The 53,204-nt window shown below is 33.8% G+C and overlaps 7 protein-coding genes and 2 pseudogenes across 8 annotated transcripts; 5 read left to right on the plus strand and 4 right to left on the minus strand.

Annotated features, from left to right (window-relative positions):
* Window positions 1-6,161: 6,161 nt before the first annotated feature.
* On the plus strand, window positions 6,162-10,183 carry LOC122599221. The gene is made up of 2 exons (XM_043771688.1): window positions 6,162-6,338; window positions 7,793-10,183. The coding sequence occupies exon 2, from the start codon at window positions 7,809-7,811 to the stop codon at window positions 9,855-9,857; it is 2,049 nt and encodes a 682-aa protein (XP_043627623.1). The 5' UTR covers window positions 6,162-6,338; window positions 7,793-7,808; the 3' UTR covers window positions 9,858-10,183.
* Window positions 10,184-18,321: 8,138 nt separating this feature from the next.
* Window positions 18,322-20,427, plus strand: LOC122601863 (dr1-associated corepressor-like). Its single transcript, XM_043774598.1, has 6 exons — window positions 18,322-18,354; window positions 18,606-18,678; window positions 19,463-19,556; window positions 19,656-19,772; window positions 19,865-19,925; window positions 20,014-20,427. Exons 1-6 carry the CDS (start codon window positions 18,322-18,324, stop codon window positions 20,425-20,427), a joined length of 792 nt encoding a protein of 263 aa, XP_043630533.1.
* A 987-nt stretch (window positions 20,428-21,414) lies between these two features.
* LOC122601958 (cysteine proteinase inhibitor A-like) lies at window positions 21,415-22,047 on the minus strand. The gene is made up of 2 exons (XM_043774686.1): window positions 21,939-22,047; window positions 21,415-21,610 (listed from the first exon to the last, which is right to left on the minus strand). Exons 1-2 carry the CDS (start codon window positions 22,032-22,034, stop codon window positions 21,434-21,436), a joined length of 273 nt encoding a protein of 90 aa, XP_043630621.1. The 5' UTR covers window positions 22,035-22,047; the 3' UTR covers window positions 21,415-21,433.
* Window positions 22,048-24,873: 2,826 nt separating this feature from the next.
* LOC122599171 (G2/mitotic-specific cyclin S13-7-like) lies at window positions 24,874-28,153 on the plus strand. Of its 2 annotated transcripts, none has more exons than XM_043771628.1 (7): window positions 24,874-25,180; window positions 26,347-26,482; window positions 26,571-26,628; window positions 26,723-26,839; window positions 26,921-27,457; window positions 27,535-27,716; window positions 27,801-28,153. In XM_043771628.1, exons 1-7 carry the CDS (start codon window positions 25,129-25,131, stop codon window positions 27,958-27,960), a joined length of 1,242 nt encoding a protein of 413 aa, XP_043627563.1. In that variant the 5' UTR covers window positions 24,874-25,128; the 3' UTR covers window positions 27,961-28,153. The 2 variants fall into 2 exon arrangements, with proteins under 2 accessions (XP_043627563.1, XP_043627564.1); XM_043771629.1 differs by having other exon boundaries at window positions 26,350-26,482.
* A 793-nt stretch (window positions 28,154-28,946) lies between these two features.
* Window positions 28,947-30,432, minus strand: LOC122601864 (annotated as a pseudogene).
* Window positions 30,433-31,958: 1,526 nt separating this feature from the next.
* On the plus strand, window positions 31,959-36,907 carry LOC122599169. The gene is made up of 3 exons (XM_043771626.1): window positions 31,959-32,695; window positions 35,475-35,638; window positions 35,733-36,907. Exons 1-3 carry the CDS (start codon window positions 32,053-32,055, stop codon window positions 36,789-36,791), a joined length of 1,866 nt encoding a protein of 621 aa, XP_043627561.1. The 5' UTR covers window positions 31,959-32,052; the 3' UTR covers window positions 36,792-36,907.
* A 751-nt stretch (window positions 36,908-37,658) lies between these two features.
* On the minus strand, window positions 37,659-39,869 carry LOC122599170 (pentatricopeptide repeat-containing protein At1g62670, mitochondrial-like). Its single transcript, XM_043771627.1, has one exon. The coding sequence runs from the start codon at window positions 39,585-39,587 to the stop codon at window positions 37,962-37,964; it is 1,626 nt and encodes a 541-aa protein (XP_043627562.1). The 5' UTR covers window positions 39,588-39,869; the 3' UTR covers window positions 37,659-37,961.
* A 2,307-nt stretch (window positions 39,870-42,176) lies between these two features.
* Window positions 42,177-44,084, minus strand: LOC122600354 (annotated as a pseudogene).
* Window positions 44,085-47,524: 3,440 nt separating this feature from the next.
* LOC122600352 (putative pentatricopeptide repeat-containing protein At4g17915) lies at window positions 47,525-51,899 on the plus strand. The gene is made up of 3 exons (XM_043773059.1): window positions 47,525-47,547; window positions 48,984-50,581; window positions 51,486-51,899. The coding sequence occupies exon 2, from the start codon at window positions 49,090-49,092 to the stop codon at window positions 50,464-50,466; it is 1,377 nt and encodes a 458-aa protein (XP_043628994.1). The 5' UTR covers window positions 47,525-47,547; window positions 48,984-49,089; the 3' UTR covers window positions 50,467-50,581; window positions 51,486-51,899.
* Window positions 51,900-53,204: the final 1,305 nt, after the last annotated feature.

The raw sequence follows: 53,204 nt of genomic DNA on the forward strand, positions 1-53,204 counted from the left end.
GGTGTATAAAAGGAGGATGAGCCGGAAAGAACAACCATGATCGAAACAACACATTCACAACTAAAATACATCAACGATTTGTGGTTTACAAGAGACACAGTCTTACCACGAAAGGAATCACCAAAGATTACTAAAACACCCCATATATCCGACCCCCATTTAATCTATGTCATTCTCATTCTTCTATTAATCTGATTAAGTTTACAAAATAATAGGAGATGATAATTGATGAAAAGAGCTTAACATTTGAAAGGCTAAAGTAATTTACATTTATTTATAATAAAATAAAAAGACAAAGGTTCAGTATGAAATTAATAAGATGTTATGGGTAGATTAAAACATGAGATTTAGTGTAGTGCTAGTATGGAAAATTTATTTAAAGCTATAGGGACTGAATTAAAATATGAACAGAAGTATGGGACTAAGTTTGGAAAACGAAATGTGAAATGTACATTGTTTTGTTTTAAACAAAAAGTCCATGAAAGAAAAACGTGAGACCAATGTTTTTTGTAGAAAGTTTCAATTGACTTGTGTTGTAAAAATATTTTTCTAAGAAACAAAGTGTTCAATTGACTTATGAGAATATAATAGATTAATAGTGTTATATCCTTATACTTTTGTGTCTTCTACATCCTAGTATATATATTTTGATGAAAAATATCAACGCTAAACTCTCTCATCTCATTTTACTAATTTATTTTGTCAAAATTCACAATCATCAAATAATGTATAAACACAACATATATGAGTAAATGTCATTTCTCTTTTTATTACTCCTTATGAAATTTTAGTTAGGAATTTGTTATCATTTTACAATTTACAGATAATTTAGTTATAATAATAAGATAATAATATAGTTATAGAGCAAGATTGTTTTTATCTATATTGATATAACATAACTACTATAAACAAATACTACTTTGATATCATGTAACTTTGTATTAATATAATAGCGGTATTGATGAAATGGTAGATTGTAATGCATCATTAACTATTCCGTAATTGCGGAATAGTAGTGTTGTATGTGATATTTACTTTTCAAAAAAAAAAAATTTGTTTATGTACTCCGTACTCATTGCTTTTATTACAGAGATATATCAAAATAAAATTAGTATATATCATGCTGGATAAAAATCAACTGGGTTGGATCAGTGGTTGGGACCTTTTCCTCTAAAAACAAAGGTCATGGGTTCGATCATCATGCCCAACAAGGCTAAAGGTCCTTTTCTACCTTTGGTAGAACCTGGAAGCAATCTCTCTACCTTTGGTAGGGGTAAGGCTGTCTACATCTTAACCTCCCTCATACACCGTCTAAGACAATATTGTGACCCAAAACCCATGGAAGACGTCATTGGGATTACTTACTTACTTATATATCATGCTGGATCTTTTTGGTGTTAACACATGATTGAAATAATTTATTTTTTTTTTGGTTTACCAATAAATTTAAGCACACCTAGTTTAATTAGAAAATGTAAATCAAAATTTTTACATACAATTTCTAACGTACTTGGAACTTTAATCTCGATGATCAACCTAGAAAGATTATTAGGACAAGTTTGTTTTTTTTTTTATCAAAACACAAACTTGACTTAGGAAACCGGTCCAAAGTTAACTTAAACTAGCAATTTCTTTATATATTTTCCAACGAAAGTTATTGAGGTTGATAGAGAATTCCTTACACTACCAAAAAGGCGAAACAAACGATATCAATCTATTTTTATCTCCAAAATATTATATCAACTTTTCTTTAACACGAGTCATATATCCGCACAATGCAACGATAATGGTGGTATAGGCGCGGGGTAGCTGCGGCAGTAGCGGTGACAATGGCGACAGGTGGGGGCGGTGACAATTGATGAGAGCGTCAATGGTGGTGAACAAGGGCAGACATACACTTGTATCTATTGAAAATAACAATATAATAACAATATGTAATTCCTTAAATATATATATATATATATATATATATATATATATATTACAAAATGATTAAATAATGATAAAGGAATTAAACAAGAACAGAATTGAGGAACTAAATAAAAGAGGCGATTTGAAAGCTCCCTGCAAAACAATAAAATGTAATAACAATAAAGAAGAACCAGGCTTGTGTTTGACACAATTCCCTTAAACAGATTCACCGTCTGTTCCCAGGGTACACCGGTTAAAAGCAGCGTACTGCCGGACGTTTAACACAACACAAGATCTTGACATAGCTTAGAAACCTCCACTTATAAACTAGTAAAAGTTAATATCCCACACCAATGTGGGACAAAGCTTTTCCAACTCCAACTTATGCACCAAACACACAACTTTGAGACTCGATATCTCATTCACCTTTAACCCAATTTGGACGCATCTTAGTTTGTTACGTAGCCTTGGCCAGAGACTACAAAACCCACTAAACGGTTCGCAATATATGTCACACGACTATATATTTATTGATGTCCAAAGTGGTGGAAAAATGCACTTTTTCCCAACAGTATCACCGTGGGAAATGCCCCCTATAGAGCCCAAATAGATATCCTCTACTAATATAAATTTGTTGTGAAAAGCTCAAGTCTTATTAGAATACCCTCAGCCCAATCTTTTAATGCCCTTCGTCTATCCCTTCAATTCTAATAATCTTTCTATTTCTAATGCCATCTATATGACTAAATGTTTAGATTGTTGTTTAGCTTTTATTGTTACATAGTGACATCAGATTATATAAAGTAAAAAAAAGTAACAAAGCATCCCCTGTTTCTTTTTGTTTTTTTTCTAAATTGTTAAATTTGTTTCTTATTAGCTAATAACAACACATTATTTATAGAAGAATTAGTGCTAATGTTTTGAAATCTTGTGTAAGTTGTTCCATAGAAGAAAATACTCACTATTTTCTTTTAAAAAATTTATTTTTAATTTTATGGTTATTTTGAGGCTATTGAGACTATTTTCGTTGAAATGTTGTAGCTTTTCTTTTACTATTATTTAATAGCGCTTATGATGCATATCGGACATTAACTTTTTTTTTTCTCATTCAGACGAATTCTTAGATCTGATTCTGGTGGTAAATGTAAAAGTAATTAATGTTAAATAAAGTAGTATTGTTATTTCAAAGAATTAAAAATCATGTCGCATATTATTTCATTGAATATTAGGATGTTTAAATTGATGACTAATAAAATTTCTTTTGGAAAAGTTTAATTTTTTATTTAAAATTTTTAGGGGGTGAGTTTTTTAAAAAGAATTATACATAAGATTTTATTCCTAACTAAATTTTCCCCTTATTTGGGCATTTGACATATGCAGTAGTTGTTTTGTCACTTTTTTTATTTGTTTATATTTTTGAGTTAGAAGAAAATTTTTTAGTAATATTTTGGTTTGAAGAAATAATAAAAATAGATTTGGTGACTACACTCGACACATTATCATATGCATTAATATCTTGCATAGGAAATGTAACCACCTAATATTTACACATTGAGATCAAGAGTACAATATTCTATATATGTAAATATGTAATAGCTATTTAAACATAACTTTTTGGGGTTGTGTTTATCATTTTTTTTTCCCTTTTTAATTGAAAGAAGGTGATATAACAATTTTTTTATTGGTATAACATAACCTTAAAAAACGAGTGATGATTTTGTATAAGTATCTATACTATATTATAAAGCAGATTCCCCCTAAAATTTTAAGTTTCAATAGTTACTTTCCTAAAATGCCCTTTTGATCAATTCTATATTACCAAACATTATTTCTCTCTCCTCAAATCTCAACCAATCATCTTTTTTCTCTCTCCTCCATAAATCATTTACTCTCCCAATTCATTCAAAATCTTTTATCTCACAAACCGTACATCGATAAATTATAAAAATTATACGGGTGTTCTAAAAATTCCATGCTCTTTCATTAGAGATATCATTTGATATACTTTCGACGAATTTTTAAATCCGATGACGGACCTGTACGGTTAAGGCCTTTAGCTATCACACTTTATGATCTATCATCCCACCATCTCACCGCCACAACGCGCGAGTACTTACTCTCGTTGGTTATAATAACTTGTTTTCACATAACTGTAATGCTTGTAAACATAGATTTACAAAATAGTCAAAAGCACAAGCCTGGCCGTTCGACATAAGGGTGAGATAAACTTGCTTTCGGATTATTCTTGATGCTAAGTGCCTTTATTACTATCGCTTACCACATGACTCTATTGCCATGCTTTGAATATTGACTTATTTGTTTATAAGACCAAAAAAATAAAGGTATAACTATGTCTTCTCCATGATTCCATCTAGGGTCATATATCATATATTCATGTGTAGAAAAATTAAACATGAAAAATAAACACTTTAGCTAATCGTTCAATTTAAGTTTATAGTAAAATACAAATAAAAAGATGAAAATGGAAATCAATTTTTCCTTGAAAGTTGCAAATATTCATAATAATACAAAAAAATTCATGACTCTTAAAAAGATAAGCAACCATTTGCCGAACGTTCAATCTTGCAAATAAATATAAGTAAAGCTATTACGTATTCGAGCAACGATCTAAGGTAAATGTTGAAATTCATTACTTTCAAGTAGTATGTAAGGACTCATGTTTTTTGATAATACTCAACTAATTAATTCTTCATATACCATTCTTTTTTTCTTTGTTTTCTGGATTTAAAATTTTACAAAAATGATGATTTATGATTTGCATTTTCTTCCTTTAACCTTACGGGGATATTCCTCGGACTTTCATACATATATCCAAATCTAGTTTTTTCTTTCCGAACATTCAATCGGTATGCGACATCAGGAAAAACTCACCGTATAATGGTGAAGCTTTGTACGTACCCTAGACAACGAGATGTTGACCATGGACCATTACAAGTATTCGGAGGAAAAACCTCAAGACTTGTCATCCCTAAGTCTCGAACTCAAGACCTTGGTAAAACCTAGGATGCTTATGACCAGTTGACTCAGTGGCGAAGCCATGTTAGAACTAGGAAGGGCCATAGCCCATCCCAACATGTTAATAATATTACGTTTATACGTATAAATTTATAAGGTTTTTATTCATGCAATGTACTTGGCTCATCCAATGCAAACTTATTTAAGACATGAAACCTACTAGCTTATTTAGAAATCCGAATATCAGTCCACGTAGTTACATGGTTTGCAAAACAAATTAAAAAATTTATGGTTGTTTCTCTCTTACTTAATTAAAAACAATCATAGTTTTTTCTTTAAAAGTTTAAAAATCTTTATTTCATCATGACTTTTTAACTCCAGCTAACGAAAGTATATTAATTTCTTGATCATTAATTCCATTTTTTTAGCATTTTGAAACTATTACACTAACAATCACATATGTGTGTGTTTATAGATACATAAATATGTATTTTGATAGTGTTAGACATGTTTAGTATATTTATTTTGACATGGTTATTCTGGGTTTTGTTATGTCTAAGTTCAGTATTTTGCAGAAAGAAACTTTTTTTTATAAAACTTTACAAACAGCCTTTTATGAACTTGTGAATAAATTTGTTCATGTTTTTTTTACATGTGACAAACGACTATATATAAGGTTTTGAAATTTTTTTTCTTCTGCAACATATATTTATAATGTTTCACATGTGAATAAACAAAAAAAACATGTGATCCAATATGAAATTTAGGAGTTTTCACGGTTTTTATAGAAAAATGGGTTATATATATATTATCCGACTTTTTCTTTCGACAATTTTAGTCTTTATTTCTCGTTGTTTAGTTTCGGCCCATCCAAAGTCCAAGTCCTGGCTTCGCCACTGAGTTGACTAGTCATCATTGGCTATCCAAATCTAGTTTATCTTCTCCAAGCATCATATCATTCGATAAGATCTACTTTTAATTAAATCTTCTCCCACATTAGTAATTCTTATCTACAATTAGTAACTTTAATCTTAGTCTGATTTGTTCAAAAACTCTTTAAAAAAGGAAACTTATCAAAATATCCTTATTAGACCTACATTCATGGATCAAAGTCAACTACTATTGGGCCATATTCAGACATTATTATTGGGCTTGTAGTTATCCAGACAAATCCACCCCACCAATAAAAATAAAAATTGTGGTTCTGTTTTCAGCTTGAATAAGAGAGAAACAGGAGAGAGAAACTAGAGAGAGAAAAAACACAAATTAAAAAAGAAATACACACAGAGAAAAAAAAAAAAAGAAATTACGAGTTCTTCATAAAATCAAAAACCGCAAAAACCTAATAAAATCGATCCATTTTAAAAGATCGAATTGCAAGTTACAAAAACCCTAATTCAATTCACAATCATCAAATCTCTCATTTTCCCCAATTTCAAACCCTAACGGTGGTAAGTCAATCGTTTTTCTTTTTTGTTTACATTTTTTTTATTTATGTATCCGTGAAATTCGGTGTTCGTTTGTTATGAATATGAACATATTTATATATTTTGGTGGTTAATTGTGTTTAATCTGTGATTAATTGATGAAAAATGGTTAAGTTATTGGAATATTGGATTTGCGTTAGATGTGGATGAGGTGGAAAGGATTTAGGTTTATTTAAATTGAATTTGTGGTTGATTTTAGGTTTTTGTGGTTGATTTTGTGTTAAAACTGTTGACAATTGCGTTGAATGATGAAATGATTAGGTTTTATTAGGATTTTTTTGATTAATGATTGTTATGTTAATTATTTTTTGGCGGTGGATTGAGTTGTGACGTAACGGTTGGCGGTCGTCGGTGGTGAAGGAAGAATTTAATGCTGGTTGAAGATATATGTGTGTCGTTGACCGCTTCTCTGTATGTGAGTGTCAAGGCTTATCATTTGAAGAGAGAAATGTTGCCACGTGTGTTAGGCTGTCGTTAATCATGTGCCGCTTGTTGGTTTGATATTGCTTATGTCGTTATTGTTCAATATCGGATTATGGAATGTATTTTGTGTTTATTTCATGTAATGTATTTTTATAGAAATTTGTGTCTACCGTCATCGATAAGGTTTATTTGTCATTTTGCACTTATGTCCGTCAATATTCTTGTAAACGCAAGGAATTTAGGTATTCATATTATACTTGATGTCTCTTTTTAAAAGAAGGGTTCTTGTCTCTGCAATATCCTTTACAATTTTTTTTTAACAAAACAGGAAGGATCTCATGCACTATTCACAGTCAAAATTAACTGTTAATATGACTTGAACAGTCACCTTTCCAAACTTGCCTAGTCAAACTTCATTCCAATTCCATTATCGGATCTAGGAATCTAGAGCTCTCATTTTGCAGTTGTGTCTCAGTTATGCATATGAATTTACATTTCCTTTTTTTTGCGGAGTTATTACTTGTTTTTAGGAGAAATTACATGACGTTAGTGTACATGGTCGGAAGCCATGGTGTAACCAATGCAGTAGAGGTGATTCTCTATTCAAGATTAACAACTATTTATTTATATTCTAATTATTGAGACATCTTTACTTATCTGAATTAGCAATTTGATAACATTGATATACAGGCTAGAAATTGTTAGTTTTCTTTCGTAACTTTCACTATATAATGGTGTACAATATATTTTGTTTCTGTTAATGACCTTGTTTGTTTATGTCTCTCTATATATGGCCAGGGCTTTAAGTATTGTCTCATTTATATAAGTCTAACACTTTAACCACTTTAACTATTCAATGTTTATTTTGTAATTTCATTAAACTTTATATTATGAGCTTTTTAAACGCTGTTATATTTTATCAGAGACTGTTACATTCCTTTATTTTATTTCAAGTTTTATGGTTATTTGAACAAAACCGCACATTGATATTGTAGGAAACTGGAATTTACAATGTCTCCCGCATCTAAGTCAAAGTCAAAGGACAAAAGGGCTGCTGCCAAGGACCCACAGAAGTCCTCTACCAAACCCACATCTAATGCTAATACAGGCGTCCCTGCTAGTGGTTACAATCCACTTCTGGGTACCTTTCACATGCTTGACACTGCACCATTGTCTACAGCGCCATCTGTTCATATAAATGGCCGATCTCGTAATGTCGATGATACGGAGGATAATAGTGGGAACTCTACGGGGGTGGGGATTGAATATGATTCCATATCTAACAACGGTAGTTGGTCAGGTGAGTCTGAAGATCATAAAGACAAAAGTTCTCAAGGATCCTCCCGTCAGGAAACAATACCAGGGGTTGATAATGACAAACGTGAAAAAATCCGTCAAAAGAATGAGAAGAAACATCAGCGTCAAAAAGAGAGGCGAGCTCAAGAACTCCATGAACGGTGTAGTGGTTACCTAATGTCAAGAAAGCTGGAAGCACTTGCCCAGCAGCTTGTAGCTATGGGATTCTCTTCAGAACGTGCAACAATGGCTCTTATATTGAATGAAGGTAGAGTTGAGCAATCAGTTGCATGGTTGTTTGAAGGGGGTGAAGATTCTGAAAACCAACGCGAGCATAATCTTGACGGTGGTGGTAATTTGAAAATTGACATATCAGAAGAGCTTGCTCAGATTACTGAATTGGAAATTAAGTTAAAATGCTCAAAACAGGAGGTAGAGCGTGCTATAGTTGCATGTGAAGGTGATCTTGACCAGGCGGCAGAAACCTTAAAAGTTCAGAAGCAGGAACAACCTCCTGCTGCCCCGCCAAAGCTTGAAGAAAATGGCGGTTCTTCAGCTCATATTAATGGTAAGCTTTCCGTAGCTATGAGCCAGAACTCATCTACCTCAAGAATGATATCAAAATCTATACCTATACAACAGAAAACCGATGACAGAGATTTTAATTACACCAAAACAGTTGCTACGTTAGGACCGTCAGGAGACTCTGGGATCAAAAGTTTGCAGTTGCTAAAGAAAATTCCACCCAATTCGGATTGGACAAAACAGCAACAAATTGCTACTCCTTTGGAGAAGAGGTGGCCGGTGTCTGTTGGTGGATCAAACCCTTCTGTTTCTTATTCTTTAGCTTCCCCATTGCAGGCTGCACCACCACTAGCGAAAAATGATTCCCGATATGTAAATATTGGAACTGAGCTAAAGAACCTTCAGTTAGGATCGGTGAGGGAACCTGTTATAATGATGCAGCGGCCCAAATCGAAGAACATGACCACAAGTGTAAGCTCGTCTTCCCCAGCATCAGTCACTGACTGGCATCCTAATGTTGTTGAGCCAGTAATGAATATGAATTCCAATGGGTATTCACATGTACCTAATAGCACAAGAAGCTTTAACACCGCGACCTATGGGAACACTGTCAATAACAACACCCAATTATATGACCAGTTCCATTATCAGCAACAGCAGCAACCGATCCCTCAGCAGCAGTATGCATCAAGCAGCGGCCCGTTAGACCATCATTACAACCAACAGGGTTCAGTGAATCATTTTAACAGTGGTGGTATGTGGAACAACAGAACGGTGGGCAACACCACCACCCCGACTCTGGCAGCTGCATCTTCTCTTGGGCTGTTCTCTGGGTTGGGTTCAAACGGGCCTTCAGGACCTTCATCTCCAGTAGACTGGAATGCCTGTGACTCATTGCAGTTTGATTATACAAACATAGACTGGAGTCTAGATCGGCTTCCTCTTCCAGCAACTAGCCCTTCAAGGCCAGGTATGTGGATGGGTTTTGGCTCTTCAACAAACTCTACAGATCTTTATGCATCAGGAAGGGGTGGTGGTGGTAAACCCGCCACGAGAACGCCGACGGGTATTCTATCAAACGGGAATAACGGGCTTTCCATGGGTTTGCATCCGGATGGGGTAGGGGCTGTAGGTTCTGATGCATCATCTGCAGGTGGTTCTCGTGAATGGACTTCCCCGTTTGAAGAGAAAGAGTTGTTTAGTTTCCCCAGACAGTTTGTTTCTTCTCCCTCACTTTAATGAAGGTCAAAAAGCATGATGAACAAATAATAAGATGATAGGGGATGAAAAAACAATAAGAAAACAGAACTTGAAAACATGTGTTGGGATTTAATGTTTCTCTTCGTTTTTTCAATCGTGCCTGCTGTCCTGCTTGTTGTTTGTGTGTTTTCTTTTGATCTTAATATTGTTACGGGAAGTGTATCGTCTCTTTTCTGGAGCTGAAATTTCCGATTCGGGGTACAATTGCTGCTTCAATGGTATGTACACTATGCATCACACAATGTACCTTACTTCGGTGTTCGTAAGTTTCAGCTTTGGAAATGAGACTACCCTTTTTTCTTCTATTTCGTTTTCTATTTTACAAATTTTTTTTAGTAGTATGATCTTCCTCAGACTAAACAGGTCTCGTGGAAGCCTGAAAAAGAAAATGATTTAATGGAATATGTCACAAATTGATACCAAGAGCAATTAACACTTCAAAGAGAGGCGATTGGAGACTTAAATATCCTCTTTCCCAGTGTTTTGGTAACATGATTCTGATTTCAGTGATCTAAATGCTGTCAAGTTCATGCTAGACTGGTAAGGATTGATTGATGTACTCCAGTCACATTGAATAGGTATTGCAGAGCATGTGTCAAACTGAGGTATGGACTAATTGGTTTTGGGTGGTTGACCATACGTGGCATGAGTTGAGGATTAGCTAAGAATACACAAGTCTAAATGAAAAGGAGATGTTGCCAAATGACCCATTCTAAGTGGGATCATATGCATATGTTTACATAGTTATTGTTGGGTGTATACATGCGTGTACATAAGAACATAGACATCTGGGTTCATTTGTACATAAATGTCTGCATCCAGCTCTTCGTATGGCGACTATTGTTTTGAGATTGTATACATGCATGTAGGAGGATAGACCCTGCAAGAACCAACCTTGTGTATAAATGATGAAATGGTCCCATGTGGGTAGTAAGTCCGAAGTGCCCCATGTTGCTCTTGAAATCCCCTTCCTCGATTACCTCTTACTATAGATCTTTTCCAGATCGTAGGCATCATCTTACCCACTGAGTCAAAGGTGATGAGAGTGTCATCCCTGCCTAACTAACTTTTCCCACCAATGAACTATACCTAACTGACTGAACATCATCAGTTGCCTAGTGAATAAGGTTTAAGTTTATATTTAGGTTTGAATGCCATAACAAGTGCTTAGACGACCGAATGCATAATGTTCCTTCGATTTATAAGGTGATTAGTTCAGGTCTTATGGAAGAAGTACCCACAGCAGAAATGAGTGATTTATTTTAATTTTTTTTTTACTTTGGCAGCTTAGAAAATTTGGAATCGAATATTGATAAGCAGGAACACTTCACAAAGTTTTGAAAACTGACTGGACTCAAAAGGTCCTTTTGCTAGTTATGATAGTCGACTTTTGGCCGACACCTTACTTGAACTAAACATAGTAGTTCTTACGAAAATTTGGTGTGACGAGTAACAGAGGTTGAGTGCTGGATGATCATTGTCCCCTATTTATGAAAGAAATCAGTTACCGCAACAGAGTAATTTTTGTGTTGTGTGTGCCACCCAACTATGGTACAGTATTACATTACATTGTTTAATGTATGCATTTCCACTTTTGAATAAGCACATGATTGATGAAGTTATATATATTCATAGAATGAGTGACAGAATGGGTACGAAAACAACTGGAAATGGTGTACACATCGATTTCATCAAATGATAGACTTGAGAAGAGAAAATCAGTACTTTTAAAAATTGCTGAAACCTCGAATAAAATTTCATACGACCAGATTTTTTGTATGTACGTTTTAGGAGATGTAGCTTAAAAAAGTGTTCGTTGGCATCCTTATGTATTAACTGTATCTAACAAACTTTTCTTTCCATCCCCACAACACTTATACGATTGACTGTATGCGGAATGATGCCATCGATGCTTTTCTATTAAAATATGTATAGTCTGGGGGGGCAAAAAAAATACAAGTAATAATAATAGAATTAATGTACTAAAAGCACTTCCATTTTCTTTTTTCTTTTTTTTTCTTAACATCAAATTTCTACTCTATTATTCACCATATATCCTAAGACCTCCAATCTAAAAGGCATAAGCCTTTACCAAGTGAGCTAGTCCTAGTAGCAAAAATTCTTTTATAAATTTTATTTATTACGTTACAACAGACTAGTTTAAAGTTTAGTTTAATTAATACTAGTCTTAATACTCGTACGATGTACAATAGCTATATAGATTGTATCATAAAGAAATTTGAATATGCCTCATACACGATTTATGACTCTTGAGTATGAAATAAATTGTGGTTAAAGTAAATCGATGATCGAAGTTAAATTATAATAAACAGTATTGATAAACATAATATATGTTTAATTAGAATTTTGAATTTACATTAAATTTTTAGAACAAACTTGTAAGTATAGTGGATGATGGCAAATAGCCTTGTGATTTCAGATCGTAAACTCAAATTTTGAAGTATTCATGTTAATAACTTATTCTAATTAAATATAAGTAATAGAAGTTGAAAAAATTGAGAATGAAAAAGGGACAATTTATTAATGAGAAAACAATCAATCAAATAGGGTTATAATGTCTTTGTATTAATAAGCCAAAAGTTGTGGTTTAAGTCTAAGCCTAATAAAGAAATTGAATTTATATACGACTAAAAACGTTAATTTAACAAAATAAATAAATTAAAAAGACACGTGTCGATCAAGGATTATGTCACGTGTTGTTTCATGAACATGTCAATCCTGTTTTAGTTTATTGGTAGATAATTTAATATTTTTGATAACACAAAAATTTACATGATAGATTTTATTGTTGCGTCATTAATGTTACCAACGAAAAAGTTACGGCTATGTTTTGCCCAAGCTTTTCAGGAGCTTTAGCTTTAACTACATGCTCCTAAAATATGAAAAGCTTTGTTTGGATGCAATTAGTTTTAGCTTTTATTTGAAAGAGTAAGCTCCAAAATGAAGTAGCGTTTCAAGAGCTTTAACTTTTCGAAGGAGCTTTTAATCTTTAAAACTACACAAATACCTCCTGAAGTTGCAGCTACAACTATCATACCAAACACTTTTAAAAAATTAAAGCTACAACTTACAGCTCTAACTAAAAGCTATAGCTTACAACTCGAACTAAAAGCTACAGCTATAAGTTATAGCTACTTTTGTCAAACATACCCTACATATTCAAGATTTATCAGAAAGTACAAATTCTTTACAACCTGATCGATCTTGTAGTTTACATAATATAGATTCATGTATGGAAATTTTGAATACATGACTGATCGATCTTGTAGTTTACATAATATAGATTCATGTATGGAAATTTTGAATACATGAAAATATAAGAAAAATGGTAACATATATTATCGTAAGAAAAAATAAGATCCAATTACATCTATCACAATGATATTCATGCTAATAATTCACGTAGCAGATATACTTTTTACGAATTGACGAATAAGTGTAGGTTGAAATTAATATTAAATAGTACTCTAGACTTCTACACGAGCATGTTTAAAAAACATCATAGAGTAAGGTGCTTAATCTTTTCTTTTTATTGTTAGAACAAAACCAAATAAAACAAATTCAGTTTGTTCGAGTAACGAGCAAAAGAAACCTAGTAAAAACCATAATTAACCTTTTGTTATATAATTTTTACGTCTGGAAGCTGGAAGCAAACAAACCAATTTTTGGTTTCCTTACTCATTGTTTGTTTTAGACTGTTAGAGATAAAAGAAAAGGCAAGGATTATTTTATAATTTACCTTATATACTAAAAACCAACTTATTTTTTACCTTTTTAAAAGCTATAGGTACAACTACTTTATACATATACTTGGTACAATTCTATAAACATAAAATACAACTTTTGACTTTCCCAAATACATTTGATTATTTGGTATAACTGTTATGAAAGAAAAGTACACTTTTTCAATCCCTACAAAGTTGTCAACGCAAACAACACCATATGCATCTATCTTCGACCTTCGTCTTCTTCAATTAATCTATCTTCATCTTCTTCCTTTGAGTTCATCGCCACTCACCAGAAAACACCGTCGGTACATTTTATGCATAGTACAAATTTTTCATGCATAAGTTTACTAACTTTTCCCTGAATGTGTTTACATTCTTTTTTGCATCCGGTACACCCGACCAAATTTCCACTTCCCCAGTGTCAGAAATCGTTGGCTTAAAGTACCCTGACGAGAAGCTTTTGGATAAATCAAATGCTAGAGAACAAAAGGAAACAATTTTTCTAATTAGTGGAAGATCAAATAAAATATATATGAGAAGAAATCGTAATATTATTACTTACAAAAACACTGACTATGAACAAATAAGAAGAATATAAAGCATAAACCATAGAGTTTCCCCATAGATATGGATATACTTACTTTAATCATCATCAATTCCTCATCGACACGTATTCCAACTTTCCAAGATTTAAGAATACAAACATCAAATAATAAATCTGAGTATGAGAAATCTGAAATCTATGAGTGTGTTTTTCTTTCTTGGTCGATCTTCATCTATGTGTGTCTTTTGGAAAAGGGTAGTTGTAAAAGACGTGGAATTCTGTAGGTGAGAAAACAGAGAGTTAAAGGTATAGGTGGCTAACTGGGGAAGACTTTACACTTTTGATTTTAAACCCATCTGTGTGGCTAAATGTAAGGTGGTATACAACACGTGTAAATGGGAAATATTTACTTCACTACAATTTTTTTTTTTACATTACTTCACTACAAATTGTTTTTCTTTTTTGTATCTTCATAAACTATTACATTAATTAATAATAAATTATTGATAGTATACTAGATGGCTAAACTTTAAATTATAAAATATTTTACTTAATTTGAGTATGCCTAATTTAACTTGGTCAAATTAAATTATTTAAAATATGTGAAAACATGGTTGTCATAAGCTAGACATGGTTAGATATGAGTTACGTATGACATGATATGAGTATATATTATTAGTAGATTGTTAGGAATGGCTAGGCGAGACATGATTGTCATCATCCTTAATAGTTTGCCCCGCTGCAACGCGCGGGTAATGATCCTAGTTATATATTGTAATGTAATATTTAGGAACACAATTTGTAAACAAATAAGGAACACATGTTATTTGATATTTTAAAAATATAGTACTTCGTATTATTTAAATAAGGGAAGTGATATTTGTACCACTTGTTTTGATAGATATATTACAACTGTGCAATGTTAACTTGTACAGTCAGCTGTACAGCTTGTACATTGTGGTACATATATAAAGATTTGTAGTACGAATATCACTTCCCTTTAAATAAGGTATTATTATGCTAATCAAATTCTTTAATGAAAATATGGCTAAAAAGACACTTGTCACTTTAATTTAGCGCCATGTGTCGTTCAAAAAAGGCTACAATACTGTTTTAGTTTATTGGCAGATAATAAATATTGAGAAAATTACATTTTTAGTCCCTCAATTGGCAAGATTAATAGTTTTTGTCCTTAAGTGAATTAATTACAAAAAACCCCCTAAAGTTGGTCCGTTTTTTTTTTTTTTTCATTTTACACTCCGTGACCTAACTATATAAATATATAAATAAGGGTTAACGGCCAAAATTTAACTCCGTTAGGTCACGGAGTGTAAAATGAAAAAAACAACCAACTTTAGGGGTTTTTTTAAAATTAATTCACTTAAGAGCAAAAACTATGAATCTTGCCAAGTTGAGGGACGAAAAATGTAATTTTCTCTTACATATTTTAGTCCTAACTACTGTTAAAGGCATTGTATCAAAGATTGATAAATATATGAATTTTTTTTTCGGATTATATTTACAAAACAATTACCTATTTTATTTAGTAAATAACTAGATTTTAGACTCGTGTCCAACACTGGACATGGGGTTTACGACATTATCAATATTAGAATTTCATACTTTTAATTCATAAAAGCTTTATAGTTTTGAAAATATATTGTTCTAATAAGTGTTATATTTTGCAAGTTGTGGTACAATAAGCACATGTTCGTCACTGTTTATTATAAAATGTCTTAGTCTTAGCTAAGACCTATTGATGTAATTGGTTATCGTAGTCATTCCACAAGGCACACATGCTACATTAATTTCTCTATTATATAATTTTTTAAACCAGTTGTATTCATAATATAATATTTATGAAAAATAATTAAGAATTAAAATATAAACATACTTGTGATCATGTACTTGACATTCAAGTATATGTATTTGATCATGATGCGGGCCTATAACACGAATATATTTATTTTCAATCACTTGTCGTCTAATAATTAGATAACAATTAGGATTGTTTCCATATTATTTGATAACAATTAGTACTCTTGATTTGAGTGACAATTGTAACTTTGAAAAATTAAATATAAATATTTTTTGTAACTTTTTAAAATAATTAAAAAAAAATCCTTTCAAATTGATGGCTTAAGATAAATATAAATTAAGTATTCAGGGTTAAAAAGTGTAAATTATTGATGTAAAACAAAAAAAGTGTAAATTAATGAGATTTTTTCTACAAATTAATATAAATACTAATATAATAATATATCTAGATAATGATTATTAGGAATTTCAATTTATAGTTAATCTAAATGATGACAAGAGTCAATTTGATGAAATTGAGCGAATTGATTGGTTAATAAGTCATTAATTCAACTGTCTTATAGTATATATTAACTATCTTATAGTATATATTAAGATTAAGATTAAGATTAAAATTAAGATACTTGAAAGTATCACATCTAACTATGTCATGTCAACGTTTTGCATAAAATTCCAAGTAGCACTTAAATTGTCAACTTAGGTTTTCTTCATCCACAACTTTAACGGATTATAACTAAAATCAGTTTAGTTGCTTGGCATTAGACTGTTTACATCTAGCATCCGTCATACCCCTCCACACAGACACAAATTGTTTATCGTTATCGTATACACGGAATCAACAAATAAAAAGAAGCTTGAAGTATTTCTAGACACATAAAAGAATTTGAGATACAAGATGGGGGATAGTGTTGATCCATCTTTTATTAACTTGACGAATCAAAGTGATATAATACAGTAGTCGTACACAAAATTCGATCATCGAGGTAGGAAAAAAAACAGCCAATTAGGAAATTTACACGTACACATGCCAAAGGATTTGAGTTGCCCTGCTAGTAAACTTCACCTAACCTAAGACCATATATCATAGTAATAGAAAGAAATATGCAAGAAAGCTGCAGAGATGTGACAAGTCTTCAATAATAGCAGCCTCTCCTTGCCTCCTTGGGGGTGGCCCTCAGCCTCTTCATTACTACTGATCTTTGAAAAATTGCAAACTAGCATCATCTATAAGAGAGTAACTTAAAAAAAGATCAATTTATGTAGCGATCGAGTTGGTGAAGTGGCTAGAGGTTGAGTTGTTGATGGGGATGACAAATAAGATTGAGTGAGGTGAGTAAATATATAGGGATAAAAGGAAATTAGGGGGCCACTACACTACTTGTGAGTTGTGATGGAAAGTAGAAAAAGGACAAATCAAATTAGCATCTTGCAAAGGATATGCTATTGGCAAAACACATAAAAGTGCCCATGCAACATGTTCCTTGTTGGCCACAACTAGATTCTCAACTTTTATGATACCACTCGTTCCTAGCTTAATGTAGTTAGTATATGTTAGCAATGCATAATATCCATCTTCATTTTGATGATATATGCGATATTTCCAACCTATACATGTAGATGTTGATCGAGTCGTACGGTATTCCTTTTATCACCTGAAAGAATATTAGAAATGTTTGGAACTCAACCCGTATCTTAAATAACGAGATGCTAATCACCGTTATAAGTATTCTAAAGGAAAAATAAAAGAGTTATCATCTATATCGAACTTAAGTTCTTGGTTAAATCGGGAGTTTCCCCGACCAGTTGGGCTGATTATCACTGGCTTATTTGTAATTGATAATGTTTAATTTCAAGAATAATTATTAAACTTAGTCACTAATAATTCTTCAAATATATATATATATATATATATATATATATATAAATACGTTTATTCAGTTCTTCAAATTTAGGTTTCGTCAAAATGTTAAAATCAAATCAAAATTTGGTGGACGGATCAAATCCTGAAATTTAGTGGAATATGTTGGTCAATATCTATCACCAAATTTAAGTTGAGGTGCTAATTTATAACTAGTAGTCAAAGGTTTACTAAAATTAATACACACGTGTGCAATGATTTTGAGCAAGTCCAAAATAACCTTGTAACACGTCTTGTAATTGGATTGGGACTCACGGTCGTAAAATCTCCCAAATATTCGCGATTTCGTATACCTTATTTCTTTCCATATATAATTTACATATTTTAGGATTTTAGAGTTTTATAACATATAGATTTTCAGGTAGAAATTTTTTTTGCTAGGCCTTTTTTTAGGGTATTTTTCTTTCGAACGATATGAGAAAGAAGCTTGATACACGTTTCCCAGCGGTACGTAAATTATATGCGATAGTTAGAATCTGCAAAATATATATTGAAAACACGTTATATGTTTTCGATTAATGTTGTTATGTCCAAAAACCTATGATATAATTTGTGTTTTCATGGGAGATAATTTGGTTGTACATTATATGACTTATTTGATTCGTTAGATAATTTCTAGTCTTTATTCGTATGATCTTTTATACTTATTGGTTTAGATGACTCAAATATCTAACGTTATGGTTATTTATTTTTAATAGGCGCGAATTAAAAAGATAATGCAGGCTGATGAGGATGTTGGGAAAATTGCTTTGGCTGTTCCTCTTCTAGTATGTAAGTAAGCAATATCATTATATATGTTTTGACAACGAAATTCGTATATGCATGGTCGATTAGTAGGCATGTTGTATTATATTCTGTGAAAATAATAATTCTGAGGGGTCGGAAAACCAAATTAATCAATCGTGCTCAGTGACACCTTCTTCAAGTCGTCACAAAGCAATCAACCATATAGTAAGGCTTACATTCGCCTAATTCGTCTAGACCTTATGATTTGCCTGCTTGCGAGTTTTAATACCGCTTGAAAAATAAGATTGCTTGCAAGACCAAATCGCGATGAGATTTGCCCAAATCACAAGGGCTAAAACGGGTAAATGGATGAGGTTTTCCCTGTTTGGGTTCCTTGGGATGGCGAGCCTTTTTTGACCCAAATGTATGCAGCGTAATTAGGTATCCCTGTGACCGTTTTCAACGGTTTCCATGGCCACCCCCAAGATGTTTTTACCCGCGAGGTTTTGAATTTGAGACCTCTTCTAAGGAAACATGACGCCTAACCACTAGACCATCTTAGTGGTGGTTTCTAAATCACAAGGCTCCTTTTGCAAAATGGCCAAATTTCTGCCAAATTGCAAGACCATATCGCAAGGTTCAGTTATTTTACGAAAATATAGCAAAAAAAGTTGTAACCAGCCAATATTAGGTTGGTTCTTTGGCACTTAAACTTATTTTCTGGTATTTTATTTCATGCCAAAGTATTTAAACCTTCAAGTGTAGCTATTCTTTGTATTTATGTTTTTACAAGATCTTTAACATTTATACTTCTACTTGATGAATGCAGCTAAATCTTTAGAATTATTTCTACAAGATCTTTGTGACCGGACATACGAAATCACTCTTCAAAGTAGAGCGAAGACTTTGAATTCTGCGCACTTGTTAGTATTTCATGACTGACCCGTTATTAAGTACGTAGTCCTGTTATATCTATTATATATGCTGATGTTGACTCAGTTTCATTATTTTTTTATTTGCAGAAAGCAATGTGTGCAGAGCTTTAATGTGTTTGACTTCTTGAGAGATATCGTTAGTAAGGTTCCTGATCTTGGTGGTACTGATGCTGCAGGGGAGGATAGACCTGCAACTAAACGAAGGTTTGCACGTCTTTTACATAAAAGTTTGCATAGTTTTTGACTTTTTGGAATAAAATTTTAGTTTCTAAGTTAAATAGTTTGGTTTCAAGCAGGAAAGTTGCTGATGATGACCATAATGAAGTAAGCGATGAAGATTTAAAAACGGACGTGCTGGTAAGATGATATATATTTATAATCTAAGTTGTTTTCTTTTGCTCTCATAGAAAGTCTCAAAGTCACTCACTTTTATTTATAATTGCAGCCAGAGACTTCCCATGCCAACGGGGGTGGCCGAGGAAGAAGGGGTGGAAGAGGCCGTGGTAGAATTAGTCGAGTAGAGAGAGAAGCAAATGCAGATAAACAAAAACAGACCCTTGATTCTATAGAAGATAGTGATTCAAAAGACAGTCACATTTCAGCAGCTGGGAAGACTAAAGACACAGTCAACGTTAGGAACTTTGACCTCAACTTAGACTTGGATGAGAATGGCGAAGCCATACCCATATTGACTACACCGGCTACTCCAGTTGTCCTGTCACCACCACCAACTGTTGAAATGATTCCTGTTGAATATCCTGGGTGGTCATTGGCGGATGTGGAGAAAATGGCAATTGACCCGGTCCACTTTGCTAACTATAGTGTAGATGAAGATGAGGAAGATTATGATGAAGAATGATGCCTGCGTTATTGATTGAATTCACCGTACAGGTTGACTTACAAGGTTCCTTGTCGTCTTTTTTAGTAACGAGATTGTAGATGCTAACGTAGGTAGACAGACAGATAGACAATTCTGTAAACTAAGAAACAAGGAGAAGTTGGTAGTAGCAAATCTCGAGGGCAGTGCACAAAGATTGAAATTAGTAGAAATTTCTGTTGCTTCGTATGAAATTGGCCCGTTTATGTTATAGAATCGCCTTGCATTTTGAATGTTGATACTAGGTGAGCGAAAGAACCTGTCTTGTATATGTTGATGATGAACTATTATCTGGATAAAAATCAGTTCAATGAGATAGTCCTAAACTTTTGATTAATACTTCAATCTAACTAGCTAGTCTGTTTCTTTCAAATGCTGTATTGTTTAATTTGAGGCCGATTGACTGAATCTTTCAGACGTCTCCTAAGTGTTCCAAATTAACAAAATCAGTTAGTATAACCTGTCAATTAAAATTGTTTTATGCGTTTTTGTCTCTACCATCATTTCTTGTAGCACCGATTGCCTATAGAAGCATTATTAATCCGAATTTACATAACGCCTGGTCCTCCAAGATTTTAAGTTTGTGGGCCAGAAACACATAATTGTGGACTGATATACGATTTACAAGTAATTATTGTGAATGAATTTACAATATATATATATTTCTTACATAAGTATATATTGATATATACTTGCAGAGTGTTGCAAGAACGTACAGCTTATTAACAAGAAAGAAAATCATCGATTTGTTAAGTTGCACATCCGGTTGAAGCTTCTTAGCACTCTCACCTGCACATGAAACATAGAAGCAAATTATAAAACTTTTTAAAACTCATAAAAAGTGGCTTAGATACGCCCGTCTGAATCACATTCCAATATAGGTTGGGAGTTTGAATGACATTTGGTCGTATGAACAATTTGAAGAAGCATCAACAATACGAACATAATTAAGATGATTTAATTACCAGATGGAAGTTCAGTTGCAGCATCAGACAAGTTTGAACTCCTGCAATTCCTTGAAGTTCTCCCATGGCTTAACCCAGACCTTGGCTTCATAAGTTTTGGTCTCGCCGCCTTCATTTACTTCAACTGTGATGTAGTATATCATACCCTGCACTACCTGCTCCTTTGCATTCACCACCTTCCCAAACTCCACCTCTGCATTCTACACAAAATGAAAATGTATATTTCTCCGTCCATCATTTCTTTGTTATCACAAACTAATTATGCAACATCCGACAATATATCAAACGTACATAACTAAACGATTTTTGTTTGATTTCCGGTCAATATTACTCAACAAAGACAAAAATAGATGAATCATGCATATATTGGATCAACATTACCAAACTTTACCAAAACATATATATGGATCATCCAACACATGCATCATCCTAAATTAAGTCAATGAAATGGCTAATATTAAATTTTCTTTTAATCAACCAAATTAAGATTCCACAATCTAAGAAGCTACGTACACAGATGTATATTACCTGCTTCTTCTTGTGTTCCTCGACAGCGAATCGAGCAAGGTTGTCAATCTCATCGCTGTTTGCCTTAGACTCGGTAATGTCTCCACAAGTTGCCATTTTTTAAAATTTGTTCCTGGGTTACAAAGGGAATTATGGCATGGCAGAATTCTTTAGAACAATATATCAATAAAATTGAAGGTGATAAAAAATATACGAACAAGCAGCAGCAATGCAAGGGGATATTTGCACGTGGGTGAAAAACAATAATGTAACATTCATATTTTACAAGGTTATTAATCATTATGCTATAGTATTTTTTTTTTCTCTTAACAACAATGTAAATTTATAATTTAAATTAAACCGTAGTACGTTTTCTCATTAACTTGCTTCTTAAACGGCACAAATCTAGACTAGTGTGTAATGGAAAATGATAAATCCTTCTAACCAAATAACATAATAATCCTCCTAATACATAACAAGGTGACATGTGGTATCAACTAATTCTCTTTCCTAACCTTGCCCCTGATTTTTCCAAATGCCGTCATTTCATAGTTATGAGTATTATTAGGCTATTTGGTTAGGAAGATTAATCATTTCCCATGTGTAACATAGAAGCCAGTATGATCCTACATTCCATCTCAAAGAATCACTTGATTAATTAATAAAAAGTGTAATAGTTAATCAATAATATTCGATATTCATCATTGATTGATGAAAAGTGTAATCATTGCATTATGTAATCGATAATCTTCAACATATAGACCTGTTGTTACAAAACAAACCTCCTTTTTAGAACATTTGGTAGTGTTTAACAAATTTTTGTACGTGATAACAAAAACAAGTTAATTACACTTCATCAAATAAAACATTATTTATCCCGAAGAGAGTAACAATGATGATAAAGTTATTTGGAAAATTAATGATGGAAAGGAGGTTGAATTTGCTATGCACATGGTATGGAATGATTTGAGAGGAAATGAGAGTGTTGTTAATTGGAACAAGATTGTTTGGTTCACACAAGGCATACCAAGTCACATGTTCACAAGGATGGAGCCAAAATATTTTTTATAAGGGGGTAAATTTAAGAGTCGTGTATTATATTTACGAGAGTTATTTCTGGAAAAAAGTTTTAAAAAAATGGGCTTAGCCCGAGAATAGAAAAATAGACTCCTAAAAGAATTTGGTTAACGTCGGGTTTTGTCAGATTATCAACGATCAGTTGAGAAGACCGGGTTAGCATAGGTGAGTGTCGGCTATGTAAATATCTATCTTTTACATGAACATTGGTATTTGCAATTTTATTAGAACAATGATATACAATTTAGCCTTTACAGATATTTTTTACATGACTATTGTGATTACTATTATATACTAATTTGAAAAGAAAATAGCATTTTCACATACAACTATACTATATTAATGTACAACACATATACCCAACCAATATAAACACTTTCTTCATTAACCCTTCAACTTTACCCCTCAAGTCACATCTAACTTGGGAGAATCCACCTTTGTTGAACCTCTCTTTTTTAACTCTATTAAAAAACAAAACAACTCAAAGTTTTTACTCTATCTATAGAAAATTTATATTAAAACTAATGCTTCCAACATAAATAACGTACTTTCAAAGAAGAAGCTTATGACAACTACCGTGACATTTGTTTGTATTCATTCGTATGTATTTTTTATTTATTTATAGTTCAAATATACATCTAAAAAATTACATTGTACCAAAATTGGAATAGGGGCAGTTGTCCCCACTGCCCCCAAGGTAAAACCGTCTCTGCATGTTCATAATGTGGTTGGCTGTGCAGGAAAGGCTGCAGACACAAGATAGAATAAGAATATGGAATAAGGATTATGATATGAAATGCCCATCGTGTAACAGTTGCGAAGATTCACACGAGCATCTCTTTTTCCAGTATCAATTCTCTAGAACAATTTGGGGAGAAAATAATTAAGAAGAGTTCTTTACAAGGTATTTCTGAAAATTGTAGAGGCATCATCAATGTAATGTCAAACAAATGTACCAATAATGTTGTTGCTAATGTGGTGGAAAGACTCATTCTAGGGGCAACCATATACCATATTTGAAAAGAAAGAAACAAGAGGCTTTTTGTGAATGAGAAAAGGGATGAAATTGCAATTATTGAGGCTATAAGTAATAGCATTAAGTTGAGGCTTCTGCCAGAATTTATCAAGTGGATGAGGAATACAAAAGATGGGGTATACAACCTAACTTTGTGGACAAGATGTGGGATTAATGAGGACTGAAATTGTGATTATGAGTGGATTTGCAGAATGAGTTTGGCATACAGAAGTTGAATAGAAGTGGAAGATAGATCAAGTGCAAGTTGTTTTGAGAATGAATATAGTTTATGCAGAATATGAAATGTAATTTCTATAGCTTTGGCTTCTTATGTGGTATATGGACATGTCCATAATATCAGTTTGAAGTCTACTTTTAAATAGCTTGAATTTTTGTTAATATATACTTCACATTTCACCCAAAAAAAAACATTATTTATAAAATAATAAAAATAACAGTAATTACATGTATTTCATTTTAAAGAAAGGATAAAAGGTAAACATATCGACGATTCATCTCAACAAAACTAAGATTTCAAGTTTTTAACATGATATTAGTCAATGTCTAGTTTTTGATAATGTGCACTAAAAGTCTAAAACACATGGAATCCCATTTAATAAATTTAAAGTCTTAAAAATACACCCAAAAAAAGAAGAAAAAAATGTAAATATAAATATATAATTAGAATTAGAATGTGATTAACCCGTAGAAGGTGAAAAAAAGGAAAGTGTGTAAAGCACGAATATAACCGTTGCGTCATCCAAAACGATCCAACGGTCCACATTCAAAATCGAAATAACGAAAATATGACCGTTTGTAAAAACAAGGGCGCGTCATATACATCTACAATACCCAATTAAAACCCCCCAAAAAATTTCACTTTCTTTCATCACATCATCAAACCCTAAAATACACCCAGTTCGGAAAAAAGATAAAAATCGAAACTTTCAAGAGCTATTATAATCTTTGCAGAATAACGAAAGCCCGATCGTGGCGACCGAAAACTCAGTAGAAGGGAGGGAGGCAAATAATAGCCGTCTCCAGTCATTTTTCTCGTCTATTTTGACGAGTATCGGTGGTGTTTTCGGTCATAGTCAAGAAGATCAACAAGTCGAAGATATGACGTCTAGAGAAACTGCTGTTCTTCCCATTCGACAACAACCCGTTAATGGTATTCTCTTTACTTTTCTTTTTTTTTTTTTATTTCTTGAAATCTATTTTTGTCTTTCTTTCGGTTTTTATTGATACATTATGTGTAAAGATTTAAAGATCTGCTTAAATTACTTACATTTTTGACTGTTTATTGTTTATTTGTGTTAAATTTTAGATCTTGGGTTTCTAAAATGCACATAGTGATTATATTTAGTCCTCGAATTTTTGTGTTATTATATATATTTATATTATATATCATCTGTTCTTAGAAATCTGATTATAATATATTAGTACTGTATGATTTATGAAAATATAAGATGTGGGTTATGATGGGTTTGTCATAATTATGGTTGTTTCATCGGTTGAAAGTAATTTAGGTCTAGGGTTTTAGAATTCAAGAGTTTGATTTAGTTTTAAACAGGGGTGACAAAATGGGTGGGTTAGTCGGGTTGGGTAACGAGTCAAAGTAGATAAAGGTTAAAACTTTTTAGTTTTAATGGATGGTAGATACAGGTCAAAGTAGACAAAATGGGCAGGTCAGTCGGGTTGGGTAACAAGTCAAAGTAGATAAAGGTTAAAACTTTATAGTTTTAATGGATGGTAGATACAGGTCAAAGTAGACAAAATGGGCGGGTCAGTCGGGCTGGGAAAAAATGGCTTTTTCGTGTACAATTTCTTGAAACTAGTAAACACATAGGTTTAGTAAATCAAGAATTGGTTCAGTTTTCAAGTTGTGGGGTTTGATACTTTCTATAGAAAGAATGGCTTTGAATAATTAGTTTTTCTTAAAGTTAATGATGATGATACAGTCAGAGGTGTAGATTTAATGGATGGATTTGGAGAATTTCTCTTTATTATCTACAAATTTAGATGTTTTGGTTGGATCTTACGAGTAGTACTTAATTGCATATTTGGTTATATTTTTAAATCTTTGAGTTACAATTGTTTCTTGAATGAATGGAGTCTGGTTTTTCTGTAGCTTTGAATGATTAGTTTTTCTTAAAGTTAATGATGATGATATAGTCAGAGGTGTAGATTTAATGGAGGATTTGGAGAAGTCTCTTTATTATCTACAAATTTAGATGTTTTGGTTGGGTTTTTGTACTTAATCACAGATTTGGTTATATTTTTAAATCTTTGAGTTACAATGGTTTCTTAAATGAATGGAGTCTGGTTTTTCTGTAGCAGCAGAGGTAAAGCAGAAGAATGCAGGACAAGTGGAGCGAAGGAACAGGCGAGCCCTTGGTGATATTGGAAATCTTGCGATTATTCCCGGTGTTGAAACTGGGAAACCAACTCAGATTAATCGACCAATTACAAGGTTGATATCCATCTACTCTTCAGTTTTATGACAAAATATAGTTTTGCTCTTGAGTCAAATTTGATGAGACATTGTTGATTGTGCTCAGGAATTTTCGTAAGCAACTAGTATCAAATGCACAAGCCGCAGTAGATAAGAATGTGAAGGTATATAAACTTTATGTTACCAAAGCCGAATTAGTGATATGTTGTATGTATATCAAAATGTGATGCATTTTGTTTTGTTTGAACCTCAATGCAGAAAACAGAAGTAGAAGCTAACAATGGGAATGTAGCAAAGAAAAACAATGAAGAGACCCCAAGAAGGTCGAAAAAGCCTTCAAAGTCACTAACTTCTGTCCTTACTGCTCGAAGCAAGGTAGCTTGGCCATTGAAGTTTTAATTTTACAACTTTTAAATTTCATGCCCCCAAAAGCTGATTCTGATTCTCGTAGTACAGCTTGCTTGTGGGATCACTACAAAACCGAAAGATCCAGTGGTTAACATAGATGAATCAGATGCCAACAATGAATTGGCAGAAGTGGAATACGTTGAAGATATTTACAGGTTCTACAAGCTCTCAGAGACTGAAGGCGGTTTACGTGATTACATGAGTTCACAGCCTGATCTAAATGCCAAAATGCGAGCCATTTTGATTGACTGGCTAATTGAAGTTCACAGGAAGTTTGAACTAATGCCCGAGAGTCTTTATCTCACCATCAACATTGTTGATCGTTACCTATCTGTGAGAACTGTTCCTCGAAAAGAATTTCAGTTAGTTGGTATCAGTGCAATGCTCATGGCATGCAAATACGAGGAGATATGGCCACCAGAAGTCAATGATTTGATTGCGATATCTGATAATGCATACTGCAGAGAGCAGATCCTGGCCATGGAGAAAGCGATTCTGGGTCATCTAGGTTGGATCTTGACTGTTCCAACACCCTATGTGTTTCTCATGCGGTACACAAAAGCTTCACTTCCTTCTGATAACGAGGTACATAATGAAAATTCACAAGTTAAAATATGAAATATGAATGAAGAAACTGACAGCTTTTTTGTTGTTGAACACAGACGGAGAATATGGTGTTCTTCTTGACTGAACTCGGGTTGATGCACTACTTAATTATCATGACCAACAGCCCTTCAAAACTAGCTGCTTCTGCTGTTTATGCAGCTAGGTGCACCCTAGATAAGACCCCGGCTTGGACTGAAACACTCAAGTATCACACTGGTTACAATGAAGATGAACTAAAGTGAGTGTTTTTGTCATGTGCGTATTGTATTTGATGTTTCTATATCTTGATATTGAGTTTGGAAAATTTGTTGTTTTTGGACAGGGATTGTGCAAAGAGTTTGGTGAGTTTGCATGCTTGTGCCAGTGAAAACAAATTGAAGGCTGTGTATAGGAAGTTTGTAAATACTGACAAAGGTGCGGTGGCTCTTTTCCCTCCAGCGAAGAATCTTGTAGCTGAAATTGGTAGTGGTGGATTGCTGTGAACAAGCTGGTGTGGGCGCTATTCGTATGTAGTATTGATGTTTTGGTTGAGATCATTTTACTATTATGATCTTAATGTTTTATTACCGAATTAATACTGATTTAGGGTGTTCTTTGTTTAATTTTGGATATTGATTTGGCTTTTTAGGCTACAAGTGTTTGTTATGAATGAAATTTGATGGTATTAGTTTATTATTCTTGGCATGATACTAGAAATTATAATTAATGGTCCTCCTTATATGGTCACAGTAATTAGTGATGTTATTATTATTATATTGTTTCCATTGTAAATATGGAACATGGTCTTCTATTAATCTGTTTCATTCTAAAGGTTAAAACAGAAATTGTTACATATCAATTGTTTTACAACATAGACACACAGTGGTAATTGCTTTAACAAACAAACTTGATTTAACAAAGAAACTTGTGTAACCTTGTGTTTAGAGTGTAATTGTTTTGACAACGAATTAAGACGGATGGGTCTTGTTTATACTATAAGATATGAAGTATTGAAGTTGAACTATGTAGACGTGGTTATTGCTGCATAAAGTTATAGCAGGTAAAGCGGTATTCTGCCATGTTTGAGCAAATCTTTGAAAAATACATTAGAAGCTGTTGGTATATATAAATAAATGTTCAAAGCCATACCTTTCTAGCTCGACTGAAAGTTCTTAGGGTTGTTTACCATATTCTACACGTCAAAACTCGTCACAGCAGACAAAATCAATTAACTTGGCAAACATCCTATCTCTACAAAAGTAACAGATAGCAATAAGAGAAATATCTATAAAGTAGAAAAACAGGGGAAATATGGTGATTCTGTGTGCTATATAGTCTAGGGACGAACAAAAGCAAAACCATGATCAAGTTATGACAATGAAATCATACACATCCAACTATTTCCGGCTCATAAAGTTGAGAATGTATCAAACATCAAGGAACAAAAAAAAAAAAAAAAACGAGAGAGAGAACAACTCGTGTCCATGGAATTAATAAACTGGCATTGAACTACAACAGATACAAACATGCTAGTCATAATTTCGTTATACAGACATACTCCAATGACCTTAAACATGTAGCACAAATCCCCAAAAAGTATTTGGTGTACTTATTTCCAGCTTTCTATGATTTGTTGGTACAATCTTCAATCTCAAGACTTTTTCATTTCCAAACTACTGGGCTAGGCAGAAAAACCTAGGGCCACCAGCCAATTCTTTTGGCACTAGTTTACGTATCAACTTAAGCAAAGTCTTTTGTAACGATCCAGCAGCGATCTCATCAATAAGCAACGATAATGTTGAAACATCAAGTGAGTAGCCTCTTGCATCCATTTCCTGTAAAAGCATCTCTACATCAACATAGCGCTTGTTCTTTAGATAACCTTGGAGAAGGCGGTAAGTAACATTATCTGGTGGGCAACCGCTCTCTTCCATTTGAAGGAACATCTGCTTTGCATCATTTAGAAGACCTTCCCGACACAAACTACTGATCATGACAGTATATGTCCAAACAGTAGGTTGCACACCTTTCACTGCCAAGTCTTGGAAAAGATTTCTTGCAATCTCATGCATCCCGCATTTGCTTGCACCATCAATAAGGATATTGTACACTTCAACATCCGAATTTAGCTTGCTATTACCCATCAACTTGAACAAAGAAAGTGCATCTTCTACCTCATGGTTGTTGTAAAGACCGTGTAAAATTATTCTATAAGTGCATTCATTTGGGATTTGGCCTTGTGCTCGCATCTCATCAAAGAGTTCGCGTGCAGCTCCACATTGTTTAGCCGTAAACAATCCTTGTATCATGGTGTTGTAAGTGACTGTATCGGGTTTCAGGCCTTTACTAGTTATTTCATGAAACATATGTAAGGCCTCATCTATCATCGACTTCTTGCAATACCCATTCGATCAGTAAACTGCTGTAAGCAAAAACATCAGGGAGGATACGTTTAAACACCATGGCATCAAAAACTGTTTTTGCTTTGGTCATTTCACCTTGCAAACAGCAACCATCTATGAGTGAACTGTATGTAATTATGTTCGGCTCCTTGCCTTTCTCCACCATGATGTTGATAACACTCTCTGCGTCTTCCGTCTTACCTTCTTTGCATAACGAATCAACTAGTATGGTAAAGGTGTGCACATCCGGAGAGATCCTATAATCATCCATTTCTTTTAGCAACTTATACACCTCATCCCACTGACTTAATTTACATAGGCCGGAAATCAAAGAGGTGTATGTGATGACATCTGGTTGGATGCGTTTTTGAAAGACCATCTCTTTAAAAAGCTTGAAAGCAGCTGACAACAACACTTGATGGCACTATTCACAGTGTAGACACTAACAGGAAGGCCGATGGCACACATATGGTTGAAGAGATGAATGGAATGTGAAAAATGATTCATTTTGGTAACGGAATTCAGCAACTGATTAAATTTCACAACAGAAGGAAGAGGGGTTGTCTGAGACATTTGATCGAACAGGTGGAGGGCATCTTCCAAATTGGTGACTTTTTGATATCTATATTTAGTAGGAGGAGGGTCCTGATCGTAAAAATAATTAACAGGGGGAGAGCGGTGAGGGGGTAAAAGGGAAGAAGATGAAATGTTGAAAAAGGAAGGGTTATTTTTTTTTTTGGATTTACCTCCTTTAGAATGTTTTTTTTTTTTTTTTTCTACGGCAAACTTATACTCGTACTTTATAAAATAAAAATAAAAATTAAATTCTCTCATGTTAAAAACAACTTTTACCTATCAAATTGTGATTGGATAAGCTAAATGATTAATTCTCTTAGCCTATAAATCTCCTAAAATTAAATAAATATGTAAGTGAATTTCACGTATTTTTTTCTAATCTAAACTCTTAAATTTACACATGTTACCATTTTATTTTTTTCCTAATCTAAACTCTAGAATTTTCACATGTTACTTTTTTATTTTATGAATAAGGAAAATTCATTTCTCACTAAATAATAAACTACATATTTTTACATATAAAGATTACAACTTAATGATTCTAAGTTGTTTCCCGATTAAAAGAATCCTTATATATAAAAAAAAAATAAAAATGGACGAGAGCAATTTTTCTTGTAATCATTATCCCTTGAAACACTATGTTTTTGTTTAAACGATATTGTAAATACTGAGAGCAAGGTGCAATGGATTACCGTGATAAAGTCGATGTAGCGATGTGGGGGCTATTCGTATGTAGTGGTGATGTTTTGGTTGAGATCATTTTACTATTATGATCTTAATGTTTTTATTACCGAACTAGATTATGGTGTTTCTCTTTTAGTTTTGGATAATAATGTCAATAAAGAAACTCATTAAATATAAGAAAAACTTTATTTGAGATTCAAACTCATGATCTTATAGTCTCTCTAGACCTTTTCCCACCACCAAAATACCGCTAGGCTATTAAGCCATAGACAATCTGTTTCATTCTAAAGGTCAGGAATTGTTACATATTAATTGTTTTACAACATAGACACAACTATTTTAGGAAGACAATGGTAATTGCTTTAACAAACAAACTTGTGTAACCTTGTACTTAGAGTGTAATTTGTTTGAATCATGATGACTACGAAGACGGATGGGTCTTTAGTTTAAGAAGGTGAAACTCGAATTGTTGGGTGGGTGGTTTTTAAAGAATTTTCATCAGGAATGAGAGTTGTCCAGTTTTTATCAAAGGGTTCAAGATTACGAGCGGACTTCATTTCAGTTGTGATTGGAATTTGGATCATAAGGATAAATTTAAACACTTATTAAGTATAGGGACTGAAATGTAAGTTCCTAAAGATGGAGGGAAAAAACATGAACAAAGTTAACTCACTTCAGTCTGAACATATTCACTATTTTTGATCAATAAAACACTATCAAGATTCAAGATTTCAACTTTGAAATTTCAAATCACAAGAAACCCAGTTGCCAATACTTGCCATTCACACTCAGGATTCAAGATTTAACATTAAAGGTTATTAATTTATTAATTTCCCACTCTCTTGATTATTTTTTCCATGATTTTATATTATTGATTCTGCTCAATAAATAGTGAAATTAGGGGTTTAGTTTTGCTCAATTAATGAATTAATTATGATATATAAAATGGCAAACAAAAGAGGATTAGGGTTTTACACTCTGTTACTAATTGTATCTATATCAGCTCTGTTTATATATTCTGTGTATAAATCTTCCTTAATTTCCATCTCATCATCATCAACACTCATAACTCCAACTTTCGAGAAACTCCAAAAAGATCCCAACTTTCAAAACCCCACAAGTTTCAGCCTCACTATCAAAGTATTGACTTACAATCGCCTAGCGTCGCTCTCGCGGTGCCTGAGGTCGTTATCCGCTGCTCATTATGATGATGAAAGGGTGAACCTTCATGTATTTGTTGATCATTTTAAGGTTTTAAATGAAAAAGATGAGAACTTGGATCAGAAACTGAATGAATCGAGAAAGATTCTTGCTTTTGTTGATGGGTTTGAGTGGAAGTTTGGGGAAAAGATGGTGCATTATCGGACTGGGAACGCTGGCCTCCAGGCGCAATGGTTGGAAGCATGGTGGCCTGTTTCGGATGACGAGTTTGCATTTGTGGTGGAAGATGATATTGAATTGTCGCCTTTGTATTACAGGTTTTTGAAGGGTTTGATTGTTAATTATTATTATAATGCAACAAATTATAGTCCATGGATATATGGAGCTTCTTTACAACGGCCGAGGTTCGTGCCAGGTACCATCTTGTTCTAATGCTTTATGTAGATTGATCTTGTAGAATCTGCTAGTCTGACATAATATGACTACATGAGTTAACATTATTGTGATCGATAAGTTTGAATTCTGGAAGTCATTCGATTTTGTACTTCAGCAAACAATCTTGGGTACTTTAGAGTGTATACACTTTTCACAAAGGCGGAATGCCAGAATCTGTACTGATGTTGAGAAGTATCCTGTCATAGCGTGTTCAATTTGAGTGGATAAATTTGGGGTTTTCGTCATTCAACCTTAACATCTTATGCGCTAAAAAATGCCCAATATCCTAGAATATATGTAGAGAGAGGTCAATGAGCTCAATATCTAACTTTGGTTTGCTTTAGTTTTTAAGTATAAATGGACCGCTTTCTAATTCTGTTTGACAACATTTCTTAAGCTTTCTACATTCAGCTACTAAATCGAACACTGTAACACTGATGCTAATATGCTACTATAAAGTTATGATAATAACAGAATCGATAACATTTATGAGTTCAGAAATAGGTTGACTATCAAAGTCAATGCTACTTTACTTATGGTATGCAGAGAGTGTTAGTTGTGCTTAGAGATAGATTGTTTTTGGAAGTTGATATATAGGTAACCGGAAAATTGAGTAGTTGGTATATATGTAAGCCATGATACTTGTGAGTTTTGAAATAGGTTTGACTGCCAAAGTCAATGTCACTTTACTTATGATGCAAAGAGTGTTAGTGATGCTTCGAGATTAATTTTTCTTGGAATCAAATATAGGGATTATGGCACTAGAGTGTAACAAACTATGACTCAATGGTTATGTAATGTAGCGACCTTTCAAATTGGCTATCTGATGTAAGAACCCTTGATTTTTGTTCTTTTAATGTACCGGTTGACCTGTTGTACCGGTAGCCGGTAACAATGTTAATTTTACTTTGGGATTATGGCACACGAGTGTAACCAACTATGACCTAATGGTTATGTTATGTAGTGATCTTTAAAACTGGCCATTTGATGTAAGAACCTCTCATTTTTGTTATTTTCATGTACCGGTTGACCTGTTATACGGTCATGGTTACGGTTGTGAGTTGTGAACTCCGACGAGATGGATGGTGGATGGTATTAGACTCCGACGAGATGGATGGTGGATGGTATTAGACTCCGACGACGTTGTAGTGGGTGGTCTCAGTCTCATTTTTTCTTCCATGCAAGAGGTGCGACCATCTCTCCATCGTCTCCACATCTGGACACGTGCCACCGCTGACAACTACAAATAAAATAAACAAATGTCAGCCGCCACCCAGACAACCACCGTCGTCATTCTCTGCCAAAATCCCCCTTTTTTACCGCATTGTAAACCAACCTTGTTGGATCTTGATAAAGGTGGGGATGAGATGTTTGGATCTTTATGGTTAATAATGATGGGGTGATCATAACACAGTCTGATTTGGGGGTTAAGGTTTGTCACCATCAAAAAGTGAAAGAAATTAAATTAAATTGATTTTAGGAAAAAGATTTGGGATTTGTTCTCGAAGAGGAAGCAATGGGACCATAGCTACGTACAGTGCATTTATAAATGTATACATCATTCTATATCTAGTTTCAAAGTTTAGAAGTGGAAGTTATATCATTATTATTGAATCGTGTTCTAAAATCAATAAATGTATATATGTATCCATCTATATCTAGTTTTGAATTGTGTTCGGGATTGAAGTTAGACATTGAGTTACAGTTTCACATTTGCTCTCCAGAAAAATTGTTGTTACCGAAGATAGTATCGGAAACTATCTGAAGAAGATGACCGGAGTATAAAGTCACCGGAGTAACACGGTAGCATACATCGAGTGATCAAAACAGAGAGGTTCTTACATCAATTTAACACTTTCGTAGGTCACTACATTACATAACCTTTTGCTCATAGTTGGTTGCACTCCGGTGCCTTAATCCCTTTTCTTTTTTACGTCCAACGTGGAATTACCGGTTACAAATAGGATGTTACCCGGTTGGATACATTAAAAGAACAAAAATGGAAGGTACTTACATAGGATAGCCAGTTTGAAAGGTCACTACATTACATAACCATTGAGTCATAGTTGGTTACACTCCGGTGTCATAATCCCTTAAATATATAGCTAGCCTAAAGATTGACCAGTTGGTGTATATATAACATAATCGATAACAATTATGAGTTTTGAAGTAGGTTTGACTGACAAAGTCAAGGATACTTTATTTTGTGGGATGCATAGAGGGTTAGACTTATTTGTGCTTAGAGATTGATTTTTCTAGCAATTGGATACAAAGGTAGCCTGAAGATTGAGCAGTTGGTGTATATATAAATGGTAATCATTATGCTGGAAAATAAGGATTTCCTTGGTATTAATTGGCAGTATCTGTGCTCTTTAGTTTGTTATGTATTTGCAGATGTGACCTTTTTTAACTATAAATTGTAATTGTGCTTGACAAAACTGTTTCTTCTTTATAAAAAATTAAAACTAGAAATAGAAATTGAGTTTACCGAGTTGAAATCATAGTTTTAATATTAGTCAATTTGTCAAAACCCAGTTCTAATGAAAGCATACTCTTGTAATAAACCGTGGAGACATCAATAAAGAGGTTGGCAGTATGAATTTTGTTCACAAGATTTGGTTTGGTTTTTTAAGAGGAAAGTAGGGACATAAGATGTATGTACTTTTTAATTATAATCATTGTTAATATCTCTTTATGCACGACTTTGCGAATTCTTGTGGTCATTGTACCTTTTAAGTTTGATCAGCCTATGATGTCAGGTAAGCATGGGAACAAAATACACTTTAACAAAGAAACACAAGTGTTCTTGTATCAGCTTGTTGGTACTTGGGGTCAGCTTCTATTTCCGAGACCCTGGAAGGAGTTTCGTTTATGGTATGACACACATAAAACCAAAGGCATCAAACCGATTATTGATGGCATGGTAACATAATTTATATTTTGAGTTTAGATTTTAAAAAATGGAACCCAATATTCTGTCATCTCATTAAGTTTCATTTTAATTACTTCATGTGTAGGTGACAACGGGGTGGTATAAAAAGATGGGAGACAAGATATGGACTCCTTGGTTTATTAAATTTATTCATGCTCGGGGCTATTTTAACATATACACAAATTTCTTACACGAGACATCGCTTAGCACCTCTCATAGAGATGCAGGTGTTAACTATGGGAAAACAGCAGGACCAGACTCAAATCTGATTCAAGAGAATTTTAGTGAGAGCCCTTTTTTAAAATTGGAGCCTTTAAGAAATCTGAAGTGGTATGATTTCTGTTTCAGAGAAGTAATTCCTGATCGAGTTGTGAAGAGTGTCCATGAACTTGATCCTGTTCTAAAATCTGCTCAACGGGCAAATGCTCTAGTGTTTGTGAACATAGATCAAACATCAGAGATATTTACCCATAACTTGTTGTGTCACTTTGAGAGGCTTAATGTTCGGAACTATGTATTCATGGGACCCAACTCTGATTTCTTGCTCGATCTTTCAAGACGTGGGCATCCCGTGATCAATGTTGATAGATTTTTTGACAGCATCAAGGAATATAAATCAATTAAATGTGATAAAGAGATTATCGTGAAGGCCTATGTGATTAAGAAAGCATTAGAAATGAAGTATGACACATGGATGTTGGATCACAACATGCTTCCAGTCAAGGCGGACTTATTTCTTGGCTCAATTAAACTTGACTCCACTGCTGACTTTTATGCTGGGAAGAGATTTGGGCTTTTAGTTGCCAGGAGTTCTGGATCTGGATTTTGGACTGATCGTTTTGTTAATGAAATTGCACGAGTGGCTGAATCCAACAAGGGTAAATATGAGACCAGTTTTGGGGTCTTAGCAGGCAAGCTATTGGAGATAAAAGGTGGTAAGTTAAAGTGGTACAATGAGGCTGAATTTAGTGCTAAAATTGATGTAGGTAACGATCTCGGAACCTCATTAAAGAATGACACAAGTGTTGCACTTTGGTTGTCTGACATAGGTCATGATTTAGTTCGAAATAGACTTACAAGTTTAGGTTTGTGGATTATAGATTCTGAGTCCCATTGTACAGCTGTTATATGTCATCTGTCATAGCAATTTGTTCTCTAAGCAATTTTTCTAGTTTTTTTTTTAATTTGTAATATTTTTGATGAGCAGGTCATTTGTAAAACATGTAACAGATGCATAATTATCCAGTTTTGTAAGAATTATATGTAGCAATGTGTGAAGTAATATGAGTACTCAAGTGTTTATTGAATTACGAGTTTACTAGCTAAACATATACTATGAGATATGAAGTATAGAAGTTAAACTATGTAGACGTGGTTATTACTGCATAGAATTATAGCAGGTCAAAGCGGCATTTTGCTTTGAAAAATACATTGGAAGCAGTTGGTATATATACATAAAGAAATACATATATTCACTGTTCAAATGCCTTCCTAGCTCGACTGGAAGTTCTTAGTGTTGTTTAAAGCCACATTTTACATGTCAAAACTCGTCACAGCAGATAAAGTCAATTAAGTTGGCAAACATCCTATCTCTATAGAAATAACAGATAGAACTAAGAGAAATATCATACAGCTATACTAAAACAGGTTAACATAATTAAATTCATGATTTTAGTTACAGCAGGTAACATTATTAAACAATGACTGGTGATTGCAGGTATTGGTCGTTGCAAGCACTAGTGTACTTGTATTTAGTATGAAAGATTGGTGATTGTATAGAGTTTGGATAATAGTATATAGTATAGATTATGTGCAGTTGGAAGATTTGTAAAGTATATCTACAGAACTCGATATAGTTTTTTTAAGAACTCTTAATCTATTCATAAAGTAGAAAAACAGGGGATATATGGTTGATTCTGTCTGCAGAACAATAGTCTAGGTACAAACAAAAGCAAAAGTAAAAGATAAATTATGACAATGAGATCATACATATCCAACTATTTTCGCCTTATAAAGTTTGAGAAGATATAAAACATCAAGGAATAAATAGAAAAACAAGAGGGAATAACTCATATCCATGAATTAACAAACTGACATTGAACTACGACATATAAAAAAATGCTAGCGTCATAAATTCGTTATACAGAACTAGTCAAATAACGTTACACATGTAGCAAAAATCCCCAAAAGCATACGAGTTAGAAAAACCAGTGTACGTATTAACTTAAGCAAAACCAATCTACCTCCTATGTTTCGTTGGTACACCCTTCAATCTCAAGCCCCTCAATCACTTTTCATTTTCCAAACTACTGGGCTAGGCAGAAAAACCAGGGCCTCCAACCAATTCTTTTGGCACTAGTTTACGTATCAAGTTAAGCAAAGTGTTTCGTAACAAGCCAGCGGCAATCTTATCAATAAGCAACGATAATGTTGAAACATCAAGTGAGTAACCTCTTCCATCCATTTCCAGTAAAAGCATCTCTACATCAACATAGTGGTTGTTCTTTAGATAACCTTGGAGAAGAAGGCAGTAAGTAACATTATCTGGCGGGCACCCGCTCTCTTTCATTTGAAGAAACAACTGCTGTGCATCACTCGGAAGACCTTCTCGGCAAACAGCACGTATCATAGCATTATATGTCCGAACAGTAGGTTGCACACCTTTCACTGCCAAGTCTTGGAAAAGATTTCTTGCAATCTCATGCATCCCGCATTTGCTTGCACCATCAATAAGGATATTGTACACTTCAACATCCGAATTTAGCTTGCTATTACCCATCAACTTGAACAAAGAAAGTGCATCTTCTACCTCATGGTTGTTGTAAAGACCGTGTAAAATTATTCTATAAGTGCATTCATTTGGGATTTGGCCTTGTGCTCGCATCTCATCAAAGAGTTTGCGTGCAGCTCCACATTGTTTAGCCGTAAACAATCCTTGTATCATGGTGTTGTAAGTGACTGTATCGGGTTTCATACCTTTTCTAGTTATTTCATAAAACATTTGCAAGGCCTCATCTATCATCAACTTCTTGCAGTACCCATTCAGGAAACTGTTGTAAGTAAAAACATCAGGGAGGATACCTTTAATCACCATGGCATCAAAAACTGTCATTGCTTTGGTCATCTCACCTCGCAAACAGTAACCATCTATGAGTGAACTGTATGTCATTATGTTCGGCTCCTTGCCTTTCTCCACCATGATGTTGATAACACTCTCTGCGTCTTCCGTCTTACCTTCTTTGCATAACGAATCAACTAGTATGGTAAAGGTGTGCACATCCGGAGAGATCCTATAATCATCCATTTCTTTTAGCAACTTATACACCTCATCCCACTGACTTAATTTACATAGGCCGGAAATCAAAGAGGTGTATGTGATGACATCTGGTTGGATGTGTTTTTGAAAGACCATCTCTTTAAAAAGCTTGAAGGCGTCATCTATCAATTGGTCCTTGCAAAGACTATCAATGATGGTGTTGTATGTAACTGCATTAGGTTTACAGCCTCTTTCGTCCATCATTCTAAGCAAAGAAAGGGCGGTAACATTGTCGCCAAACTTGCATAGGCCTTTGATCATCGTGGAATACATAACAACATCAGGTTCACAGATTTTGAGTTTAATGAGTTTCTTAAATAATCTTTCGGCCTCATGGATCTTGTCTTCTAAGACGAGTCCGTCTAAGAGTATACTGTAAGTGTGGACATTAGGTACAATAGATCGTCTAAAGCAGAGGCCAAAGAGGGCAAAACCATCTGTGGTTCGACGCAGCTGACAACAACACTTGATGGCACTATTGACAGTGTACTCATCAACAGGAAGGCCGATGGCACACATATGGTTGAAGAGATGAATGGCATGTGAAAAATGTTTCATTTTGGTAACGGAATTCAGCAACTGATTGAATTTCACAACAGAAGGAATAGGGGTTCTGAGTAACATTTGATCGATTTATTAGGAGGATCATGATGATCGTAAGAATAATTGAAAGGGGGGGAGCGGGGGGTAAAAAGGGAAGAGGATGAAATGTTGAAAAAGGAAGGGTTTTTACCTCCTTTAAATTGCTTCATCATGAAAGTGGAGCCGCCGCCTGATAAAAGGCTTCTTCTTGTGTTATTATTAGAAGACATCACCACCGTCTGACCTAATTAATAATCCCTCTTTCTTTCTTCTTCAGCCGGCCGGAAGAAGAACAAGTATTTTCCTCACACTTTTTTGCTTGCTTTGCTTTGTTTCTACTTTCTACAGTGAACTTATTCTACTACCCCTCTCTCTCTCTCTCACCTTCTTCCCTCTCTTATGTATTTTCCGTTAAAAGAAAACAAAAACTCTATAAAGAAATATTGTTACATTTCATTTTATTTTTCTTTTAATCATTTTTCTTCGACTATTAATATTTAATACAAATATTACAAACTATTAGCATACTATCCGGAGACAGAGGCAGGAAATTTTTTGCGAGAGGGCAAAATTAAAAGTTGTTTGTCATACTTATAACAGTCGTATCCGAAAATGAAAAAAACAAAAAAGCAAAAAAGGGCCTATCTCGAAAATAGAAAATGGACTCTCAAAAGAATTTGTTATCTACACCGGGTCTAACACTCATATTTAAAAATACTAGTTTTTTTTTAATAAATAATGACCACACGTATCGAACAAGGTCTTATTAAATGAAAACGTATTCAATCATATAATGCAAGAAACCCAAAAATATACTTCTTTGGATATAATTAGCTTTATGATAATTATAATTAATTGTTTATGATAAATATATATAATAATTTGAAAGAAAATACATTTTCTATAAATAGTTCCACTATAATGTACTACACATTTACATACTTCATTCTTTCTATTAAAAAATAAAACAACTCGAGTTTTTTTAATACCTTAATGAAAAGATCTATCTTAAAATTACTGCTCGATGACCAATGAGATCCAAATAATAAGTTTATGACAAGTTGACAACAAAGGTAACATTTATATTTATTTTCTACTTTTATAAAAAAATTACAAATATACCATTTAAATTTTGAAAAATTACATTATTGTATTAAAATTGGAGGGGGGCAGCTGACCCCGCTGCCCCCCAAGCTGCAGCCGTCCCTGATACTATCCATGCAATCCAACAAGATTAAATATATCCTGGGCATTTTTTTTTTACTTGTTCAATTCGTTATAACTCGTAACGTCGTAAAAAGTTTAATAACTTAGAAAATAACATTGTATATGTATATCATCACTAAGACATGATATCTTTTTTCCTATGTGACATTTTTTTATTTTTTTTGTTACATTAGATTTTTAATGAGGTGTTATTTTTCAATCAACTTGTTATATTTATGTTGTCATTTTAATCATCAATCATAATCCTAATCATTAATATTTATTTATCTATTTTTTTAATATGAGTATAAAGATGTTTATATACATTGTATTATGTTTTTTTTATTTCAATGATAATTATCTTTTTTCAAATGAGATTGTTTATTATATTATGTTTATCTTTTTAGAAATTATATTTTACAATATATTTAAAAAATATATATCATAATAAAGATAAAAAGATTTTTATGATTTATAAATATTTATGCTTCATTAGTCATGCTTTAACATATTTTACGTGTATCATATATTTATAAAGTATAATTTTATTATTTGTATATGTTGTAATCAAGAAGTTTTTATATCATAAATTATGAAAAGTAGTTTAAAGATAAGAAAAAAAAAACTTCATCATGATCGTAGGAGTATATACTAAAATTTACCTATGATAACATTTTATAATTTTAAATTAAAATCATAATTACAACAATAACAACAAACTCAAATCCTCATAAGCGGGATAAGAGGGAGGTGAGACGTAGACAGTCTTGTCTCTATACAAGGGTAGTTAGAAGTTATCCAAAATAGCTTTTTATTGAATCAAATTTTTGAAAATTTCTTTTTAACTCTTTATCAAGTCAATAAAATGATATATTTGTGACATGTTTCATTTTAGTAACAAAATTCAACAACTGAATAAAATGAGCTATAAAAGGGAAGTTGTGTTTGAGACATATTATCCAATAGGTACGAAAGTCATAACGATTGTAAAAAGAAGAAAAGGACGAAGAAAGTAAACCAAAATGGAGATTCACAATGGTTGGGCCTGTGTACTTCCATACTTTGTAACATCTTTTTGGAAGCAGTATTTTTGCTCGAAGTAGAAAATATGACGGTTTACTTTCCCACGTCCCTCAAACCTTGTCCAAATGAAATGAATATCGTTAAAGTTGATGTTGACAGACATATATATAAACATATACGGATCGAGATTCGCTCATATTCATTTTGAACACGATTGGTCATGGTGTATGTTTAGTGAGTGTCGATGCAAATTAATAAAAAGAGTGATCCACAATTAAAGATCCAAGTATTTTTACTCTTGCACAAATCTAACATGACCTATATGTTCATTTTGAACATGATAAAATATCAATCCGACATGGAAATACTAGACTTGCCTCACTACCCATTCAACCAGTCACAGTTGACTAGTGCTTAAAAACACCAAGAGAGAACAACTTGTGTCCATGGAATTAAAAAACTGACACTGAACTATAACAAATACAAACATGCCAGAATCATAAATTCGTTATACAGAAATAGTCCAATGACCTTAAATATGTAGCACGAATCCCCAAAAGATATTTGATGTACTGATTTCCAACTTTCAATGTTTTGTTGGTGCACATTTCAATCTCAAGCCACTCAATCACTTTCTCATTTTCTCCTGCAAACTACTGGGATAGGCAGAAAAACCAGGGGCCTCCAGCCAATTCTTTTGGCACTAGTTTACGTATCAACTTAAGCAAAGAGTTTCGGAAGGAGCCAGCAGCGATCTGATCAATAAACAACGATAATGTTGAAACATCAAGTGAGTACCCTCTTCCATCCATTTCCTGTAAAAGCATCTCTACATCAACATAGTGCTTGTTCTTTAGATAACCTTGGAGAAGAAGGCAGTAAGTAACATTATCTGGCGGGCACGAGCTCTCTTCCATTTGAAGAAACAACTGCTTTGCATCACCTGGACGACCTTCTCGGCAAACAGCACTTATCATAGCATTGTATGTCCAGACATCAGGTTGCAAACCTTTCATTACCAAGTCTCGGAAAAGATTTCTTGCAATCTCATGCATCCCGCATTTGCTTGCACCATCAATAAGGATATTGTACACATCAACATCCGAATTTAGCTTGCTATTACCCATCAACTTGAACAAAGAAAGTGCATCTTCTACCTGATGGTTGTTGCAGAGACCATCTAAAACTATTCTATAAGTGCATTCATTTGGGATTTGGCCTTGTGCTCGCATCTCATCAAAGAATTTGCGTGCAGCTCCACATTGTTTAGCATTAAACAATCCTTGTATCATGGTGTTGTAAGTGACTGTATCGGGTTTCAGGCCTTTTCTAGTTATTTCATGAAACATATGCAAGGCCTCATCTATCATTGACTTCTTGCAATACCCATTCAATAAACTATTATAAGTAACAACATCAGGGACGATACGTTGAATCACCATGGCATCAAAAACTCTCTTTGCTTTGGTCATTTCACCATGCAAACAGTAACCATCTATGAGCGAGTTGTAAGTCATTATGTCCGGCTCCTTACTTTTCTTAACCATGATGTTGATAACACTCTCTGCATCTTCCGCTTTACCTTCTTTGCATAATGAATCAACTAGTATGGTAAAGGTGTGCACATCCGGAGAGATCCTATACTCATCCATTTTTTTTAGCATCTTATACGCCTCATCCCAATGACTTAATTTACATAGGCCGGAAATCAAAGAGTTGTATGTGATGACAGTAGGTGCAATGCCTTTTTGAAAGACCATCATTTTAAAAAGCTTGAAGGCATCATCAATCATTTGATCCTTGCAAAGACTATCAATGATGGTGTTGTATGTAACTACATTAGGTTTACAGCCTCTTTCATCCATCAGCCTAAGCAAAGAAAGGGGAGTATCGTTATCATCGAACTTGCAAAGGCCCTTGATCATTGTAGAGTACATAACAACATTAGGTTCACAGAGTTTGAGTTTGATGAGTTTCTTGAAGAATCTTTCGGCCTCAAGAATCTGATCTTCTAGGACGAGTCCGTCTAAGAGTGCACTAAATATGAACACATCAGGTACAATAGATCGTCTAAAGCAAAGGCCTAAGAGTGCAAAAGCGTCGGTGGTTCGACGCAGCTGACAACAACACCTGATGGCACTACTCACAGTGTAGTCATCAACAGGAACGCCAATGGCACACATATGGTTGAATAGATGAATGGCATGTGAAAAATGTTTCATTTTGGTAACGGAATTCAACAGCTGATTGAAATAAATGACAAGGAAGAGGGGTTGTGAGAGACATTTGATCAAACAGGTGGAGGGCATCTTCTAAGTTGTTAACTTTTTGATATCTAGATTTAAGAGGAGGGTCCTGATCGTAACAATAGTTGACAGGGGAAGGGCGAGGGGGTAAAAGGGAGGATGAAATGTTGAGAAAGGAAGGGTTTTTGATGGATTTACCTTTAAAATGTTCCACGAAAGAAGCTGTATTACCCATCATCTTCATTGTCCCTCTTTTTTTTTCTTCTTCTTTTTCTTGAGCTGAAGATGAGCAACAGAACAAGTACAACAACAACAACAACAACAACATGACTCAATCCCTGCGCGGGGTATGAGGGAGGTGAGCCGTAGACAGTCTTACCTCTACTCAGAGGTAGAGAGACTGCTTCCATAAGGACCTCCGGCCATCAGAAGTAAAAGTCAGCAAGAGTGAAGTGTTTAGATACCATACCTAAAAGTCGGCAAGAGTGAAGTGTTTAGATACCATACCTGTCGGTCAAGAAGATCACAAGAGAAAATACCTGTGTACTGAGTCCGGCTACCTTGGAGGGTAGCAAATATGCGACCGGCCCAAGGCTTAGCACAAGTTCGATAATACATATACAATGGGGACCATATTGAACATATTAAACAGCATAAAATGTAAGAATACTCATAACCAAGACAAGATACATACATAGAACATAACTCCTAGTCCTACGGCCTCCTAACTAACCTACTCCTAGTCCTTTCACATAAAACTCTAAACTACTAAATTAAACCTAGACACCTAGTCCTCGGTCATGTCCTCCGACAGACAAAACAATTTTTGGGGGCATCAGACACTAGAGTAACTTCCCCCCTCGATTTTGGCCTATCTAGACTCAAGGCCAAAACCACTACAAAGGTCACAGAGAACCAAAGTCTAAGATAAAAGTCTATATAAAGTCTACAAAACCTATTCCCATATGCCTTTCACTCATTGGTCCACGTCCTCAGGCATAAAGCTTCTATGGCGCGTTCGGAATTCCGTCTTTCCACCTCCGTCGGTCTCCCTCTTAACATGTCGGGTCCGAGCCCTCTTTTCATGTCGGGTTCGAGCAACAGAACAAGTGTTTAACCTAATTTCTCTCACACTTTTTTGCTTGCTTATATCCCCCCCCCCCTTTTTGTACAGTAAACTTCTTGGTATTCTTTCCAATGAACCAATATTTTAATCATACCGGTTTGGAAAAATTTCCGATATTACCGTTATTATCGGAATCACTGAAAATGCGGTCAATACGACTATTTTAGTTTATTTTATTATTATTTTATAAAATTTGTTACAATTTAACGAAAATAACCAAAAAACAATTATAATTAACTCAAAAATAATATCAAAAAGGTATTTCATAACAAAATATAAGGTTTAAAGTTCACAAATAACAAAAACTAACATTAAAGTATCATAAAGAAATATTTAAAAAAAATTCAAAAAGAAAAATGAAAATACCGAAATGGTAATACCGAAAAATACCGGGAATACCGAAAATACCCGCCGGTATGAAATAGTGAAAATACCGAAAAAATATCAGGATTAAATTACCGGAGTACCCTCAAATGCCAGTAACACCTGTAATACCGGCCGGTCGGTATATACCGGCATTTAAAACATTGCTTCTGTCTCTCTATTTTTCTCATTACAAAAGTTACATATTTTATAAAAATAAAAAAATTAATAAAAATACTCCTAGGTGAGAAATAATAAACCACACATTTTTACATATTTATCTAGTCGAGACTTACACAAACATCTACCAACATATTAGAACAAAATAAACATTTTCAGTTAAACACTAAACATTTTATTTAAATGACACGGTGGCTTTTAAATTTTATATTTAATAAATTATATTTTTAAGAAAATAACCTGAATAACTAAAAAGCATCTTGAATATATCAAAATATTCAAGGTGTTTTTTTTTTTTGAGCTTTTAGAAACTACCCTAAAAATTACAACATCGCAAGGAGACCTTGCATTTCTGTTCAAAATCGCAAGCAGTCCTTGCGATTCATGATCAGTGCTTGTGATTTTACCAAGAAAGGCAAGGAGGTTTTTCAATCCTAGGCGTGAATCGCAAACAGTCGTTACGAATCGCCCAATATACTTATATATAGTCAATCCGCATACATCATACGGGTATTAGACTTAGTATTAATATATGGTAGTTGTATATTAATTTTCCTTTTCTTTCCCTCTAATTCTTTGAAGTTGACGCTCCGTAATGAAAAATCTAATTAATTATACTCTTACAACAAATCTAACATGACGTAATATGAAACTTACAATCCGACATTAATATTCTTTCCTCAGTCCCATTTTAACTAGCCACATATTGACTGGTAGTTTTAAAGTATAAAATTATGAGAAGAAATGAGTATCAAAAGATTAATAAACCAAACCACTTGGTCTTAGATCAAGTGGTCACCTGGGTCCTCTTTGGGTTCTTGAGGAAAGAGATGTTGGCCTGGAAACCATAGATTGAATCCCAATTCCCTATGTTTTCGTGCATTTACCTCTTTAGATGTGTGCAGACCATGTTATCGCACCCTTGGTCTCCAGGTTCCAACCTCTAGCATATTGTCCGTTGGATGTCACTACTAGGGTTTGAGCCACTAGTCAAGTAACACGTTGTCCTAAAAAAAAGAATAAACCAATTATATAGGGCCCAAAAAACACAATTATGTAAAAAACAAGCGAATAAAATCATCGTCGTGCTTACTCTTTGTATCTCAGTATCTCACCCTTCCAATGACCGCAACTTAACCATCATTTAGTCCATTATGACAATGAAATCACATTATCGTATTATTTCCAAGCTCATAAGTTGTGAAAATATAAAAACATAAGAAACAAAAAGAAAAAAAACAAGAGAGAACAACTGGCATGGATGGAATTAACAAACTCACATTTAACTACAACAAATGTAAACACACTAGGTCATGAATTTGTTATATAGAACCTAAAAATGTTTTAGACACAGGGAAGACACAAAGATTTCCAAATCCCAGTTTCGTATCAAATCCTAGTTTCGTATCAACCGGTATTGATGACTGATAACCAATTTCAAAATGTTTTTAAAAAAGTGAGATAAAACCATTGAATATTCTAAATCCAAATTTTTTTTATGATTTTGATTATTACTTTTTTTTTTTTTGAAACGTCGTTAATTTTTAGTGGTTATGTTTTTCTATATTCATAATCAAACTTGGTCGTTAGATTTTTTAAATCAATAATTAAACGTGAACATACGAATTTGTTTCCCAAACTAATCCCACAAGAGCTCGTTGACTCGTTGTCACAATACATTTCTACCTCAAATAGTCAAATCCTATTCTGCCCCTAAAATTGTTACTCAGTTTCACAAAAAGCCCCTCAAAATCAAAACCCTCCAAAAACCGTACGACAGAAATCAAGTGTTTCACCTTGTTCTGTCCATCTCCGCCAGCCTATTCGTCTGTTCCCGGGAATCGTTTAGTCAAATCTGGTACTCTTTTGTCTCTCACTCTCACTCTCATTTCCGATATTTTTTTGTATATGTGAAGTTGTTGATTTTGTTGGGCCTTTTTTGTTTATATTTGATGTTGGTTTTGAAGATATGTAATGAAGCACACAACTTGTTTGATGAAATGCCTCTGAGACATTACCACTTGTAATGTTGAAATTATGAAACTTTTGTTAGTCGGTATATTATATATGCATGCACTGATGCACACACAAAATTTGATGGAAAGCCATCAGTTTCAAAGTTCAATCTAGTTAGTTTGTGTAGTACTAAAGTGTAGAAATGCTCTCAAGAATTAATGCTAGAAAGTTTTAAACTTAAAAAAGACGTATACTTTTTTTGTTCGTTAATTTGCAAACAGACGGATGGGATAAAAAATGCTTCCCTTTATAAACTTCCCTTGCTCCGTGACCGTATTTTATAACTTTTATTGGGTTAGATGTGTGTATATATATATATCGTTGGGGAAATGGGTTTTAGCAAGTTGCGTTAGGCTCACTTTTATGATTCCTTTGGTCTCTTTATAGTTTTTTGATTCTTTTGGTCTCTTTACCAAGTCATGAATAAGGAGCAAGTGCAAAAGATTATTGGTTGCACACACAGAATGTGGCATTGGTTATGGTAAGGAGTCCCGGCAGGGTGATTATATATGATTTTTAATGGGTCAAATACTGGATAATCAATAATCTTTCTAATCTATGATTCCATACTCATATTAATGTTCTTTTTTCTTGAGTCTGTATAATACTAGTGTGATATTAGTACTTTCTTGGCATGGTATGTGCCTGGAACGGTGTTTAATACAAATTTAAATAACAGAAAAGAATAATTTTCATGAACTATATTTGCTTATTGGATATTTGGATTATATAACCGAACACTTCAGGACTGTGTGTTGTCTATTGTGCTCTTAGTTACTCTAACCGTACATACACTCTTTTTTTTAATACAAAATAGGAGCTTCTACTTTTGTCCATTACTTTCTTTTGCTCTTATTAGCTTGTGTGAATGTAAGTGTTATGCCTTTTATGTTTCACTTGCAGTTTTGATATATATTTGGTTAACCTTATCAGGATTCAACACATAGTCCAGAATAAGTCTCCACTGTTGAATACTGAAGAATTGATAAGCTAATATGTACGCGATCTAGTAAGAGTTTGTATGTCTCCAGAATATAAATTCCTCAATTTTGATATTATTCCATTGATTGAAATGAGAATAAATAGTGATAAAATAGGCTTAGGAAACAGGGATATCTTTTAAATATGGAATGGATTACTGTTTTATTTTGCTTTCATTGATCAAGATTTGACCAAATGATTTCACTTTGGGCTTAACAAGACAATATTGACATAATAAAACCTCATGTATCTAACAAATGTTTGAATCTAACTTACATATGTTTAAATACTTTGTAGGTCACTGTGCTGAAGTTCAATTTAGGTTATATATATACATATGTGATCTATAAGAGTTTTCTGGCCGAAGCCTCAATTTGGTTAGCCCTCAGAATATTTTTGGAGAATGGTTTGTAATTTGTCAACGAGGCTGATGAATATATGTGTGGCTTCATTTTGTAAAGTCCAACAACTGGAGAAAGCAGAAGCTGTTATTATCGATGCTATTAGGTTAGGAACCCTACCGAATGTTGTTACGTACAACACATTGGTTGCTGCATATTGTCGTTTTGTTGATCTCGATGCAGGCTATTCAATTTTAAGTAGAATGAAAGAGGCAGATATACATCCAGATGTAGTTACTTATAATTCTTTGATAGCTGGTGCTTCCAACCATTTTTTACTTTCGAGATGCTTTGATCTGTTTGAGGAAATGATTAAAGTCGGAATATCTCCCGATGTTTGGAGTTATAATACTATAATGCATTGCTTTTTTAGATTAGGAAAACCCGAGGAGGCCAACAAGGTCTTTCATAATATTGTCATGAACAAACTCTCTCCTTGTTCTACCACATTTAATACCATGTTTAATGGTCTCTGCAAGAATGGGTATTCAGATAATGCCTTATCCCTATTCCGACATATAAAAAGACATGGGTTTATTCCTCAGTTAATAACTTACAACATATTAATTGACGGGCTTTGTAAAGCGGGTCGGTTACAGGCTGCAAGAATGGTGCTTAAGGAGCTTGGGAAATCAAATCTGTCACCCAATGCCAGTACTTATACTACCGTGATGAAATATTGTTTCCGATCGGGGAAATTCGAAGAAGGAATAGAAATCTTTCATGAAATGAAAAATAAAGGATATACATATGATGCGTTTTCTTATTGTACAGTCAGCAGTGCCTTTGTTAAAAGGGGTAGATTGGAAGAAGCATATAGATGTTTTGAGTTAATGGTTGAAAAAGGGATTGAGCTTGATATCGTGTCGTACAATATCTTGGTTAATATGTATTGCATAGACGGTAGGTTGGAGGAAGTTTATGACTTGTTGTATGAGATTGAACAAGCGGGGTTTCAATGTGATGAATACACGCATACTGCACTTATTGATGGTCTGTGCAGAGCAGGTAATTTTGATGGTGCGTTGTGTCATCTAAAGTATATGGATACATTGGGGTTTGATTCTAATTTAGTTGCTTATAATTGTATGGTTGATCGGTTGTGTAAAGCTGGTTACATTGATGATGCTTTCAAGCTTTTTACGAAGATGGACCCTAGAGATTGTATAACCTACACGTCTATGGTGCATAACCTTTGCAAGGAACGGAGATTTTTGACTGCTTCTAAGGTTCTGTTAGCCTGTTTAAACCAAGGAATGAAGGTGTTTAGACCTACCCAAAGGGTTGTTATCAAAGGTCTTCGATCGTCGGGTTTATACTCGGAATCAAGGAAGCTTGAATCAAAAATAAAACTAGCTAGAGTTTTCCAGTATTTATAGGATCAATCATTGAGTGGGATATTACAGAATCATAATATTTTTTGTGCAGAAAAACAATCCCAAGCTATAATGTGTAGATGTGCTCGAACGTTCTGAGGAGTTCTCTTTCTGTGAGGTAAAGCATAATTGCTGTTTAATGTATCTTAGTAATCTTCTTGCTCCTGACATCTTAGTTTCTTGTTAATGATTTCTGCATAATATACCTTAGAGTTTAGAGATGCTGCAAATCATTCTGGAATCCTATTATAAACCATCTTATGTGCAACTAGAGGTGAAAAAAAGAGATCGGGTAACGTTTCGAATTGGGCTACCTGAAAACATATGATGATCAGATTTAGTTCTCAATGTTGACAATAATACTTCAAACTTGTAAAAAAATTATCCAAGAGGTTCTGTACAAAAAATTCAACGAAGCGTCTTTCACCCCTTTCCCCGTTAAGCTTTTATTGCTGCTTGGCCCATCAAGTATATAACATTTACTAAATCAACCCCATTTGTTAGTAAATGAATCAAAATTGGAACCTCTATATGCGAGTGCAACCATCCTTTTGGCCATCACATATCTAATAATAATCGATCTAAACCACTTTAGCCATGTGTAATCAAATTGCAAATGTTATTGGTGAGTTAAATTTATTTAGGGAAGCCAAATAGCAACAAGATAATTTTTGGTTGGAGAAGAGTTAGCTACAGGTGAATTATGCAATTGTTGGTAACACATGTTTGATCATCTCATGCTAAAGATTCTGTGTGTATAATTAGATTTTACTGAATTTAACTTTCATTTCTTTCTTGCCAGCCAGTACTTTGCTTATCAATTTGAGAAACTTTGTCCCATGGTTTAGAGTTAGAGCTTTACTAGGCCATAAAGATGCAGATAGTGATATGGTTTCCATGGATAATTAGACGTAGACCTTTTAGATGGTTGGAAACATTCTATTATCATGGATGGTCTTTTTGTTTGCATTTGAAATTTCTCGCAATGCTCTGCTTAATATCATTTTTTCTTTTTCTTTCAGGTATGTATTCCATTCAGTGACTGGGGCTTTGCCAAATCATGGTGAGCTCCCACACAATATAAAGTGGAATCAAAAAGTGAACGGTGGCTCAGATACATAAACTGACTGTGTATAAGAACTTTTACCAGAAATTATAGTGTACATGGGGCATCTATAAAAAATTGATGAAGGAAAATCAGGTAAGATTGACTGAAGAAGATGATTTCATGCTGTAGCATTGATTTTAGAGAACAGTGTGATGCTATTCTGCGGGATTCTTGTAAATTTGATGTTAGATCCGTAGTAGACAAGGTGCTAAGCTACCACTTGGATCTGCTAAACAGTGATCCTGGCTAAACAATACTGGAACAATGACCATTTAGTTGAATCATCAATGCCATTCTCGTTTATAAAACTAAATTCATTTGATTCTTTTGTTGAGGTTCAACTTTACAGGCTAATGCCCAGCTCAAGTTTAAGTTTACTTCTAAAGCAAGTACATACAGTATTTAAGTTTTGTACATCTTATGGACTAGATCAGATGTGTCATTAGATCTTATTTCTTTTAGCTGTATGTTGTTGGCTGTTTAGTTGAACTGACTTCCTTAAACAAGTTAAAGTTTCATCAGGTTAAGATTTGCACTTTCATAATGCTGAGCATTGTACGACATCCATGATTCATCCAAAGTCCAAACAAATTTATAGTGTTCTTGCTTCTCATGTTCCTATCTCGTTCAGCTTTTCTGGGTGGCGAGGAATTGTGGATTTCAGGTGGCTTATGAAGACGTAGCTCTGTCTTCAATTTACCCGAGTCCGGCCGGCTTAAGCTTTGTAGAGGTCTTAAGCGAAATTAATTTTTTGGATTTAAAGTCTCTTACAAAAAACCTCATCCACTTATCCGGACTTGAAACTGATAAAAATAAATTAAAAATTTTATAAATGATTGATTTAATTTTTCTTTTATCTACTTTTTGTATGTACAAGAAAAGTTTAAAATATATATATATATATATATATAAACCCAAAATCTAGAAAAGTTGGAGGCCTTTAACATGTGAGGGTCTTAAACAACCGCCTAACCTGTTTATATTGTTGAGGCGGCTATGGTTCGCTCTTAACCATGCGAGGTATACATGAGCTACTCTGGCTATCGTGGTACTTTACAACATGAGAGGTAAAGTACGTTTGAATACCAACCTGAGGCGGCTATGGTCCACTCAACCATGCGAGGTATACATGAGCCACTCTGGCTATCGTGGTACTTTACAACATGAGAGGTAAAGTACGTTTGAATACCAACCTCGAATACATGACCTTTGATAAGGAGTTTTATCATGTTTACCAAATGAACTAAGTGGAAATTGTTATGTTGACAATTTTATATATGAATGATAAACAAGTTTTGTTTTCTCTAATATGATTTGATTTTTCTAACCAATAATAAATTAATAACTATTACATATATCTTTACCTTTTATTACACAAATTTTTGAAAAAGTTACAAATCTACTTTTTTACCAATGAATGTATATGACGTATGAAATTTTGATCATACTTTTTTTCTCTTCATCGCATACTAGAACAATATATAAAGTTTATAAGCAAAATATTCATGAAATTAAACAACCACAAATACTAGAAATATTTAAGAGTTGTAATTTGTAAATTCATTGTCCAATTACCTAAACCCCAAAATAAATTCCAATAATCATAGTCCATTTTCTTTTTTTTTTAATTTTT

Source organism: Erigeron canadensis, chromosome 5, assembly GCF_010389155.1.
Source record: "Erigeron canadensis isolate Cc75 chromosome 5, C_canadensis_v1, whole genome shotgun sequence".
NCBI classification, from domain to species: Eukaryota; Viridiplantae; Streptophyta; class Magnoliopsida; order Asterales; family Asteraceae; genus Erigeron; species Erigeron canadensis.

What these genes read in the sequence shown, in the direction of transcription:
- LOC122599221 (XM_043771688.1), top strand. Translation starts at nt 7,809, where the DNA reads ATGTCTCCCGCATCTAAGTCAAAGTCAAAGGACAAAAGGGCTGCTGCC.
- LOC122601863 (XM_043774598.1), top strand. Translation starts at nt 18,322, where the DNA reads ATGAGAAAGAAGCTTGATACACGTTTCCCAGCG. An exon ending in ACTTTGAATTCTGCGCACTT is followed by an intron (nt 19,557 to 19,655) that starts GTTAGTATTTCA and finishes TTTTATTTGCAG; the next exon opens with AAAGCAATGTGTGCAGAGCT. An exon ending in AGACCTGCAACTAAACGAAG is followed by an intron (nt 19,773 to 19,864) that starts GTTTGCACGTCT and finishes GGTTTCAAGCAG; the next exon opens with GAAAGTTGCTGATGATGACC.
- LOC122601958 (XM_043774686.1), bottom strand. Translation starts at nt 22,034, where the DNA reads ATGGCAACTTGTGGAGACATTACCGAGTCTAAGGCAAACAGCGATGAG. An exon ending in AGGAACACAAGAAGAAGCAG is followed by an intron (nt 21,611 to 21,938) that starts GTAATATACATC and finishes CATTTTGTGTAG; the next exon opens with AATGCAGAGGTGGAGTTTGG.
- LOC122599171 (XM_043771628.1), top strand. Translation starts at nt 25,129, where the DNA reads ATGACGTCTAGAGAAACTGCTGTTCTTCCCATTCGACAACAACCCGTT. An exon ending in ATTAATCGACCAATTACAAG is followed by an intron (nt 26,483 to 26,570) that starts GTTGATATCCAT and finishes GATTGTGCTCAG; the next exon opens with GAATTTTCGTAAGCAACTAG. An exon ending in TACAATGAAGATGAACTAAA is followed by an intron (nt 27,717 to 27,800) that starts GTGAGTGTTTTT and finishes GTTTTTGGACAG; the next exon opens with GGATTGTGCAAAGAGTTTGG.
- LOC122599169 (XM_043771626.1), top strand. Translation starts at nt 32,053, where the DNA reads ATGATATATAAAATGGCAAACAAAAGAGGATTAGGGTTTTACACTCTG. An exon ending in ACGGCCGAGGTTCGTGCCAG is followed by an intron (nt 32,696 to 35,474) that starts GTACCATCTTGT and finishes CTATGATGTCAG; the next exon opens with GTAAGCATGGGAACAAAATA. An exon ending in AACCGATTATTGATGGCATG is followed by an intron (nt 35,639 to 35,732) that starts GTAACATAATTT and finishes CTTCATGTGTAG; the next exon opens with GTGACAACGGGGTGGTATAA.
- LOC122599170 (XM_043771627.1), bottom strand. Translation starts at nt 39,587, where the DNA reads ATGTTACTCAGAACCCCTATTCCTTCTGTTGTGAAATTCAATCAGTTG.
- LOC122600352 (XM_043773059.1), top strand. Translation starts at nt 49,090, where the DNA reads ATGGTTTGTAATTTGTCAACGAGGCTGATGAATATATGTGTGGCTTCA.